At 49.7% G+C, this 52,500-nt stretch overlaps 1 protein-coding gene across 4 annotated transcripts; it reads right to left on the bottom strand.

The window, feature by feature from the left end:
• Window positions 1-2,889: 2,889 nt before the first annotated feature.
• On the bottom strand, window positions 2,890-51,175 carry ZC3H14 (zinc finger CCCH-type containing 14; the record flags this gene model as incomplete). Of its 4 annotated transcripts, none has more annotated exon segments than XM_078769542.1 (11): window positions 2,890-3,069; window positions 3,175-3,260; window positions 11,479-11,615; window positions 11,725-11,839; window positions 22,556-22,684; window positions 26,234-26,490; window positions 26,658-26,928; window positions 27,113-27,376; window positions 27,980-28,080; window positions 37,543-37,739; window positions 50,875-51,175. In XM_078769542.1, coding segments are annotated over 11 exon segments (2,023 nt in total), but the record flags the coding sequence as incomplete, so codon positions are not given.
• Window positions 51,176-52,500: the final 1,325 nt, after the last annotated feature.

Raw genomic sequence — 52,500 nt, 5'->3', positions numbered from 1 at the left:
TAGATATCGGTTGACGTTTTTTTTATGCCTCCACCCCCGAAGGTGGCCGTAGGCATTATGTTTTCAGGTTGTCCATACGGCGCAACCGAACGGGAGATACGGGATACGGTACGAGCGGGAGATAGAGAACCATGAGGTAGCAAAGGCGCAGGAGGCATGTAGGAAAATGTTCGGAGAACGCTTGGATTCAGAAGAGGGTCAGAAAGCAGTATTCAGGATTGCAAAGCACATAGCGAAAGAGAGGTGTGATGTGATGGGGGTGAGTTGCTTGAAGGATGAAGTGGGACAAATCGTTGTCGACCCAGATGGAATTAAAGGAAGATGGAAAAGATATATGGAAATGCTGTTGAATACAGAGAATGAATGGGATGGCAACATAGAGAGTAACCCAGTTTTAGGACCGGCAGAGAAGATAACTGAGAAGGAAGTTGAGGAAGCGATAAAAGCAATGAAGAGTGGAAAAACGGGAGGGCCGACGGGAGTTGTGGGAGATATGTTGAAGGCAGCAGGAAGTTGGGGTGTGAAGAGAATGACAGAGATCTGTAATCTGGTGGTGAAAGAAGGCCGCATTCCAGTGGATTGGGAACTGAGTACCATCGTCCCTCTATACAAGGGGAAAGGTGACCCTCTGGAGTGTGGCTCGTACCGAGCGATAAAGTTATTGGAGCATGGAATGAAGGTATTGGAAAGGGTGTTGGAGAGGAGGATAAGGAAAAAAGTGAAGATCGACGAAATGCAGTTTGGATTTATGCCAGGAAGAGGAACGACAGATGCGCTTTTCATTGTGAGGCAGTTGCAGGAGAAGTACATGGATAAGAGGAAGAAGTTGTTTTTTGGGTTTGTTGATCTGGAGAAAGCCTTCGATAGGGTTCCACGCAAAGTATTGACATGGGCATTGAGGAAGTTAGGAGTGGAGGAATGGTTGATCAGAGTAGTGATAGCAATGTACAAAAGAGCGCGCACAGCTGTAAGGACGAAGGACGGGAACAGTGGTGAGTTTGAGGTGAAGGTGGGAGTGCATCAGGGGTCGGTACTAAGTCCACTACTATTTGTAGCTGTGATGGAGGTGCTGGCTCAGAACGTAAAGGAGGGTTTACCGTGGGAGTTGTTGTATGCAGATGATCTGGTGTTGATTGCGGAAAGTATGGATGGACTGAAGGAAAAGATGAACAAGTGGAAGGAATGTATGGAGACAAAAGGTCTGAAGGTGAATATCGGAAAGACAAAGGTGATGGCAAGTCGTAAAGCATGTGGTGAGGTGGAAAGAACTGGGAAGTGGCCGTGTGCTGTGTGCAGGAAGGGTGTCGGAGTGAACTCCATTCAATGTACAATGTGTGCTGAGTGGGTTCATCAAAAATGTAGTGGTCTGAGAGGGTCATTTACCAGTGTGGCAGCTACATTCAAATGTAAGGTGTGCACAGAGGGAGCTGCAGATGGAGGAAATGTTGAGTTGGATCTTGGAGACGGCGTGAAGCTGGAAGGTGTGAAAACATTTTGCTACCTCGGAGACATGCTGAATGGAGAAGGTGGATCAGACTCGGCAACGGTTGCTCGAGTGAGATGTGCATGGAAGAAGTTTCGGGAACTGAGTGGCGTGCTGATGAGGAGGAGAGTGTCGCTGAAGCTGAAGGGAAAGGTGTATGCTGCATGTGTGAGAAGTGTTATGATTTATGGGAGCGAGACATGGGTAATGAACGTAGAGCAGCAACGAAGGCTGGAAAGGGTGGAAATGCGAATGGTTCGATGGATGTGCGGAGTATCGTTGAGAGAGAGGAAGACAAATGATGAATTGCGAAAGATGATGGGAATATTGCCTGTGATTGATGCTGTGAAGAGGAACAGGTTGAGATGGTTTGGTCATGTATTGAGGAAGGATGAAAGTGACTGGTTGAGAAGAGTGATGGAAGTTAATGTAGAAGGAAGTAGAGGACGGGGAAGACCGAGAAAGACTTGGCTAAAGATGGTGGAAGAAGAAATGCGGGCAAGGGGGTTAACAAGGGGAGATGCAGAAAATAGGGCAAAATGGAGAAGATTGTCATGGGGACCGCATGGCTAACCCCCGCTCTAGCAGGGAAAATGGCCTTAAAATGCATGTTGTTGTTGTTGTTGTTGTTGTTGTCCATACGGGCTAAACCTCATTTTTCTCAGCAACCACATGTCCAATTGAGACAAAACTTTCAGGGTAGGAGTGTCACCTATGCAGAATGTTTTTATGATAATTATGACGTCATAGGTCAAGTGGTAAGGCAGCCATTTTGAATCAAATGCAAATGATTAAAATATATATTTCTCGGAAACCGCTGAATGGAAAAATTTGAAACTTGGCACATTGTCAAGTACTCGCAATAGGGAACAAAAGCATAATTTCAAAGCACAAAGGGGAACAAAAGTGATGCATTGCTCTCCCCACCCTTCCTTTCTCTCACCCTTCTCTCTCCTCATTCCCTACCCCTCATCTCTCCTCACTCCCCCACCCCTCCTCTCCCTCCCACCCCTTCCCCCTCTCTCTCTCTCTCCCTCGAGCCTCTCTCCCTCCCACTCCTTCCCCCTCTCTCCCTCTCCCCGACCCTCTCTCTTTTTCTCTCGCTCCCACCCCCTCCTTGCACCTCCCTCCAAGAGTGGATAGCGAGGTGTGGTGCGTCGTCACTCTCCCACCATTCCTTGCTCTCTCCCTCCGCACTCTCCCATTCCTCACCCTACCCCATTCCTCACCCTACCCCCTCTCTCCCCCACCTCTCTCTCCTCTCCCCTTACTCATTCTCCTCCCTCTCTTAGTATTGCCTGCAGCGAAGTGATGTGTGGTATTTTCAATATTTGGATAGGTTCCAATAAATAAAAAAGCTGTGTGGGGAAATACAAATATGAGGACAATATAAGTAAGATTAGGTGGGCAAAACTGCTGGATCACATGAGAATTCTAAGCACAGAAAGATAGTTGGCAGAAGTTCCAAACTTGTGGCATACCTGTTGAGATCTGACCCAGCGCAAAGCCTCACGCGGTGGCAAGGAGACTTCAGGGTGGAAGAATGAACAATCTGAACGCTTACAGCAGGAGCCGTAACGGCAGGGCTGGTGGGGTATAATCGAAGAATGGGACGGTTTGTCAAAAGCTATCTGAGATATAAAATAGAGCAAGTGGAATTTGGTCAATGTTCAAGGTTTCGTTTAAGTTACCTTGGGATGGTAGAACGTGCAGTCGGGTTTCTTGCAGTCTGGGAAAAACTTGCACTGCATCGGCTGTACCCGTAGCTGCTCCACAACTGTAAAAAAAAAAACAAGACCGAAAGTCTAACAGCGGCGTAGCCGGGCTTGTTTGATACTTTAGTTGGATAGTATGACCTGGGTGGAGATACCAGTTAGCAAATAATGTAAATATGAAATTATTTTGAAGTACTCTAAGTCTCTAAGCTGTCTGTCACCATGGAAGTGAATAGATCAAAGTGAGGTGCAAAGTGCCCCTCCCTTTATGTAAGGGATCGTTTCTCTGTATTCAGCTTTAACATGGGGACTGAAAATTCGTTCCTCGGCTTATACTGGACGAAATCGGCTGCTAATTACAGAAGTAAATGCTTTGTGCGTTGAGGTAATGTGTTCCAAATTTCAGCAACGCCTGTTTCCACAATCTTGAGTTTTATTTAGAAAACCCTCAAAATCACGTTGGTGTCTGTCCGTCCGTCCGTCCACCCGCTAAAAAATGTGTTGGCGCTCATATCTCAAAGGCTATACATTGAAACTAGCTGAATCTTGGAATATACATGAGCCAATAGGTCTAGTTAATGGCTTTCAAAACAAATTCCACCGAAGTGCTTTCGTTTGTTGCTTTAAAATTAAATATATAAAAATATATACACACGTTATAAATCTTCAAAATGTTATTACCCAAATCCAATGTGCTAGCTTAATGGCCTAATGGATAAGGCATCAGACTCCCAAGCTGGGGAGTGTAGGTTCGAGTCCCATCTGGGTTGAATTTTTTTCCCCTTACTTTTTCAAGTCTTTTATATCGTCTTGAATAAAGTCTTCTACGATGAACAAATTCATTTTGTTTGTATTTAAAATGTATCTTGTGAAAAATGCCAGGAGCATAGAAAAGGCCCCTTTATATGGGATGTTCCATGTGGCAAACTAAAGAAAGGAAGGCACATTATTGGGTAAAATGTCAGGGGCATAGAAAAGGCCCCTTTATATAAGGGTATGTGTCATGTGGCAAAGTAGAGAAAAGAAGGGACATTCCATAGCTTATAGAAAATGTTGAACAATAGAAAAGAAGGGACATTCAAAAAAAATCGCCCGACATAGGGGCATCCTACATCTGGCAAATAAAATACATTTCCTTCTTCATGCAGGTGTATGAATCAAATTGGCACCCCTTTATATGAACTTTTCTAGAGCATTACTTTGTTCCTCCTAAGAACACAAGGGTGTACAGCATGCACACGCGATTTTTTTGAATGTCCCTTCTTTTCTATATTGCATTGAGACACTGGTTTATTCTATATGTTGGTCAGTTAGCAACACTATCAAAGTGACCTCAGCACCATCCTGACACACACCACTGTGTGTGTTACGGAATGAGGTGTTTTACGGCGGCCTGAGTGCAAATCCTGCCGCCAACCTCCTTGAGAGAGGACCCGGTGAGTTGGTACTCATTTTGCCGACCTTGGAAGGATGACAGGCCGAGTCAACCCCACGTGGTGTTAATTCAACAGCTGACCGGGATTCAAACTCAGGACCCTAGGATCCCAAGCCCTCCACCATAACGGTTACACCAACACCAGTTTTAATTATATATAATCTTGGGGGGTGTGCACCCCCCTCTCCCCCCATCATATATAATCAGCCTGAATGAATGAACGAATGATCGTTTTGAGGCCATTTTTCTCCGCCAGAGCGAGGGTTAGCCTTGCGGGCCCCATGACCTCATGGTTCCCTTTTTGAGGCAGTTTTTTTTATGGCCGGATGTCCTTCCTGACGCCAACCCATAGTCACCTCTTACGATGAGAAGGGATACGGTGTACCTAATTCTAAACCGTGGTAAACACCGGGATCATTCATCCCAGCAAGCTGGTACTCAATTTGCCGACCTCGGAAGGATGACAGGCTGAGTCAACCCCCCTGGTGTTAATTCAGCGATCGACCGGGATTCGAACTCAGGATCCTAGGATCCCAAGCCGGCACCCTAACCGCTAAGCCAACACCAGGATATATCATCAGCCTGTTGTCATAATTTCAGTTCCCCCCAATCATCAAGTGTGATAATTTGCCCCAACCAGGTATATGACCATAATATATAAACGTTCCCTTAAAGGGTGTTAAAAGAAAAACAAATGGAAAAGCCAAATGGCATTATATTATACCATTCAGAAGCATAATTGGCAGCTATAAAACTCACCCAATATGGAGGATAAATATGTGAGGGACATACATACATACGGAGAGACAAATGCTGTAAACACAGGAACCAAACATCTACGACGTAAAAAATCGTTTGTTTAATCACAAAGTTGCCAGTTCAAAAAAACCTCTCTGCGACTTAGAAGAAGAGGAAGAAGTGCTAATGTATGGTTTTGTGGTGCTGCGCACACACGACTCGATTGCCAGAGAGGTAGGCCACAACGCGTTGGTACAACAAAGAGTCTTTATTCAAAGGTCGCACTTCAGCACTGGGCGGGCTCGATCTTAGAGCCCGCATATATGTCCCGAGGCCACGCCTTGCCCCCGGGCGTGGCCGATCGGCCGATAGGCGGGGCATGCGTTACAGTTCCCCGCCTGGACGTTCGCGCCACCTGCTGGTGCGCTGAATTCTTGTCCCTTGTGTCCGCTACACGCGCCCCCCCCCCCCCCCAGAATTCCCGCGCACCTGAAGGGTGAGTTTGCGGGGAAGCCGGATGACCTGGCTGAAACGCCCCCTGGCGATGCGTGCAGGGCTGGGGGGCAGCGGGACGGCGGGGCTGGGGGGTGCCGGGGGTCTGACCGCCGGGGGGCGTCCTCGACGCGGAGGCAGAGCTGCTTGCGGGGGGTGGTCCAGATCGAGGTGGGCCGGCTTGAGGCGGTCCACCGGAGACACGATCCGGGGCACCGCCGATGTGTGAAATATTTGTCCCCGGTCTCCAGCACGCGGAAGGGCCCGTCGTACGGGGGCCGTAGCGGTGCCCGGTGGGCGTCGTGCCGGACGAAGACGTACTCCACCGTGCGAAGCTCCGGGGTGACGTGGACAGACGGGCAACCGTGGTGTGCCGTCGGCACCGGGGCGAACCTCCGGGCGGTCTCCTGCAGGGTGGAGTGCTGTTGCGCCGCGGACCAAGGAGCCGTGGAGTCGGGGATAAATTCGCCCGGTACCTGCAGTGGTTGCCCGAAGACCAGCTCCGCCGAGGACGCGCGCAGGTCGTCCTTGGGCGCCGTCCTGAGGCCCAGCAGGACCCAGGGGAGCCTGTTGGCCCAGCTGCCGTCGCGGAGGCTGGCCCGGAGCGCGGCCTTCATTGAGCGATGAAAGCGCTCGCACAGGCCATTGGCCTGGGGGTGGTAGGCTGTGGTGCGGTGTAGTTTGACACCGAGCCCTTGCGCCACCGCGCCCCAGAGCTCCGATGTGAACTGGGGGCCGCGGTCGGACGAGATGTCCGAGGGGGCACCGAACCGGGCAACCCAAGTGGCGATGAAGGCGTGCGCCACATCAGCCGCAGACGTCGCCGCCAATGGCACGGCCTCCGGCCACCGTGTGGTGCGGTCCACCATGGTGAGGAGGTGTGTGAACCCTCGCGAGGCGGGCAGAGGTCCCACCAAGTCGACGTGAACGTGGTCGAACCGACGCTCGGGCACCGTAAACGGGGCCAACGGGGCCTGGGTGTGGCGGTGGACCTTTGCGCGCTGGCACGCGAGGCACGTCCTGGCCCAGTCGCGGACGTCCTTCCTGAGGTCATGCCAGACGAACTTCGCCGCGACGAGCTTCTGCGATGCCTTCGTGCCCGGGTGGGACAGGCCGTGGATGGCGTCGAAAACTGGGCGCCGCCAGCCAGCAGGCACGATGGGGCGAGGACGGCCGAGGGAGACGTCGCATAGGAGGGCCGCGTCTGCGGCGTCGAACGGCACCTCGGTGACGCGGAGGCCCGTGACGGCGGTCCGCAAGGCCTGGACGCCAGGGTCGGCGGACTGGTCCTCCGCCATCCGGGTATAGTCGACCCCGAGGTGGACCGCATGCACGACGGACTGGGAAAGGCAATCCGCCACCGAGTTGTCTTTACCCGCCACGTGACGGATGTCCGTCGTGTACTCGGACACGGCAGAGAGGTGACGCTGCTGCCCTGCCGACCATGGCTCGGTGACCTTGGCCATCGCGAACACAAGGGGCTTGTGGTCGACGAAAGCCGTGAACGGGCGGCCCTCAAGCAGATGGCGGAAGTGCCGGACCGCCAGGTGGAGCCCTAGCAGCTCGCGGTCGAAGGTGCTATAGCGGCGTTCATGCGGGCGAAGCTGCCGGCTAAAAAACGCCAGCGGCTGCCAAGCACCACGCACCCACTGCTCGTGCACCGCGTAGTCCGACGCGTCGGTGGTGACGGCGATCGGTGCATCGGGCGCCGGGTGCGCCAGCATGGTGGCGTTGGCCAGGGCCAGCTTTGCGCCCACAAACGCCGTGGCCATTGGCTCCGACCAGGCGACGTCACCTTTGCCCGGCTTGCCCCGGAGGGCCTCGTGCAGGGGGCGGAGGAGCTGGGCGACGTGGGGCACAAAGCGGTGGTAAAAATTTACCATGCCCAGAAATTCCTGGAGCCCCTTGATCGTGCGGGGGCGAGGGAAATCCCTGACCGCCTCCACCTTGGCCGGTAAAGGGACCCGTGCCTGGTGATGCGGTGCCCCAAGAGGTCGATGATGGCGACGCCGAAACAGCACTTTGCGGGGTTGATGATTCGGCCATGCTGGCCCAGGCGTTCGAAAAGCGTACGGAGGTGGAGCAGGTGCTCCTCCCGGGACGCGCTCGCGACTAGGATGTCGTCCAGGTAGACGAAGAGGAAAGGTAAGTCACGCAAGACGCTGTCCATAAGCCGTTGGAATGCGTGGGCCGCATTCTTCAACCCGAAAGGCATTCTCAGGAACTCGAAGAGGCCGAAAGGGGTGATGACGGCCGTCTTCGGGACATCGCCCGGTTGTACGGGGACCTGGTGGTAGCCCCGGATGAGGTCCACCTTGGAAAACACGGTCGTGTTTGCCAACCGGGCGGAAAAGTCCTGGATATGCGGGACCGGGTAGCGGTGGCATCATTGAGCCGGCGGTAGTCCCCGCACGGCCGCCATCCCCCGCCGGGCTTCGGCACAATGTGCAGAGGAGAAGCCCAAGCACTGTTGGAGCACCGTACGATCCCCAGCCGCTCCAGCGTGGCGAACTCCGCTTTCGCCACCACGAGCTTCGTGGGTTCGAGTCGGCGTGCCCGGGCGTAGATCGGCGGCCCGACTGTGGGTATATGGTGCTCCACCCCGTGTTTAACGGCCACCGCTGAGAAGGTGGGCCGCGTGAGGGCCGGGAAACTGGCTTGGAGGCGGGTAAAGTCGTCCACTGCCGGAAGCGTGCAAAAGAAACTCGCCGGGACGGAACCTTCCAGCAAGCCGCTTGGCAAACCGCTCGGTGAGCCGCTCAACGAGCCGCTCAGCGAACAAGCGAGCGAGCTGAAGGTTTCGGCCTGGACGAGCCGTCTGCGCTTCACGTCGACCAACAGCCCATTCGCACATAGGAAGTCCGCACCGAGCAGTGCCATTGGCACGCTGGCGGTGACGAACGACCATTGAAAGCGCTGCCCTCCGAACCGCAGTGAGAGGCAACGCTTCCCGAATGTGTGGATGGGTGTACCGTTGGCGGCAAGCAAAGCGGGGCCCCGGCCCGCTTGTCGGACGCGGAGGCGGGGGGGGGGACGCTTAACTGCGCTCCTGTGTCGCAAAGGAAACGGCGCCCGGACAAGGTGTCCGTGATGAAAAGGAGGCTGCCGGAATGGCCGACGCTCATGGCCGCAAGTGAGCGCCGGTCGTTTCCCGACCCGTCAAAAGAGCACGGCGGGCGACACGTTTTAGCCTGGCGGCCGAACCTGGCATGGTAGTAGCACCAGGTTTGCGGCGGTAACGGCCGCGGCAGCCGTGCCGGCGGCAGTGGTGGTGGCGGCGGCGGCGGTAGTGGATGGGGCGTAGCAGCGGCCACAAGGGAAGTCGGGAGCGCTGGAGCCTCCACGCCGGGATCCACTACGGCAGCACCGTACACCGACCGCGTGTCACAGGCCGCAAAATACTTGTCGGCCTCTCCAGCCAGGGCGCGGGGTTCCTTTATTTTGGAACCGGCCAGCGCGAGGCATACCTGTGCAGGTAGCTGGTGTAGGAAAAGCGCCCGGAATAAGAAATCCGGGGGCTGGTCTCCAAGCAGGAACAGCATGGAATCCATCCGGATGGATGGTCGTGTGTCGCCGAGGGCGGGAAGGTCCAGGAGGCGGTCGGCCCGTTCGATCTCCGTGAGCCCGAACATGGCGATGAGGAGACGTTTGAGCGCCTCGTACTTGTTGTCGCCCGGTGGGCGCCGAAGGATGGACACGACTCGGGCGGCAGTGCCGGGCCCGAGGGCGGCGACCACGTGGTAGTACCGGGTCTCGTCCGCCGTTATGCCTCGGAGTTGGAATTGAGCTTCGGCTTGCAAAAACCAAACGTCGGCTTGCGCTTCCCAAAACTCCGGGAGTTTGACTGCGACGGCGTTGGTAGCCATGGCGCGTTCGGTGGTCAGCAACGGCTGAACCAATCGGGGTCACCAGTGTGGTGCTGCGCACACACGACTCGATTGCCAGAGAGGTAGGCCACAACGCGTTGGTACAACAAAGAGTCTTTATTCAAAGGTCGCACTTCAGCACTGGGCGGGCTCGAGCTTAGAGCCCGCATATATGGTAGCCATGTGTGATGAGGAGACGTTTGAGCGCCTCGTACTTGTTGTCGCCCGGCGGGCGCCGAAGGATGGACACGACTCGGGCGGCAGTGCCGGGCCCGAGGGCGGCGACCACGTGGTAGTACCGGGTCTCGTCCGCCGTTATGCCTCGGAGTTGGAATTGAGCTTCGGCTTGCAAAAACCAAACGTCGGCTTGCGCTTCCCAAAACTCCAGGAGTTTGACTGCGACGGCGTTGGTAGCCATGGCGCGTTCGGTGGTCAGCAACGGCTGAACCAATCGGGGTCACCAGTGTGGTGCTGCGCACACACGACTCGATTGCCAGAGAGGTAGGCCACAACGCGTTGGTACAACAAAGAGTCTTTATTCAAAGGTCGCACTTCAGCACTGGGCGGGCTCGAGCTTAGAGCCCGCATATATGTCCCGAGGCCACGCCTTGCCCCCGGGCGTGGCCGATCGGCCGATAGGCGGGGCATGCATTACAGTTCCCCGCCTGGACGTTAGCGCCACCTGCTGGTGCGTTGAATTCTTGTCCCTTGTGTCCGCCACAGTTTATTCACATAGCAGTTTGAACGGAAACATTTATTAATCTACGACAATAGAAACCCTTCAGAAGGACACGGAACAGCATACAAAATTATATACACAGTTGTGATATTTTGCGAAGCAATAGCAAAAATATATAAAACAACACAGAATTAACCCACAAACAACACCAACCACAGCCACGATAACAACCGAGTGTTATAAAAGATCCTTATTTTCACATGTTTTCCTTCATGTGTTTCACGTGTTTGTATTTGTTTCACACTGAATGAAAAACGTAAAGGTAGAGCATGCAGATTGTGATACATGACAGGTTCAATGATATGTCTGGCATGAACGGCATCGGAATCAAAATGGCGATGTGCAGAGTCAGCCATCGTACCGCCGTAGTGACATCACATCACCCCTGTCATGTGACCAGGTCCTCAGCTCTGATTGGTGTAAGTTTGAGGGGACATACCTACATACATATGGACAGACAAACACTGTTCCAGACGGCTTTGCTCTATGGGCTACGCCGTAAAAAAGGCAAAGCACACAGCGCAAGGTCCGCCAAAGGGTAGCTAGTCACATGTCCAGATCCATTGTCACATTAGCACCACAATTGTTTTTATACAAAATCGAGGCTCATAGAAGAATGACTTGACAGAAGGGAGAAGTGCAACATACTGACAGGAATGAATGAATATGCAAAGGGGATGAGAGACGAGGAAGAACCACAGTACTCTGCAAACAAAAAGGTTAGGTTTTGGGAGTTAATTAGTAGATAAGATCACAGGTAAGGATAGTGGTGTACTGCCAACTTGAAGACAAGGAGGGAGGAGTTGGTTGGATATATCTAATCTGAGAAAGGAGGTTCCTCAAAAGCAGGAGAAAAAAAGGAACAAGGGAGTGGAGCTGAGCAGTAACCCAGGGTTTTGGGAGTTCAACAAGGTGGGGCGGGGGGGGGGGGGGGGGTGTCATGGGTTTAATATTTGCCTCTCATTCACACTTTCCATTCAAAATCACCACTTCCCATCACTTTTACTCACCAGGCTTGGTTGGCATGGAGTATGCTCTCCGGCTAGCATGGGTGTATGGGCAGTTAGTCTTCATGCACTGGCCATCAAAACGGCAGTTTGGGTGTATGTACAAACAACGATCCCCAAACTTGCAGTTTGGAAACAAACTACGGGTTCAAAGACAAATGCTGGTTAGGTTTTCCCTGTCTAAGAGCCCACGGCAGGTGAGGGTGGGGGAAGGGGAAATAAAATTGGTAGCGGCTCGATGGTGCAAACCGGCATTGCTGTGACGGGTGGTGGAAGGGACAGGAATCGCCGTTGGCGCAGCCAGGCCAGAAGCGACATCGCTCGGCTGCTCTTCTGCCCACTGCATTCTGTTCCAGAATCTTCGCTGCAAAGGCAAGGAAAGGATGCCTGAGGCTTCGTAGATACACACAGTCAATTTCATCAGTTAAAGCAAACCTTGGTGATGGAAAGAAGGCTGACAATTGGTTCTGACTAAAGCCTCAAATAAAGAGCCTCAATAATACTGTAAAAGCAAAGTTTCTGGAAACCGCTCACACTTAGCTAGTTGAGACTAGACCATAGTACTGGTGCCATGATTACATAAAGATGGAATGTTTTCTTATTTATTTATTACTTTTTCTTGCAGTGGTCTAGCTACTCCATGAGCCTTATATTCCTGTACAAGCAGAAGTACCCGGCATTGCCGGGCGGGGGAGGGGGAAGGGGAGGGGAGGGGAACGGGGGGGGAGGGGAGGAGGGGGGGAGGGGAGGAGAAGAGGGGGGGGGAGGAGAGAAGAGGGGGGAGGGGGAGGGGAGGAGAAGGGGGGAGGGGAGGAGGCGGGGGAGGGTGATGGGGGAGGGGGAGGGTGATGGGGGAGGGGGAGGGTGATGGGGGAGGGGGAAGGGGAGGGTGATGGGGGAGGGGAGGGGGATGGGGGGAGGGGGAGGGGGAGGAGGGAGGGGGGGAGGGGGGAGGGAGGGGGAGGGGGGAGGGGGGAGGGAGGGGGAGGGGGGAGGGAGGGGGAGGGGGGAGGGGGAGGGAGGGGGAGGGAGGGGGAAGGGGAGGGGGAGGGGGAGGAGGGAGGGGGAGGGGGAGGAGGGAGGGGGAGGGGAGGAGGGGAGGGGGAGGGGGAGGGGGAGGAGGGAGGGGGAGGGGAAGGGGGAGGAGGGAGGGGGAGGGGGAGGAGGGAGGGGGAGGGGGAGGAGGGAGGGGGAGGGGGAGGAGGGAGGGGGAGGGGGAGGAGGGAGGGGGAGGGGGAGGAGGGAGGGGGAGGAGGGAGGGGGAGGAGGGAGGGGGAGGGGGAGGAGGGAGGGGGAGGGGAGGAGGGAGGGGGAGGGGAGGAGGGGAGGGGGAGGGAGGGGGAGGGGGAGGGGAGGAGGGAGGGGGGAGGGGAGGGGAGGAGGGAGGGGGAGGGGAGGAGGGAGGGGGAGGGAGGAGGGAGGGAGGGGGAGTAGAGGGGGGAGGGGAGAAGAGGGGGGGGAGGGGAGAAGAGGGGGGGAGGGGAGAAGAGGGGGGGAGGGGAGAAGAGGGGGGGAGGGGAGAAGAGGGGGGGGAGGGGAGAAGAGGGGGGGGGAGGGAGAAGAGGGGGGGGAGGGGAGAAGAGGGAGGGGGGGAGGGGAGAAGAGGGAGGGGGGGAGGGGAGAAGAGGGAGGGGGGGGAGGGGAGAAGAGGGGGGGGGAGGGGAGAAGAGGGGGGAGGGGAGAAGAGGGGGGGAGGGGAGAAGAGGGGGGGGGAGGGGAGAAGAGGGGGGAGGGGGAGAAGAGGGGGGGGGAGAAGAGGGGGGGGGGAGAAGAGGGGGGGGAAGTACCCGGCATTGCCGGGCGGGGGAGCGGAGCGGAGGGGGAAGAGGAGGGGAGGGGAACGGGGGGGAGGGGAGGGGAACGGGGGGGAGGGGAGGGGAACGGGGGGGAGCGGAGGGGGAAGAGGAGGGGGAGGGGAACGGGGGGGGAGGAGAGGGGGGAGGGGGGAGGGGGGAGGGGGAGGGGGGAGGGGGGAGGGGGAGGGGGAGGGAGGGGGAGGGGGAGGGGGGGGAGGGGGGGAGGGGAACGGGGGGGAGGAGAGGGGGGAGGGGGGGGGAGGGGGGAGGGGGAGGGAGGGGGAGGGGGAGGGGGGGAGGGGGGGGAGGGGGGGAGGGGGAGGGGGAGGGGGGGGAGGGGGGGGAGGGGGGGGGAGGGGGAGGGGGGAGGGGGGGAGGGCACGCGAATCGTCGAATCAGCGCGCTGCTCTGCAACCGATTCAGATTCCGTGTATAGTATTCCTCGCTGAAAAAAAATATGGATCTGAAGATGAAAGAAAAAAAAACCTATGTGGTGTGAATGGCAAACATGGCCATGTTTGTGCCAAATATCAAGTACGTGAGCCTCTCCGTTTAGGAGTCTATCGGTAACATTACACACACACACACACACACACACACACACACACACACACACACACACACACACACACACACACACACACACACACACACACACACACACACACACACACACACACACACACAAACTGTGTTTTATATATATAGATATTCAATTTTTTAAAATCATTATTTAAGTGTTGAGTCTCATGAAAGGGCAGAGTGACAGAGCGATGAATCAACAGACAAAATGGACGAAAAGGGAAACTAGTGGGAAGACAAAAACGAACGGATGCACTACAACACAAGGAGAGGAATGGCAGTTCAAGAGTAAGAACAGGGCCTCCAGGGTGTAGTAAAGCTCAGTTGTTGAAATGAAAAAAGCCTCGAGGTTGGCAGTAGACTTGAAATAATGTCAGGAAGCGCTCGACACAACCAACTCAGGAAGACAGTTACAATGGCAAGAAAAGAGATTGGAAAAGAATGGAGGTGAATATCGACTTTAAACTTGGGGAGGGAAACAAGGAAAGGATTTCTAGTGTGCGACCTGTCAGGGCAGACCCTCAGATTCAGTTTCCTGATTCAAGACTTCAACGACATGGAAGGCCTTAGATTATTGAGTTTCAAGGAGGGCAAGAGTACCAGTCCAGATTTCATGACACTCTGGGAAAATGGATGTTCCAGTGACAAAGATAAGTCAATGATGTACGTATATCGAACAGGATTGGCCCGAGAACATTTATTTGAACGAGACCAGTGATACATTATGGGATAATATTCTGTCCAAAGTCACACTTGTGAGCAGCATGCGAAATCTGATAGACAATCTATGAGTGAATCCTGGATAAGACTAGCTGACGATTTGGAAATCAGGAATTGGTTGCTAGACAAAATCAGCCGCATGGGATATGTCCAATGAGACAGCCCTAACCTCTTGTTTGAGATACAGAACATACATCCATTGCCGACACAGAATAATTAGCACGTCCACGATGGAATTACTTGGCCGGATGCCACACTGATGGTCTGAGATGATTGAGAGTTACAGAGAAAGGTGACACTTAAGGACTGCTGCAATTATCAACTCTATTACTTTGCTTATGGTGAGGAGAAGTCTAACTGGTCTATACTTAGGAGTGTCCGTTTTAGCACCATTCTTATGAATCGGGGCATCATTCATAATTAATATTCCATAATGGAGGAAGGTGACCCTCAGAAGATAAGCTGGAAAAGAGCACAGAAACAGAAGAAGACAATGCAGGTGTATTTGTAAAAGAAAAGATTATGGTCTTTGCCTAACACCTTTTTTGCTGGCCAATAGAGAGCGTTGCAGCACAGTCCTCAAGTGAAAGAGCACAGCACACGACCCCCACCTTCCCACTTTTTGTTTTTGTATACAATGCCGAGGCTCGTGGAATAGCTAGAATATAGAATGAATCAGGACGTAATGGAACAAAAGGAACAGGAGAAAGAGAGGGGGAGGGGAGACACACACCACCAGCAGAGTTGAAGAACAACATAGAGCAGTGGTTCTTAACATTTTTAAAGGTGCCGGACCCAAACGAAACCCACCGAACACTCGCCGAACCCCTCAAATTTGACCAAAAAATTAGGAAGAATGGCATCTTAATGCGTTTTCTGTTCTTCTTTTTGGGAGGCGATCTGGGAAATGCATGGTTTTGTTTTGGCAAGGGCCACCCTCAAATCATTTTCACATGCAAGCCTGCTCCTTTTCTTTGTTTTAATGTCCACCAGTTTCGAAAATGCATGCTCGCAGAGATACGCCGTAACGAATGGCGTGAGGATCTCAAGGGCAATTTTATCGATGTGAGGATACCCTTCCATTTGGTGGCACCAAGACGTTGAGAACGTTGTTGTGCCGAAGAGTTGTTGTTGAGTCTGGCTCTGCTGAAGTTCGATGAGGTCGTCGAGGTATTGGTCGTTGACATCTGCCGTTGCAACGTCGAAAGTAAACGGCTTCCGCACCCATGCTGGGTATTGCTCTTGGTCGGGGAAGTAGCCGTCGAATGACTTTCCCAGCTCATCCAAGTGCGTGGCAATCGCTTGCTTCAGCTCCCCCGGTACAGCAGTGCCTCCAACTTGAGACTCATCTTCGATCCCGTTCACGCACTCGTCCAGTAGTGAAAAGTTCGCGAAGTTGTCGTTCTCTGTTCGCCGCCTCCACAACGGTAACTTCTTTCGGAAAGCGCTCAGCTTTTCTTCAGATTCGATGACATTCACTCCACCGCCTTGCATCTGGCAATTGAGATGATTGAGTGCGTCGAAGATGTCAGCCAAGTACGCCAAGGCGAGGATGAACTCTGACTCTTGGAAGCGCGTTGCATGGCAATGCTGGTGTTCTTGCAAAAACAGGGCTAATCCTACATGCAAGGCAAAAACACGGCTCACTACCTTCCCTCGTGATAACCATCGAACGTTAGAGTGGTAGAGAAGGACTTCGAATTCAGAGCCGATTTCATTGCACAGCTCTTTGAAGATGCGATGATTCAGAGCACGGCTTCACACAATTTCCAACGATTTTCAGAACATTGGCCAGTTTTGGAGGCAGGGTTTTTGATGCCAGAGCGTGTCTGTGCAGGACGCAGTGCGTGACGATGATGTGTGGTGCATTGGCCTTCACCAGCGCTCCAAAACCGGAGTTGCATCCCAGCATGGCTGGAGCTCCGTCCGAGCAAACTGCAGACACCATGTTCCAGGAGAGGCCGTTGCTTCTGAAGAAGTCGTCCACAAGCTTCTTCACGTCAGCTGCCTTCGACGTTGTTGTGAGAGGCTTGCAGAACAGAAAGTCTTCCTTGATCTTGTCTCCTTTGACATAACGCACAAATAAGATGAGCTGCCTCAAATTTGAAACGTCGGTGGTCTCGTCGAGTTGAAGGCTGAATTTCGTCAGGCTCGCGACTAAATCTGCAGCTACCTGGGCAAGGATGTCGTCGCTCATGTCATCGATTCGGCATCTGATGGTGTCATTTGAGAGTGGAACGAGAGACAACTTGTTTTCAGCAGCTTTTCCCAGCATGATGTTGGCCATCTTCAATGCAGCCGGTTTGATGAGTGTCTCGCCAACGGTGTGCGGTTTGCCCTGCTTTGCGATCAGGTACGCAGCTTCATACGACGCGGTGAGGATCGGTTTGTCAATTGGAACGAAGCCGAGAGTGGGCAAGGTAGCACTTGCGTCGAATCGGACTCTCTTCAATTTGAATTCATCCAGCGTTGCGTCTTTGTCCTGCCCCTCGCCGTGCAGTTTTTTGAAGTGTTTCTGTAGTTTTGCTGGTGCTAGGCTGGAGTTGCTCAACTTGACATTGCAAAGCATGCATTGAGGATGCTGACTCTGGAGTTGCTCCGTCCCGTTACGTCAAACACGTGAACCCGAATCGCACGTAATCCCCCGACCACTTCCTTTTTTTGCTCAACATACTGCAAAAAAAAAAGAAAAAAAAGTAACAAACTGATCTTAATTGAGTTCGGGCAAATGATTATATGACAAAAATTAAAAAAGGAACATGCTTACCCTCTGAAAAGTACCCCTCTGCAAACCAAGAAATTTTAACGAAGAAAACATAACTTATAGTTACGATGACGGGATTTATTATCTACTCAATTCTATGTCACCTCAAATCCCATTATAATATTACGTAGAAAACTGTGAATTGTTAGTTTTGAATTGCGACCAAAGGAGTTATATCACCTCCACCTAATTTTCTGAGTAATTCAATCATATTTTATAATCACCATCCACTTTTGACTTTAATATAACTCTGAACCCGCCCTGCATATCCACAAACATTTCCAACTTACTTTTCAATTAATCAGTAACTCCAAAGTAAGGTGCGACCAATGACGCACGGCACACGGCAAGCTAATCGAGGCTATTCACTGGAATTTCCGAACACCTGAAAAGTCCAAAATCCAGTAAGTAAGTAAGCAACATCAACAGAATAATTAGCAAGTTGCTCATTGATTCAACTTACTACAGTCAGTGTGAAACAACTTATCTTAAACACAGACCAGAGAAACCATGAATGGGATGGGAATACAATTACAAATAACATTTCCATTCGTTCGTAACATACATAGCAAAATAATAATAATATTGTTGCGGTTTTTAGAACCCTCACTTTTGTAAATAAATAATAACTCTTGTAAATATCCCATCATTTAATAAGGTCAAAGGTCACACCCATAGTTAGTCCATATGCAACACGGAGGACACCATAGGACTGTCAGTTATTTCCTTAGTATGTGTTTCAGATAAGGCTGTGTTCCCAATAGTTGAATCTGCATTGCATTAATTAAATAAGATAGGCCCCATTCCGTCCATTTTGCCAGTCTCTCTCTCCAAATTGTGTTATGCGCCTCTGCTCGCCCAGCAGCGTTCGCTGCCTTGCTCCAAACGCCATTACGCACGCGGTCAAGCTTGGAGAAGAAGGGGGCGGAGCGCCAAGAACGAGGCGTGGCCCTGTCAACGAGCTGTCAAGGGCGGAGCCGGTGAGCCCTCGCTAACCAACCAGGGCAGAGGTGAGCTCACTGGCGGGTGTGACGCGGATTGATCTATAAGCGCAGTATATAAGCGCACATGCCAAGCCCTATCACGGACTGCGTGGGGACGGCTGATGATGAAGGAGAACTGCGCAGGGGACCGTCGTTATTAACAGAACTGTGCGGAGACGTCTGATTGTAACGCTATTGAGAGGACTGCGCCACGAGCCATTGTTAACGGACTGATCCGGGAGCGCTCCATTTCATACGGACATTGAGTGATCGGGAGAGAGAGAGCGTTTGGCACGCTATACGTCCGCGGCATTGCAGCCCTCGCATATGTAAGGTCCGGTCACGCGCCAACGACACGCGAAGCTGCCTGCTGTTCTTTGCCCGCGGACCCGGAGCCTGGACGGAGCCTACCTGCCTGGACCTTCCTCCCCTACCAGCTGCCATCCCGTGTGAGTCTGTCTGTTTGTCCGGGGTTGTAAGCAAGACTGTATAGATAAGCTTGCCCTGTGTTCTTTTGTTTCTTCTTCTTCTTATACATGCTTTCGTTTCCTCTTCTTTTGGTTTTGTACATAATTAATAAATCCACTCTTTGTTCTTCCCTTACTCTGGTTTCCTCTTATTCGATCGCTTTAGTCTTTTCTCGATTAAGTACCTGTGGCACGATTTGGAAACCGCTATAATCGGGTGTAGTATTTGTTAACGGCTCGGATCGCGGATTGCTAACTGCTCGGCAATATTCCATCTTATCCGTGGTTCGAGCGGGAGTTATTTCCCTGCTCACGGTCGGGCTTCGTACATAGGTATTTGGGACTTCATTGACCAATCACCCCAGCTGATTCCGACCGGGAGGAGCGTCATAATTTCCAGGATTGGGGGACGGCCAGCTTAAAAGACAAGGGGATTAACCCCCCTTGATAAGGGGAGCGCCGACCCCCGAATCCGCAACAATTGGTGTCAGGAGTGGGATTGGACCCGAACCAAGTTTTTATATTTTTTGGACAAAAATTGTCAAAATTTTGAGCGGCCGAAATTTTTATTAAAAGATCCAAATTGAGTCATGCCATGGATAGTCAAGGCGATCGGATGCCGGTGGGGGAAATAGAAGAAGAATTAGAGGCAACCCAGGACCCCAGGGAACAATTGGGAGAGATGGAAGAGGAAAGCAATGAGGGTGCGGTAGAGGGGGTTGCAGGCGCGCAAAATGTTGGCGCCTCGCACACGGCGGCGAGGGCCGCGCCCGCTGCACAAGCGGGAGGGATAGCTATGCAAGCCCTCATGGTGCAGCTAGAGGCGGTCGTACAAATGGGGTTGGGAAACCAAATTGAGGGATTAAAAAATGATTTGGGAAGCCAAATTGGGGGATTAAGGAAAGAGATGGGAGAAATGAGGGCCGATAGTGAGGGAATGGAAAATAGGATGGGGGAGCAATTGGGAAGTCAAATTGGGGGGTTAGAAGTCAAATTGGGGGGATTAGAGCACAAATTAGGGGGCCAATTGGAGGACATGGGTGGCCAAGCCCGAGAAATTAATGAGGGGTTGGCGAGGGACAAGGCCACGGATGAGGTAAAGCAGATGGGGAGGGACAGAGACCGCGAGTTGCGCGGGAGAGGCACACGGGTACGCAACGATGCAACGCGGCTAGAGGAGCGCGGGTTGAGCGATGTTGAGCCAGGCACAGCCGGGTGGACCGGGATAGAAATAGCGACTCGGGGTGTGAAAAACCCGACGGCCGCCGAATTGGACAGGGCAAATTCATATGCAGCGGCGGAAAAAGAAAAAGAATTAATTCAAATGGAAAGAGAAATTCAAATCGCATCAATCAAACAAATAGTGGAAATTGGAGAGACAGCGGACGTAGAAAAGCACTCGCGGGAGGAAGGAATGGAATGTACTCAAGGTCTGAATTCACACCGTGATGCCGTGCTTAACCCCAATGAAAGTTTGCAGGTGCGTGTGGAGAAAAGGATCCCGAAGGTAGGCCGGGCTGTATATGGCGCGAAAAGATTTTGCGGGAAAGTGTTTGGCGCAAAAATAATTTTTGCGCGCTTGGGATTCCAGCGTAACCCGGGCGTTTGTGGGAGGTCCATGGTGCGCTGTGTGAGTAGAAATGGCGCGCGTGTGCGAATGGCGCCGGAGCACGAGTGTGTTGTCGAGAGTGAGGGAGAATGCACGATGGAGCGTAGGTGTGAGAGTGAGAGTGACACGTAGAGTGAGTTGGCTGTGGCGGGTGTGCGAGAATGCACACCTGGGTTGGTTGTGGAGCGCGTGATTGGGTGTGCGACGGGGGATTGCACACCGGTGGGTAGGTGTGCGCTGAATGGGTGGATGCAAGAGTGCACCCCTATGAGTGGTACGGAGTACGTACCGGGAGAGTGTGCACAAGACGCGAGTGCGCAAGAGAGGTGTGTTCCGAAGTGTGTGATAACAGAGTGTGCGAGGAGGATGAATGCGCAAGAATGTGCGCGAGAGGAATGCATGGAATGCATGGAGTTGTATGGAGACACCTGGATGTGTGAGTATGGGAAGAGTTGCGTGTGGATGTGAGCATGCGAGTCGGGCGTCGACGTTAACCGGGTTAGCGTTTAGGCCGACGTTTAGCCGACGCGAGCTCTCGGGGCGCGGTGTTCTTTGTGTGCTGCGGGAGCCGGCCGGGATCGTAGCCGCGTCGCTCCTGCACGGAGTGCCGTGCACGATTCGGGCCGGGTCCTGCCCTCTACGGTCGGTACCGCGCTTTGTTAGGCAAAGCGATCGGCCCGGTTCGAGGGGAAGGAGAAGGGTTCAGAGCGGCGCCCCCTTGTGGTGGCAGTGCTCCGGCCGGGCAAGGCTGGGCAAATGCACTTGGGAGCGCAAGGCCCTGCGTAGGGATGGTGCTTGGAGCCTTGGCCCGACAAAACCTCCTCCCCAGAATCGTAAATGCCGGACGGACCCAACCAACAGTAGACCAACCATCCGCACAGATAGCCGGCTTTTCGAAGTCGAGCTATGGAAATGTATTTCCCGCACCGAGGCTCGTAGTGTAGTGGACTGATGGTAGTAGTGATTGTGATGGATGGTAGTTTTACCATTCACTACCACTTTGGGCAAAGGAGCAGTAGTTCTATGGGGTTTGGTGGTGAGAGCTAGCCAGGGTGGGCTAGGATAATGATAGAAATCTAGAGATGACCATAGGTGACAAGATTTAAGTAGTGACTTTTGGACAGGTAGTGGGGACGTAGATTAGATGGTTGATAACGACGTGGGATGTGCAATAGTATAAGGGGTGACAGGGAAGCACTAATCTTAGAAGGGCAATAGATAGCCAGATGATGCTGTGTGTATGAGCTTTAAGTTGCGGATGAAATGAGGAATTGCTCGTGGATGCTGTGTGTGTGTGTAGAAAGTGTATTGAGCAGAGTATCGAGGATGTGTGTGATTGTGCATTGAGTGATTGGCTTGCATGGTGGCAAGGGAGAATGGTTGGATGGAATAGATGGTCTGGACTAAATGGAGTATGGAATGAATGGTGTGGAGTGAGTAGTGTGGAATACGTGGAGTGGAGTGTGTGGTGCGAAAGAGTGGATGGGGGAAGGATGGACCCCTTCACGAGTACCCGGGGAGGGTAGTTTAAAAGTAGGTAGAGGGAGTAGGTAAATTGTGGTTGGATATTGACATCTGTGGTGCGAAAGTAGCAGAGTACTGCTTGATGGGTGCATTAGTGGAGTGAAATGGCTGGGCGTGTGGCCTGTTAGTGAGAATGGTTGGTTGGGCACTCCGCCACTGTTAGTCTGTCGGCCAGGTGAGGCCGCAGGTAGGCTCTGGGAGCCAGGTTAGAGTCCAGAGTTAGAGTTCAATGGGGCCCGAGGATCCAGAGAAGGACCCGGGTAGCCCAGTGCCAGAGAGGACACAGAGGGGGTAAGCGCCAGGGAGGGCCTTCCCCAGGTAGGTTAGGGTGAAGGAGCAGGTAAGCTCGGGTGGCGACGTTCAGTGGCGGAGGAGTGCAGGTGAGCGGACCTGCTGGTGAGCCACACGACCCAGCCCTGAAATTGTGCGAGGGCACAGAATTGAAAACTCGGGGGAGTGAGACCCCAAATTGGGAGGCACCACAGTATGTTCAATGGGAATTGGTTTTTAGAACCACATAGTGTAAAGATGGCCAATGGTTTGGCAGGGCAAGACCCCGGGTAGAGTAGAGTGTTAATGTCATTTAGAAGTGTAGCTAGGATGAAAGTCTCTTCGCACCATCCGCATCCACTCACCTGGGTGATAAAACTCCACACCACATTTTTTTGGCAGACATTTGGGAATGTAAGATGCATCTCGACGTGGGGTTGACTGTTTGTATTCCATCTCTTCCTTCTTGGGAGGGATTGATGACGAATTTGGAACTAGAGGGGATGGGAACGACAAAATGTAGAGACGGAATTTGTAAATGTGTAGATTGTGTAAATACGGGGTAGGGGCAACGGTAGAATAGGTAACATGGGGGGTGACGAACGTTAGGGACGAGCTTTCTTAGCTCGCTCTCCCGCGCCCTTCATGTCTGCATTATCTTGTATTAATGTGTACCCTTGCGCCCTTGCCGCTGCTTTGCTTGTCCTCCTTCCCCCACTCATGGACTTGTTTTTTTTTTGGACCCGGGGGGAGTGCGCAGGTGACTGCAGTTGTGTGCCCGCACCTCCGCTGCCTCCGGCCTGCACTGATGCACCATATGGACCACACGTTCTGTGACATGGCACCACTCATGGACCACACGTTCTGTGGCCTAGCACCACCTTATGGACCACACATACTGTGGCCTGGCACGTCTGCTGGGACCGACCATTATTGCCAGCTGTATCTGGTTGCGGACCACTGTTCTTAAAGTGGCCTCCATGCCATGCAGTGGACCACCTACGTTGGCCCTGCTGGCCATGAGTAATAAAAAGCGGATGCGGTGTGTGCCCTTTTATTTATAAATAACATCAAGATGAATAAGATCCATCGACAACCAGAACCAGCGGCCCAGCAGACAAGCAGAGAAGAAAGAAGACACCATTTTATTATTTTAAAATGTGTGTTTTGTGCATTTTTTTCATGATGGTGCTTTTTGGTGCTTTTGGTGCATTTTTATTATTGGTGCATATGGTATGGTGTATCAGTGCAGTGCAGTGTGGAATTTTTCCTCTTTTCAAAAAGTTCTGCTTTTCCCACAAAAGACAGGTCCTGGGTGACAGTTTGTAAATAATTAGTGTTCTTGTAAATAATGCTCCCCACCGGCTAAATGTATAGTTTGAGAACCATTCCGTAATTCGGTTAGTCTGTGGGCATGTCTGATAGGTAGAATGCAACGCAGCAGGCGGGACATATTTAGTGTTAAAACTGTCGCACTCAGGGTGAGGGTAAAAGTAGAGGGTAACCACACCTAAGTATCACACTAAGTTAAAGTTGTTTCGGCCCGGGCCGGGCCTGGAGGAAAGGAGGGTGCAGTGTTGCGGTTTTTAGAACCCTCACTTTTGTAAATAAATAATAACTCTTGTAAATATCCCATCATTTAATAAGGTCAAAGGTCGCACCCATAGTTAGTCCATATGCAACACGTAGGACACCATAGGACTGTCAGTTATTTCCTTAGTATGTGTTTCAGATAAGGCTGTGTTCCCAATAGTTGAATCTGCATTGCATTAATTAAATAAGATAGGCCCCATTCCGTCCATTTTGCCAGTCTCTCTCTCCAAATTGTGTTACGCGCCTCTGCTCGCCCAGCAGCGTTCGCTGCCTTGCTCCAAACGCCATTACGCACGCGGTCAAGCTTGGAGAAGAAGGGGGCGGAGCGCCAAGAACGAGGCATGGCCCTGTCAACGAGCTGTCAAGGGCGGAGCCGGTGAGCCCTCGCTAACCAACCAGGGCAGAGGTGAGCTCGCTGGCGGGCGTGGCGCAGATTGATCTATAAGCGCACTATATAAGCGCACACGCCAAGCCCTATCACGGACTGCGCGGGGACGGCTGATGATGAAGGAGAACTGCGCAGGGGACCGTCGTTATTAACAGAACTGTGCGGAGACGTCTGATTGCAACGCTATTGAGAGGACTGCGCCACGAGCCATTGTTAACGGACTGATCCGGGAGCGCTCCATTTGATACGGACATCGAGTGATCGGGAGAGAGAGAGCGTTTGGCACGCTATATGTACGCGGCATTGCAGCCCTCGCATATTTAAGGTCCGGTCACGCACCAACGACACGCGAAGCTGCCTGCTGTTCTTCGCCCGCGGACCCGGAGCCTGGACGGAGCCTACCTGCCTGGACCTTCCTCCCCTACCAGCTGCCATCCCGTGTGAGTCTGTCTGTTTGTCAGGGGTTGTAAGTAAGACTGTATAGATAAGCTTGCCCTGTGTCCTTTTGTTTCTTCTTCTTCTTGTACATGCTTTCGTTTCCTCTTCTTTTGGTTTTGTACATAATTAATAAACCCACTCTTTGTTCTTCCCTTACTCTGGTTTCCTCTTATTCGATCGCTTTAGTCTTTTCTCGATTGAGTACCTGTGGCACGATTTGGAAACCGCTATAATCGGGTGTAGTATTTGTTAACGGCCCGGATCGCGGATTGCTAACCGCTCGGCAATATTCCATCTTTCCGTGGTTCGAGTGGGAGTTATTTCCCTGCTCACGGTCGGGGTTAGTACGTAGGTATTTGGGACTTCATTGACCAATCACACAAGCTGATTCCGACCGAGAGGAGCGTCATAATTTCCAGGATTGGGGGACGGCCAGCTTAAAAGACAAGGGGATTAACCCCCCCTTGATAAGGGGAGCGCCGACCCCCGAATCCGCAACAATATTAATAATAAGCGTAATTACACATTGATTCGAAATTGATACAAAACTTAAAAAAAAAAAAAAAAAAAAAATATTGCAATGCGTTTCGGAGGACCTCCGCCGAACCCCTGAGACTGGCTCGCTGAACCCCTGGGGTTCGGTCGAACCCAGGTTAAGAACCACGGACATAGAGGGAGACTTTGAGAAAAAATTTCCAAAGTTCAAAGTGCCATAACTTTGTCAAAAATGGTCGAAACGTCGTGAAGTTCGAACTTGATCTGTAACTTATCACGAGGAAACGATGTACCAAGTTTGAAGTCATTAGCATTAAGAGTTTAGAAAAAAAGTCCGGAAAACTGTTCTTTGCGTGACAGACTGACGGACTGACAGACGGATAGACGGCGTGCAAACCTATAGTCCCCTCCGGTGTACAACTAATAGTAGGGACTAATAAAGGGAGACTTATATCGGGACTTATATCGAGACATATCGTAGGGGACTAATAAAGGATTTGGGGAAGAACGAGGGCTTGGGGAGGATACAAGACTTTGACCAATGAGTAAAACAGATTACATGACCTAAAACCACACATCACATGAATATCGCTGCCAGCAGTGGACATCTCAAGATGGAAACACCACTTATTTGGCGAAATTAAATAAGAAGTCACTCGTACATGTGCTGGGAGTTCAAATTACATACACAGAGTGCAATTGTTTGTCAAATTCAGCCATGTATCGAAGAGAGTAATAAATGTTTGCTAGCAGGGTACCCATCCACAACGGGTCCGTAGATATCTCACCTCAAATGAGCCTTGTTTTGGAATGTGTATTGGTAGAAACGGGGAATTCAACGTAAAGTGATGATGTGGACCGTGACACGTGGTACATGTTTACCTTATACACAATGGTGGCCCACTCAAAAGAGGAATTATCGTTCGTGATTCAAATTGGCAAATACACTGCCTTTTCATGTGTGATCATTTTGTAAATGAATGGTATCGTGCACTCCTTCAATATTTTGTCATCAATGTGACACCGGTAAAGTAAGTGTTTGTGAAGGTTAAGATGCCCACAACATCACATGTGAATGCCCCAACTCAGTATTAAAGCACAAGACTGCGTACACACCACCCTGACTCACGATCAGAGCCTCCCAAGGCAAAAGCGAGGGGTTTCAGAGTCGGCAGCCGGACCAACTTCCCATCGGACGCCTGCACGAACAACTGGCCCTCATCTTCACCAATTTCTTCCTGCTCATCTTCCTCCATTAACTCCAGGTCGTCAAAACACATCTCTACATCGGGCGGGTCTCGATCAGGACTGCTGGTGTCCTGCTCCATAGCACCGTCCAGTGTCACAATGAACTTAGGAGTCACCGTTTGATACGATGAAGCATCCCTGCGTTGTACACCCCACCGTCCCAAAATGGTAATCACATTTTAACTGATAATCGCAAACGTTTTTTAGATTTATTTTCTTTATCAACTCTATTTAAAACTAATCCTAAAGCACCGTTTTAATCCATAGATGACCCACCTGCAGCCAGCCCCTTACACCCCACACACCTGCCATGCACAACACGTGTTGCTTTCAGATTCCATTCTCCTTCACCAATCATGGGGAGAGTTCTGGATGCTTGCTCTGCTGAATGAGTCTTCAGTGGTTGGAGTGCGACAGGGGTCGATACAGGACCTGTGACTGGGACCAGAGCCGGCACAGCGTCTGCAACCGCAGTTGAGGCTTGGAGCTGGTTTTGGTACTGCTGCTGGGTCAGGATGAAAGATCGTGTGTCCCTCACCTTTCCTCCAACTATTGCATCTGAAAACTGGCTAACTCCTGCACCCAGAGAGTGAAAACGAAACCGGACAACATGCCAGAGAAACAGAGGGAACCAGAACAATTATTTTTATTAATGGCGCAACACCTGAAAGCATACTTCGTGGTTCATGAATGCACAGCTCGTTTGTTTTACATTATTTTACATTATAGCACAAACTTTTCCACCTTTTCTTTGCTTTACCTTCCTGTGTAGAAGGGGCCATATAAAGATTCTGCTCATAATGATCTTCAAATAGTTGTCCCATATTCATTGTCGATCTCATCCCCTGCTCACGAATTGCCATTTTAGTAGTGCTGTGCTGCTCCGCAGTCGCCTTGTCATGGCGCTTGATGATCACGTTTCCAACTCTGTGATCCATGTCCTCCATTCGGCAATGTTTGGAATTGCACTCTTCTTGTGACCTCGCTCGTGGTACCACAGTTACAAGCTGCCGTTTACGTGCTGCTGCGGGACAGGAAAACTTCATGACGATTAATGAAAACTATCTCAAATGAAGAATTGAAGTAAATAATCAAAATAAACAGATGAAGTCAAACTTAGGACACTTGTGGGTAAGTTTCAGTTTACCTTTGGACATATTTGATTTCCATTGTGGAATAAACCATGGTCTAATCCCATCCGATAAAAAAAAAAATCCATCGCCGGTGGGGAAGAAATTATAGAAAGAAAGAAATCAAATTTCCGTTCATTGCTCCACCTATGTTGCAGGACCAGTGACATCAATGATCCGAGTGTCTTTTAATCCCACCTAAGTTTTAAAGTCTTTTTTAATCCCTTGGCTCTTTATACAACATGCAGAAACCAAACTTAAAGAAAGCACGTAGGCTGCGCTATTCAGCCCCGTCGCCTGGAAGCACAAGCTCGTCCAAAAGCATATTTAGGCACGACAAGGGATCATCTTCTTCACAATTTCTCTCACAATGGAAGCACAAATTGACCAAAAAAACTTATCAATTATTTACGCAAGGACTTTTACACAAGCATATTGGTCGACTCCAACCCAGAGTGTCCCTTTTAAAAATGGATCCACATATGAGGATAACCAGCCTTGTTGGAGACGCGTTGTGTTTGCAATCGACTGCTGGGCCTCATTGATGGCGCGGAGAAGCAGGTTCTTATTTGCTTGCTTGTTTGGAGGCAAGGACGGTCTGGAAAGAAACAAACAACCACAGCACATGTCAACCAATGGATTTAGATTGGCAAATGGTTACTGCATAATTGTGAAATGCCTACAGGTGAACAAGTGTTCAAAAGCTGCTTAATGCTGTCGTTTGTTTATGGGGGCAAAATAGGTGAGAACGATAGTAAAGCGTGAATTTCACAGGTGATTGGCACTGGGAATAATGTGAACAGGATGGCAGTCAAGATAAAACCCATATATGGAATGGTAAAATAAGCACTCACTTAATGGTGTGATGGTGCATTTGGGTTAGTCAGTTTGCTTAATTTATTAGTGGGGCATGCTTGCATCCTGCAAGCAGACACCGGGGTCATCCTCCAAGCACACATAAGATAGAGTGCAAGCTCCACCGCTCTTCCAGCCAATTTTTGTTTTGTGATGCTGTTGGAATTGTGATTTCGAGTTACATCAGTATACAAAACTTCCACTTTCAAGCCTACTTATAAAGTGCTGAACATTCATATAATTGAGTGAGTTCAGTGGGAGGTCTAAATTAAATATTGCTGGTCAAGGGTCCCACCACAACAGAACGGTCTGGGGGTTAGTCGATGTGAAAGCAACAAGCTTTCACAAAATTGCCAGTCGTTCTTCCTGTTCTGTTCCTGTTCTTCCTGTTTTCCTCTTAATTCGATCGATCCAGCGCCTGGCGGGACCTGGACCATGGCAGGCGGCTCCGGAGGTGGCCCCCGGTAGGCCACGGACAAATGCCCCAATTAGGACTTTCAGGGGGGGGAAATTTGGAATTTAGGAGACAAGCACCTTACCAGGTGAGGTGCTTTAATTGTAGCCGGCTGGGTCACCGTGCGTGGGAGTGCCGAGCTCCGTGCCGGGATGGACCCCGGCAGCCGAGACCATCAACTCCACCTCGTACGGGTCGGACTAGCCGACCCCAGACACCCCCCCCCCCCCCTGCCCGCCAGGGCCTGGGAAACTAGAAGGTGCCGAGCATACAGGGCCGTGTTCGGTAGTAGGGGATGGTGAAGTGCCCTCATTGACGCGACAGGTCATCTATTGTGGCCAAATTGGTACAGGTAGCTTGACAATTCGGTGCAAAATTGCCGGCGTGGGGGTAGACGCCGTAGTGGACACAGGAGCTAGCGCCACGATCATCAGCCCTGTGATCCTTAATTCGAGTGCAGACGGCTGGGATAAAATCCAGCGTCTGGAAAATCATAGTTTGCAGCTGGATACCGGGGTAACGGCCCCCATCATAGGGCGTGGTTTTGTAACCCTCAAGTTAGGGTCGATAAAGAGAGAAATAGAAGTTTGGGTGGCAGAGGTGTGCGACCCATGCTTAATAGGGTTGGATTTGTTGACTGCCAGCGGTTGTAAAATCGATTTGTGCCGGGGGACCCTGCAAGTGGGAGTAGATGAGCTGCCATTGAGAGGGGTGAGCACGGCCGAGGGACTTGCAGGTCTGAGGCCGTGACCATTCCCCCGGGGGCCGAGGCCATAGTGCCGGCCCGATGGCTAGCTCGCCCAACATGGCAGGAGTCCTGCGGCCTAGTCGAACCGGTGGCAGAGCAGTCCATCCCGGGTTTAGTCATGGGCCGCACCCTCGTAAAAACGGACGGGCCGGTGGTGGCCGTCCGAGTAATTAATATTAGTACGGAACCACGCACTATAGGACGGGGCACGAAGATAGCCGGCTGCACCCCAGTTAATGAAGTCGCGCCAGTGAGGGACGAGAACGTCCAGCCGAGCTGGCCCCAGAGGGAGTCTTCAGAAAGTACTAGGAATTGGCCCGATCCCATTTGTGAGATGGTAAATCGAAGTAGTGTAGAGTTGGAGGGTACCCAGAGGGAGGCCTTACACAAATTAATTGAATCCCATTTGGATATCTTCTCCTTGTCCTCCGAGGATATTGGACGTACGGGCCTGGTGAAACATCAGATCCACACCGGTGAGGCCTGGCCTATTCGTCAGCCCGCCCGACGGCTCCCTTGGAGCAAGAGGGAGGAAGCTGACGAGCAGGTAGAAAAAATGCTCGATGCAGGTATCATCGAGCCCTTGGGAAGTCCTTGGATGTCACCTGTTGTGCTGGTCAAAAAGAAAGATGGGACCACGCATTTCTGCGTGGACTATCGCCAGCTGAACAACGTGACACTCAAAGACTCGTATCCCCTGCCAAGAATTGACGATACCCTCGATGCCGTTGCGGGCTCAAATTGGTTCTCAACCTTGGACCTCAAGAGTGGGTATTGGCAGGTGGAGATGGATAGGGCAGGGAAGGAGAAAACGGCATTTTCCACAGGTAAGGTAAGGGGCTGTATCAGTTCACTGTGATGCCGTTTGGTTTGTGTAACGCCCCCGCCACCTTTGAACGATTGATGGAGCATGTACTGGGCGGCATGCCATGGCAGTCATGCCTGGTGTACCTGGATGATGTCCTGGTACATGCTGAAACATTCCCCCAAGCCATAGCTAATTTGGACCAGGTGTTTGGGTGCCTCAGACAGGCAGGGTTAAAGCTGAGTCCGAGTAAGTGCACTTTGTTTGCTGGAGAGGTGGCCTATTTAGGTCACGTCATTGGTCGCGAGGGGGTAAAAACAGACCCAGGCAAAATTATAGCGGTAGAGGAGTGGCCCGCACCACGTACCATCATGGAGGTGCGGGGATTTTTGGGACTCTGCTCATACTACCGGCGCTTTGTGGCAAAATTTGCAGAGTTGGCCTGTCCCCTTCACAGGCTTACGGAGAAGGGGACGAGATTTAATTGGACAAGGGAGTGCCAAGAGGCCTTCATAGCATTGAAGGGGTGTTTGACATCCGCACCCATTCTAGCGTACCCCACTAGTGACGGGACATTTACCCTGGACACGGATGCAAGCCAGGAAGGATTGGGCGCGGTTTTGTCCCAGAAACAGGGGGGCGTGGAGAGAGTGATTGCGTATTATAGTCGGGCCATGAGTAGGCCCGAGCGAAATTATTGTGTCACTCGTAAAGAGTTATTGGCTATGCTGGCTGCCATGAGCCATTTCCACTCGTACTTGTACGGGCGGAAATTTCTGGTTCGAACTGACCATTCCTCCCTGCAATGGCTCCTCCGGTTCAAGGAATCTGAGGGCCAAATTGCAAGGTGGTTGGAAAAGTTGCAGCAGTACGATTTCAGTGTGACCCATAGGGCAGGGAAGGCCCATGGGAATGCCGATGAACTCTCTCGACGTCCTTGTTTGGGGGAAAACTGTAAATTTTGTGCGAGACACGAGGAGAGGGAACAATTGACAGACTCCACCCCTACCCTCGTCGTCTGTGCAACCCGGGTGAGAGGGCCAATTTTTCCACTAACCACAGATGAAGAATATGGAACATTGGCTTGGAGCACGGCCCAGCGGGAGGATCCCGTACTGGGACCGGTGTACGAATGGGTTCGATTGGGACAAAGACCTAATGGGGAAGAGGTCACCTCCCTCGGGGCGCCAACAAAGGCATATTGGGCTCAGTGGCAAACCCTGGAATTGAAAGACATCTTTTATCGCAAGTGGGTGGAGGTTCCCTCTGAGAGAACTTCCTGGCTGGTGATAGTCCCAGACAAATTTAAGAACATCATATTACAGCAGGTGCATGGTACCCGCTCCGGCGGCCATTTGGGCAGGACAAAGACAACATCTCGGGTCCGCCAGAGGTTCTATTGGGTAAATATGGGGCACGATATACAGGACTGGTGTTGGAGATGCGACGCCTGTACTGCTAAAAAGGGACCAGCACGGAGGATGAGGGCCCCCCTTCAATTACACCAGGTGGGGGCCTCCCTTGAGCGGGTGGCTATGGATATTCTCGGACCACTACCCCGCACCGCCAAGGTAACAAGTACATCCTCGTTGTAATGGACTATTTCACCAAGTGGCCGGAGGCCTATGCCCTCCCCAACCAAGAAGCCGGGGTGGTAGCACAGGCCTTCGTGGAAGGATTTGTATGTCGGCATGGGATTCCGGAGGAGCTGCACACCGACCAGGGTCGAAATTTTGAAAGCCAATTGTTAAAAGATGTGTGCAGACTCCTGTCAATTAGGAAGACACGGACAACGCCCTTAAGACCTCAATCTGACGGGATGGTGGAAAGATTCAACAGAACCCTGGTTCAGCAATTGGCATTGTTTACCACCACCCGTCAGGACGACTGGGACGAACATCTCCCGTATTTGTTAATGGCCTACCGAACCAGCCAGCACGGAGCCACCGCATGCAGTCCAGCGTTGCTTATGTATGGGCGGGAGTTGCGGGCTCCCGCCGACTTGCTACGCGGTCCCGTGCGAGAGTCCACTGATACACCACCGAGGGAGGGCTAGGCACATCACTTAGAGGAAGGCATGGAGAGGGTCCATGCCTTCGCACGCCGCCAGCTTCAGCTGGCGGGTGCCAAGATGAAGCGCAGGTACGACCACCGGAGCCAGGGGAGTCAGTACGCTCCGGGGATGAAGACTTGGTTCTTCAATCCCCGGAGGCGGAAGTGTAGGTGCCCCAAACTCACCTCTCCCTGGCAAGGCCCGGGGGTCGTCCTGTCGCAAGTCTGTGACGTGGTCATTAAGATCAAAATGGGGCCACGAGCCCTCCCTCGGATCATCCATGCCGACCGGTTAAGACCCTACAGAGGCGAGCAGGCGCTGTCATGGATCGCCTCGGCTTTAGAGGCCGAGGCAGGACCCAGTACCTCACATGACGGGGGCTCATAGTGCGAGAGGACTGGGGGTGATAGTGGGAAATAGTGTCCGATGTAGAGGGATGGTAGCTCTACCATCCCTCACCTCATTTGGGGGCAAAGGAGCAGTAGGATTATGGGGTTTGGCAGTGTGAACTAGCCAGGGTGGGCTAAGATAATTGATAGGGATTTAGAGAGATGACCATAGGAGACCAAGATGTAAGAAGTGACTTTTGTACCAGTAGAGGGGACGTAGTCAGATTAGATGGATGATAATGACGAGGGATGTGCTTAGTGTAAAGGGAAGACAGGGAAAGCACTAGTATTAGAGGGAGGTAGTTAGCTAGATGATGCTGTGTGTGTGAGTATGAGGATGCGCTTCAGGCGCAAATGAGGAATTGAATGAGAATCCTGGTGGTGAGCGTGAGCAAATGAGGCAATGGCCGAGAATGGTGTGAGTGTGAGTGTGAGTGAGAGTGAGAGTGAGAGTGAGAGTGAGAGTGAGAGTGAGAGTGAGAGAGAGAGAGTGTATGAATGGAGTATTGTGGACATGTGTAATGGTGTTGAGTGAAAGACTTGCATGGGATGCAGGTGAATAAATGGTGTGGAGTAAATGGTGTGTGGAATGAGTGGTGTGGAGTGCATGGTGCGAAGGAGTGGATGGGGGAAGATGGACCCCTTCACGAATACCCGGGGAGGGTAGTTTACAGTTAGGTAGAGGGAGTAGGTAAATTGTTTGGATATTGACACCTGTGGTGCGTGTAGTAGCAATGGAGTGCTTTGAGGGGTGCATGAGTGAGTGGAATGGCTGGGCGTGTGAGCTTAATTGGTGATTGTGGTTAAATGGGCACTGCACCACTGGTAGTCTGTCGGCCAAGTGAGGCCGCAGGTAGGTTCTGGGAGCCAGTTAGGATCAGTGTAGTGTTCAGCAGGGCCCGAGGATCCGAGGAGAGGACCCGGGTAGCCCAATGCCAGAGGGGGAATTAGTGGGGTGAGAGCACCAGAAGGGCCTTCACCAGTTTAGGGTAGTTGTGAGGAGCTAGGCAGGCTCGGGTGGCGACTTCAGTGGCGGAGGTGCGCAGGTAAGTAGGACGTAATGGTAGAGCCACACGACCCAGCCCCGAAATTATGCGAGGGCACAGTAGGAAAAATTGGGGAAGTGAGACCCCAAATTTTGGAGGCACCACAGGATTAATGGGAATTGGTTTTTAGAACCGCATAGTGTAATGATGGCCAATTGGATTGGCAGGGCAAGACCCCGGGTAGTTTAAGTGAGTTAATGTCAATTAGAAGGATAGTTAGGATGAAATCTCTTCGCACCATCCACATCCACTCACCGAGGTGACAGGAGTCCACACCAGGTTTTTGCAACGATTTGGAATGGAAGACGCATCTCGACGTAAGTGTGACATTGTGTGTGATTCCATCCCTTCCTTCTTGGGAGGGATTGGGGACGAATTTGGTGTAGGGGGAGATATAGGAGACGAGACGGTAGAGACGAATTTGTAAAATTGTGTACATACGGGGAAGGGCAAGGGTAGAGTAGGTTGACATGGGGGGGTCACGTACGGCTAGGGACGAGCTTTCTCCGCTCGCTCTCCCGCGCCCCTCATGTCGCTTTACCTTGCATTGTGTGTACCCTTGCGCCCTTTCCCCCGCTAACCTCTGCTTTGTCTTCCTCCCCACTCATGGACCCATGGTCTTTTGTTGAGGGGAGTGTGCAGGTGCCCTGAGCTGTGCGGCTGCACTCTTGCGCTGCACCCTGCTGCCTGCACCGGTACACCATATGGACCACACGTTCTGTGGCCTGGCACCTTTGCTAGAGCAGACCATTGCTGCCAGCAGCATCTTACCTGCGGACCACTGTTCTTAAGTGGCGCACATGCCATGCAGTCGGACCACCTAAGCTGGCCCTGCTGGCCAAAATAAAAAGCGGACACGGTTTGTGCACTTTTTATTAATATCTTTGGTGTGTCCCGGAAAGAAGACATTACGTTTAACGATGGCACACCGAAGAACACGAAGCAAGAAGATCCATCGGCCCAGCAGCCAAGCACAAGACATCATCACTGATTAATTTGAAATGTTTTGGTGCATTGTGATGATGGTGCATTTTTGGTGATGGTGCTTTTTGTGCATTTTTTTTATTTGTGAGCATATGGGTGTATGGTGTATTGGTGCAGTGCATGGCATTTGTGTTTCCTCTTTTCAAACATTCTTCCCTTTTCCCACAAAAGACAGGTCCTGGGTTGTAGTTTTGTAAATAATTAGTAGTCTTGTAAATAACATGCTCCCCACCGGCTTTATGTATAGTTTGAGAATAATTCCGTAATTCGGTTAATTGTGGGCGTGAGTCAGTTAGATAGTACACAACGCAGCAGGTGGGACATATCTAGTGTTTAAAACTGTCGCACTCAGGGTGTTAGGTTAAATGTAGAGGGTAACCACACCTAAGTGTCACACTAATTTAAAAGGTAGTCCTGAACCTTGCTTGAAGCCGGCCGTCCTCACTGGTATGTGGTTCGGCTCGGGGCCGAGCCTGGCGAAAGGAGGGGTGCAGTGTTGCGGTTTTGAGAACCCACACAGGTAACATCATTAAAGGTTAAAGGTTGCACCCCATAGTTAGGCCACATGCAACACGTAGGTCACCTTAGAACGTTAGTTATTTCATCGTATGTGTTTAGGATAAGGCCATTTCCAATAGTTGCATCTGCATTGTGTAAAACAAATAAGAGTAGGCCCCGTTCAGTTTGCAGCCTCCCTCCAATCGACTCCATTGAGCACTATCCAGTCTGCACCCCATTGCCCCTCGCAGTTTGTTACGCGTTGGGCCGGTAGCGTTCGCTGCCCTTGGGCTTTCGCTCGAACCAGCCCAAATGCCACGAGGTAAGGCCCGAAAAGGGGGCGGAGCGCAAGGGTGGGGGTGTGGCCACATCAGGCAGCCATCAAGGGCGGAGCCGGTAAGACCTCATCAACCAATCAGGGCTGAGGCAACATCGCCTGACAGGGTGTGGCTCGAGATTCGAGAGGGTTCGCGAAGCGACGCTATATAACCGCGAGCGCAAAGCCCTCTGAAGGACTGACGCAGCGGCACGCATTACCAAAGGAATGACGCAACTGCAATCATTGTGAGAGGGTGAGAGGACTTACGCGGAGAAGGACTGACTGAGCTCGCTCGCATGAGAAGGAGTGGCGAAGGACTGCAGCGTTGTGAAGGACTCGTGAGGGAAGCCAAGCCTTGGCATTCGTGCAGGACTTTCGTGGAAAGGCACTTTGGTAACACCATTGTGGAAGTGGCGCATTGTACCAAGCGATACCGGGAGCGCGTATAAAGGCGCTGGTACAACTATTACGTACGCAGTACATTCACCAGCCGACCTCTCCCCCAGTATAACTTTCCGATCCGCGCTACCAACACGCGGCAATCTCGCCCGCCGTCTACCGTCTACCTCACCATCTGCTTCGTGGTACGAGTCGGGGACCGGGGCGAGCTGCGGACGCCATCGGTGGACCCTCAACCCGACGATCTACAACCCCGTGTGAGTCTGAGTCTGAGCCTGAGTCTGAGTGCGAACGGGCCCGTGTCCAGGGATAAGTAAGACTGTATAACTGCATAAGGCTGCCCTGTGTATCTGCTTCTTCCTCTTCCCTGTACATTGCTCATCTTTTTCTTCCTCTTCTTAGTTGTACAAAGTGTGAATAAATTACCTGTTCTTCCTGTTTTCCTCTTAATTCGATCGTCTTAATGATTTCTCAATTGGGTAAGCGTGGCACGATTGACAACAGCTCGAATCGGGTTTAGTACCTGTTAACGGCCCGAATCGCGGCTCGCTAATCGCTCGGCGTGTCCACTAACGCCGTGGTTCAGGTGGGGTTATTTCCTTGCTTCACGGCCAGTGTTAGTACTTAGGTAAAAAGACTAATTCGGCTTACAACCCTATTTAACACCGACCGGCAGGAACGTGATAGCCCCGGGATCGCGTCGGCTAGTATCAAGACAAGGGGATTAATCCCCCCTTGATAAGGGGGAGGCCGACGTTGGAGATCCGCAGCAATATATATGTATATATATATATATATTTATTTTTTTTCCGTGCGAATACCCTCCGGTTAATACCAGGGCTCACGGATGACGCAAACGGCTTTAATGGAGGCGACGTCCAAACACGGATTTTGCTATAAAACGCGGGAGGAGGAAGTGAAGAGGAAGAGGCGGAAGCACTTACCGATAGCGATCCAACCGCAGCTCCGATCCTGCAGGGGAATTATTTAATGTTTGCTAAGGGCCTATCTAAGTGTTTATATGAGTGCGTTGCCATAAGGGACACAGTTTGACGACAGAGGGGACGACGAACAAAGGAATCTTATTCATAATCCCTGCACTATTTAGCACGCCCTGCTCCCTCGTAGCGGGGACACCAATACAGCTTATCCCGACAAACCGGACTAACATAGAACTTATTACAGGGTAGATTCCCTATCTCGACAGTCGAAGCATGTTACCTATAAAGATCTACCTAGCTCGAGTTATTCCTTTACCCCCCCCCCCCCCCCCCGACAAAACAATATATATATGCATATATTGCGATATATATATATATATATATATATATATATATATAAAATGAAAGATCTCCCCAACAGAAACCAGACTGTGTGTTTTGACAGGAGTAAAATGTGACCTCTTTCAACCAACCACCTACTCCCCCACCCCCACCCTTTCCACCCCAACGTCAATGTTTCGAGGAGCTTTGTATTTGTATGGCTTCATTACTATTGCATGTTTATGCACCTCCTCTCCAGCTTGGGAGCAACTTGCACGCTGCTGTGGAGGCCACCCACAAAGCTGTTGTCCTCAATGTCTTCATCCTCCTCATCTGGCACTTCTGCTTGCCAGTGTCTCTGCACTCCAGCCTCACCACGCACCACTCCAATGCGAACGACCGAGCTCATGCCCAGCATCTGCATGTCACACTGCTGGTTGTCCTCCTGACATACCACATTAGAAACCCCAAGTCATACTTGCGACTCAACACAGTGCGACTGCCTACAATCGGTGACAGCTTGAGAACCACAAAAAAAACAAAAAAACCCACGAAGAACAACAAAAACAGATTCTCAAGTCGAAGGCCAAAAGGGTATGTTCCGTAATTTTGTTGGTTAAACTCTGTCCATCATGGGACAAGCGTTTTGCTTTGCATAAAAGTCATCGGACAAAGCAGCCAACCAATGGCATTCATCAATTGAACGACACGATAATGCGAGGAGGAATTCCTGAGTTTTAAATCAAATCACAATGAAAACAAGGGACCAAATATTGCGATGCCATCCACTTCCCTCGCTCCTGCGAGATGTTAAAACAACATGGGCGCAAAGTGCAGCATTTCAAACAACGAGAAGCACCATGGGAGAATGGTAAGAAAGGGTTGCACCAAGGACAAAAGTGATAAGCATTTACCCAGAAAATGCAAAGCATTTCTGAAATGGTAACTTTCTCTGGCTAACAAAGAGGGACCCAAAATAACTGAACAAAAAGGCATGAAAGTTAAACAATTGACATGACAGCCATGAAACACATGAAGGTAGGCAGTCAAAATAGGAAAGGGGGGGGGGGCGGAATGTGAGAGGGGGGGGGGGGGGCGGCAGAGTACATATAGCAATAAATTTTTTACAACAAACATCAATCTGCAAAGTAAAGATAAAAATGTCCAACAAGCCCAAATAAAACCTACAGCCTTGAAAATTGGCCACCTTTGCTGATATCATTAAATATTAGTGAAGGAGAGGCAAAGGTACTGGACAGAGATGTCAACCAATCACTTCAACCAAATCTCAAGAAAAACCTAAGTGTTTGAGGGCAATTCTCAAATCACAAGTCATAGTCGTATTATTTCAACTTGTGTAAAGTCCCACATTTACTTAAAAACCGAGTTGGAGTACAAGCTATTGAGGAATTAAGACACAGGGGTTCATTTATTGCAATGTATGGTCTGAAAAGCTGTTCAACTTAAGTTTTGATTTGTCAACTTTTTGCAGTGGACATTGTTTGCTTTGTTCACAGAAAACAAAACATTTGTTAAATTTACTTCTCATATCTATATCTGGTGTACACCTACTTAAACATATGCACAGTGCCTTTAGTATATCTACACCCCTTTTCAAATTTTTCACCTTTTGTTGCCATATATTGGGTGGACTTCCGGTCCGGTCTGCGAGAGAACGCTGGCGTTATTTGTTCGCCGCTTCTCCGACTGGGTCATTGTATATAGTCTGCTTTTCTGGTGGTCGTGGCGGCTTTTTGGCCGTTGGGTCTGCTCTCTACTCGGTCCCGGCTCTGCTCCCGGCTTTGCCTGCCCGGCTCTTCCACCGTTGCCTCAGGCCCGCTCCCGGGGCGTCTTACGCCTCTGCTACCCTTTGCTGTCTTGTTTGCGGCTGCTGTTGCGCGTGGACGAGGGCGGTTTGCTGCTGGAACACCACGAGGCCTAATAGCGGTGTTTTTGACGGTGGACTTCGTGAACGGTGAACTCGTCCTCGTCCCCTTCGCTCCTGCCTGGCATGGCTCTAAGGTACTCCGCCGCAAGGCTTCTTCTGCTCAACACTCACTCCACCCCATCATGCATCTCTGCAATCAAATACCACGGACTCCTGCGACGACCCAGATACATTCATAGAGGCTCCGGTCGCAAGTTTGCTTACTTACAAACAGGTCACTCCATTCCCGTACTCTGGTCAGTTCAGCGCACTCCCACTCATCGACTACGTCATCACAGCAACGCACACGATCGCGCCTCCTGTCTGCAAAACCTGGCAAAATCACCCGAGTTCATCCCCACCGTACAAAGCAACATGAAGCTCACTCTGTTTAATACCCGGTCCCTCAACAACAAAAGCCACATCCTGAACGACTACATTCTGGACAATAAACTGGACTTTCTCTGTCTCACTGAAACCTGGCAACAACCTCTGGACTACTTCTCACTCAACCTCACGACACCCAATGGATATTCATACATCAATAAACCACACTCGGAGGGCCGAGGAGGTGGAATTGCCATAATTCACCGACAGGACATCAAAACCAGCCTCATCTCCATCTCATCTGCTCCATCATTTGAACACCTGGCTTTTAAACTCTCTGGTCACACAGTCAGTCATGGCAGTCGTCTACCGCCCTCCCAAACCACACCCATCATTCCTGTCAGACTTCTCTTACTTTCTGACCCAGCTCTGTTCCTTCTCCCCCTCAATCCTCCTCCTCGGTGATTTCAATAGCCACATGGACTCCACTGACTCCACAATAACCACTGACTTCACTGATTTACTCACTTGCTTTAACCTCACTCAACATGTCAACTTTCCTACCCATAACCGTGGTCACATTCTCGACCTTGTCTGCTCTACTGGACTAATTTTGCACCATCTCTCTAGCTCCGACCTCACCCTCCTTGACCACTTAGCCATCACTATGACCATCACCATCCCCACCCCAGCACCAAGGCATTATCGCATTATCAACTTCCGGAAGCTAAACTCTCTTTCACCTACCTCATTCTCATCCACCCTCTCTGTAAAAATATCCACTTCTCCCTTCGTTGACCTCCACACCCCTTCTGACCTCACTGACTACTACAACCACACTCTCTCCTTCTGCCTCGACCAGCTTGCGCCTATAAAAACCAAAACAGTTTCTTTCACCCATTCTGCTCCTTGGTTTACCCCTGAACTCTGCCTGATGAAAACTCGTGCTCGCCAACTTGAAAGACTCCGCAATAAAACAGGTCTCACAATTCACTCCCAAGCCTACAAGGACCACCTGCAGCACTACAAAGATGCCCTCTCCCGCGCCCGCTCCGCATACTACTCTCAAATTATCCACTCTGGCTCCAGAAACCCAAAAGCACTCTTCTCTACAATAAACAAACTCCTCAGTCCCCTGGACACTACCACCCAGTCATTCACAGTAGAAAACTGCATCTCCTTCCTTTCATTCTTCCAAAGCAAAATTGACAACATCTACAACAGCTTAACCACCACCGCACCTGCTCCCCCTCAAACCACCTGCCCCCCCTTATCCTGCCAACCCCTGTCTCAGTTCTCCCCAGTCTCCCCTACTGACCTCTCTGAACTCCTCATAGGAATGAAAACTGCCACCTGCACTCTTGACCCCATCCCCTCCAGCTTTGTCAAGGCCTCCCTTCCTGCTCTCTCTCCACTTATCACTGCAACAATAAACTCCTCCCTGTCTACAGGCATCGTCCCACCATCCCTCAAAATTGCTGCTGTTACCCCCATTCTGAACTCAACCCTGACACCCTAAATAACGTCAGACCCATCTCCAACCTACCCTTTCTGTCAAAAGTTTTGGAACGCGCTGTAGCCACTCAACTCAAACATCACCTCTCTGCCAATAACCTGTATGAAACATTCCAATCCGGATTCCGCTCCAACCACAGTACTGAAACTGCTCTCCTCAAAATCACCAACGACCTTCTCCTCTCCTCTGACGCCGGCAACCTCAACATTCTCATCCTCCTCGGCCGTCTGCGCCGCCTTTGACACCATCAATCACACCATCCTCCTCACCTGACTTGAAACCACCTTTAACATTACCGGCACTGCCCTCTCTTGGATCAAATCTTACCTCCCTGACAGATGCCAGTTCATCTCCATCAATAACTGCAAATCCCCCACTACTCCCCTCCCCCAAGGTGTCCCCCAAGGTTCAGTTCTCGGCCCCCTCCTCTTCATCCTGTACCTGTCCCCCCTTGGTCACTTAATCCACCGTCATGGTCTCCAATTCCACTGCTTCGCCGATGACATCCAGCTTTTCATCTCCACCAAGTCAATCTCCACCGCCACCCACTCTATCCTGACAAACTGCATCACTGAAATAAAATCCTGGCTTCAAATCAACTTCCTCAAACTTAACTATGATAAATCTGAAATAATCATCATTGGCCCAAAAACGCTCACCTAATCCATCCATAACTTTGCCCTCAACATTGACGGTTTCCCAGTATCCACCTCCCCTCACATCCGGAATCTTGGCATCATCTTTGACCAAACCCTCTCCTTCGACAAATACACTAAACAGATCACAAAGACAGCCTTCTTTCACCTGAAAAACATCGCCCGTCTCCGTCCATCCCTCTCCTCCACGGCTGCAGAAACCCTCATCCACGCCTTCATCACCTCCCGTCTGGACTACTGCAACAGCCTCCTCTATGGCTCACCCTCAATAATCATCAATAAACTCCAATACATTCAGAACTCCGCTGCCCGTCTACTCACCCATTCCCGGACCCGTGACCACATCACCCCCGTCCTTTATAAGCTTCACTGGCTCCCCATCGCCCAGAGAATCCAGTACAAAATCCTCCTCTTGACCTACAAAGCCCTCCATAACCTGGCCCCATCCTACCTGACTGACCTCCTCTCCAGACACACTCCCACCCGCAACCTCTGCTCTGCTGGCGCCAACCTCCTGCCCCCCCACCCCCAATCCAGACCAAATACAGATCCTGGGGGGACAGGGCCTTCTCCAACGCTGCTCCCACCCTCTGGAACTCACTACCTCACACCATCAGAGACTCCTCCTCACTCACCACATTCAAAACATCACTCAAGACCCACCTGTTCAACACTGCATTTAACATTTAACCCACAGCATTTAACCCCTGACTATCACTCCTCCTTCTCCTTCCTTTTGCTTTGATTTTTACCTATTTATTTTTGTCTTTTTGCACTTGTTTTTTGTACTCTGTCAAAGCGTCTTTGGGCTTCTTGAAAAGCGCTATATAAAATAAATGTATTATTATTATTATTATTATTATTATTATTATTATTATATAACCTAGAATTAAATTGCATTAAATCAGACTTTTTCCACCCTTATTTACACATCGTAACCCACAACTTCCAAGTGAAAAACAAATTCTACAAATTTCAGAAAATTAATTAAAAATACAAAATTTGAATATCTTGGTTGGATAAGTGCCCATCCCCCCTAATGATAGCAATTGTAAATTAGCTCAGGTGTAACCAATCACCTTCACAATCACACACCAAGTTAATTGGCCTCCACCTGTGTTAAACTGCAGTGATTCTGATTATGTCAGAATAAAATAAGCTGTTCCTGTAGGTTTCTTCTGTTGGGTAGTACATTTCACAGCAAAGACTCAACCATGAGCACCAAGGAGCTTTCAAATGATCTCCAGGATAAAGTTGTGGAAAGGCACAGATCAGGAGATGGGTATAAAAATATTCCAAAGGCCTTGAATATCTCTTGGAGCACAGTCAAGACAATCATTAAGAAGTGGAAGGCATATGGTACCACCAAGACCCTGCCTAGATCAGGCAGTCCCTCTAAACTGGATGACCAAGCAAGGAGGAGACTGATCAGAGAGGCCACCAAGAGGCCAATGGCAACTTTGAAAGAGCTACAGGCCTTTATGGCAAAGACTGGTCACTGTGTGCATGTGATAACAATATCCCAAGCAATCCACAAGTCTGGCCTGTACGGTAGGGTAGCAAGAAGGAAGCTATTACTCAAAAAAGCTCACCTTGAGTCCCGTTTGCGGTATGAAAAAAAACAAAAACAAAAAAACACTGGAGATTCTGAAGCCATGTGGAAAAAGTGTTGTGGTCTTACAAAACCAAGATGGAACTTTTTGGCCGAAATGCAAAATGTTATGTTTGGTGCAAACCCAACACAGCACTTCAGCCAAAGAACACCATCCCTACTGTGAAGCATGGTGGTGGCAGCATCATGTTATGGGGATGTTTCTCATCAGCAGGGACTGTCAGGATAGAAGGGAAAATGAATGGGGAAAAATACAGAAAAATCCTCGAGGAAAACCTGCTGCCCTCTGCAAGAAAGCTGAAATTTGGATGGAAGTTCACCTTTCAGCAAGACAATGACACAAAGCACAGAGCGAAAGCTACACTGGAGTGGCTAAGGAACAAAAAGATAAATTCCTTGAGTGGCTCAGTTAGAGCCCCTACTGAAATCCAATCAGAAATCATCAGCATTCATCAACATTCATCACGCAACTTGACTGAGCTTGAACTGTTTTGTACAGAAGAATGGGCAAATATTGCCCAATCAAGGTGTGCAAAGTTGGTACAGCCCTATCCCTTATTAACAACTTATTAACTTAAATTGTTGTCTTTTAAGATACCGTATTTTTTTTACGTTTTTAAATTTTTTAAAAAGGCTTGTGATATAATTTACAATTATTGACGAAGTTTAAATAATCCAAGTCAACTAACATATTTCAATGATTACAAAATATTTTTTATCGGGCAGAGACGTGAATGGGGTTACCAATCAGGGGCCAGGTTTGGTTTCCCCTGGCAAGAATGTAAATGGTTTGAATAAAGTTTTCACACAAAGCCACGTTGGTAAGATGGGTGCTTGGTTTGCTGCTTGGACGTGGTGTGCTGTCTGAAGAGTGGACACTCACTTTAACCTCAGTGGCAAACTTAGTTTGCCCCAGTGGCTTGAGCACTAGCCTGCTGCAAATGTAGAGTATATACGTACATGTATATATGGTGTATGTAATGGTGTATGTCGTCATGAATCAAATTGCGCACGCCTACAATGGAAAATAATTTATCATTTACTTTAAACCTTGTTTTAATTCGATGTTTATTGAACGATTATTTTCCAAACTTTGTGAACAAGTCATTATAAACCATAAAGTCGGGGACTCAGACTCGATTCGCCAACTCCAGTACTGGAGGGCTCGGATTTGACTATGTTATTATGAATCAGAGTCTCACAATACGCAACTTTCAAAATGATGTAATCTGCCCCAGAATGCACGGAACGCATTCGCAGCAACTGCGGTCATCAGGGCATGGAACGTATACTGTGCGTACAGGATACAGATAGTTACTTAAAATGGCACAAATACAGTGCATTCAGGAAGTATTCAGACCCCTTCACTTTTTTCACATTTTGTTATGTTGCAGCCTTATGCTGAAATCGTTTAAATTCATTTTTTTCCTTCATCAATCTACACAATACCCCATAATGACAAAGAGAAAACAGGATTTTAGAAAGTTTTGCAAATTTTTTTTTTTTTTTTAACTGAAATATCACATTGACATAAGTATTCATACCCTTTGCTATGACACTTGAAATTTAGCTCAGGTGCCTCCCATTTCTCTTGATCATCTGAGATGTTTCCACACCTTGATTGGAGTCCACCTGTGGTAAATTCAATTGATTGGACATGATTTGGAAAGACACACACCTGTCTGTATAAGGTCTCACAGCTGACAATGCATATCAGAGCAAAAACCAAGCCATGAGGTCGAAGGAACTGCCTGCAGAGCTCAGAGACAGGATTGTGTCGGGGTACAGATTTGGGGAAGACTACAAAAAAAATTCTGCTGCATTTAAGGTTCCCAAGAGCACAGTGGCCTCCATAATTCTTAAATGGAAGAAGTTTGGAACAACCAGGACTCTTCCTAGAGCTGGCCGCCCGGCCAAATTGAGCAATCGGGGGAGAAGGGCCTTGGTAAGAGAGGTGACCAAGAACCCGATGGTCACTCTGGCTGAGCTCCAGAGATCCTGTGTGGAGATGGGAGAAACTTCCAGAAGGACAACCATCACTGCAACACTCCACCGATCTGGGCTTTATGGCAGAGTGGCCAGACGAAAGCCTCTCCTCAGTGAAAGACACATGAAAGCCCGCTTGGAGTTTGCAAAAAAGCACCTAAAGGACTCTCAGACTGTGAGAAACAAGATTCTGTGGGCTTTCATGTGTAATACAATGTAATCCCACAAAGTTTAAGGTCCTCTCACATGTTGATCGGGGAGGTCGGATATAATGCGTCGTACACAGGCCTTACACAGGCCTTGCACGGGCCCGCATCGTCAGGGATATTTGCAGTACAGGCTGCAAGATGTGAACTTTTGGGGTTATTTGATCAGAAGTTTCTCCAAATCTTTAATTGTGCAAAGGCACACACCTCTTTCTCTCAGTTACCTTTCCAAGTATTTTTCGGCTTCAATTCGAAACTACAGTGCATTCAGAAAGTATTCAGGCCGCTTCACTTTTCTTCACATTTTGTTTTGCAGCCTTATGCTGAAATCGTTTAAATTCATTTTTTTCCCTCATCAATCTACACTCAATACCCCATAATGACAAAGAGAAAACAGGACTTTAGAAAGTTTTTTTTTTTTTTTTTTGTATACTGAATCGAGGCTCGTGAAAGAGCTGACATTTACTTCACAAACAAATCAACCGGACAAACAAAATATATAAAAAGAGGGAGCGGAAGACAAGAGATGGGGAAGCACACAAACACTTGAGAGCACACAACATTTAAGAGCAGGGAGATGTGTGGGAGGGAGAGGGCTTGGGGGGAGGAGGCGTGGGAAGGGGGGAGGAGGCGTGGGAAGGGGGGGGGGGGGTGGGAGAAGTATAAAACACAAGGACACCAAGGACTTCCAGGACAGAAGTTGGTATTTCAAAAAAGTGGAATTGGGGTGAAATTAGCGGGGGTAGAAAAGATCAAGGTTTTGGATGGGGGAAGATAAGAGATGGTGGTGAACAGCTGTTTTAAAGACCTGAAGGGTGGAGTGGGATTGAAGAGAGTGAGGGAGTTTGTTCCAGAGGTGGGAGAAACGAGGAATGAAGGAGTGAAGGTGAGCAGAGAGTCTTGATTTTGGCAGTTTAACCATAAGAGGGTTGCAGGCAGATCTTGTGCGACCTGTAGGAATATTTGCGGGACAGAGCCCAGAGAGAGCTGGGGGGGCAAGGCCAGAGAGGAGTCGGTAGAAGACGGAAAGACCACCAACCTGCCTGCGGTGAGTGAGTGAGAGGCCCTTGGAGTTAGCTTCATCGCGGGAGATTCCAATGATTCTGAATGCTTTGGTTTCAACAGCGTGAAGACGAGCTAGGTGTGAGGCTGGAGCACCAGCCCAGAGGGGAGAGCAGTATTCCATTGAGCTGCGGATGAAAGCCTTGTATGTGGTGAGGAGCTCAGGTGTGCCAAGGAAGGACTTCGCACGACAGAGGATGCCCAGTCGGCGACTGGCTTTGGAGGCCAGATTTGAAATGTGGTTTTCCCAGGAAAGATCATGGCAGATAGTGAGACCCAAAAGCTTGAGTGACAGAACTTCTTGGAGAGGATTATTCAGAAAGTGGATGGGAGGGTTTTCCAGTCGGTCTTTTCGGAGAGACAAGTTTTGCATATTTATTAAAAAAGAAAAAACTGAAATATCACATTGACATAAGTCGTCATACCCTTTGCTATGACACTTGAAATTTAGCTCAGGTGCCTCCCATTTCTCTTGATCATCTTTGCGATGTTTCTACACCTTGATTGGAGTCCACCTGTGGTAAATTCAATTGATTGGACATGATTTGGAAAGGCACACACCTGTCTATATAAGGTCTCACAGTTGACAATGCATATCAGAGCAAAAACCAAGCCATGAGGTCGAAGGAACTGCCTGCAAAGCTCAGAGACAGGATTGTGTCGAGGCACAGATCTGGGGAAGCCTACACGTGAAAATCGCAGGCTTGGTGATTTATTTAATTTAAGTCTGCAATTGGAAAGACAATGCCATCATCTCCAACATTCAGACATATTTCCCAGAGGGAGACAACTTATATGGTTTGGGTGCTTCTTAACACTGATGGGAAAGCCATACCTTAATACCTTAACAACAATAGGAAGCATTATATACATTTTTTTTTGTTTGGTTCTAGGGCCTCAAGATAAATTATATGAGATTTTTGCATCTATTGGTAAAAGTAGAAGGAGAAGTGTGTGTGTGTGTGTGTGTATTGTGTTATATCCACTGCCTCCACTCGCTGGTATTAAAAGGAAATGTACGACCTCAACACTTCTCCATCCACGGAAATTTATCGTATTTCCTATTTTTCAATGATATCCATGGATATTGGGTTGACTCAGCCTGTCATCCTTCCGAGGTCGGCTAATTGAGTACCAGCTCACTGGTAATTCCCTGTTTGTCGTTAAAGGCGGCAAAAAGGGTTGGCGTCAGGAAGGGCATCCGGCCGTAAAACATTGCTTCAAAAAGGGGACCGAAAAACAACAACAACCACGGTTCCCGAAAAAGGCCAACCCCCGCTTTGCGGGGAAAAATGGCCTCTAAAGGTGGTTATATATATATTTTTTTCCTATTTTTCAATGAGTCTGATATGCGTTCAGGAACAGAAAAATAATGGTTAACCAATCCGAAATTGCACTGTTTCATCTAAATGCTGAAAATTTTGTTGAAAAGACAATTTTAATTGCAGATTTTGTGTGAGCAACGACATGTTAAAAGTGTCTGGCAAAAAGAAACAAGTTACTGAAAATGCCCACATGACACATGCATGAAAGACCTTGTTAATATTCATACGTCATTTTGAGTCCTGTATTTTGAGAGAACAGAATTAAGCCATCAATAAATATGAAGGATGACACACGCTAAAACACTATTTTTGCTAGAGCTGTACCTGAACTGAGAGCCCTAACTCAAACTCGGCGAGTTGCGCTACTGAGCCGAGTCCGAGTCAAAATTGGCTGTCAACTCGGAACAGAACTTGCATATTTTTTCCTGTCACATGAAATGAAATAAATGCAAAATTTTGCAAGTGCGTGCGGGGGAAATGTGCCTAAGTACTGTATATGAATCCGATGTGCTTGGAATGGTCATGTTGTTTCTCATTGTGAGTTTCAAAGTAAAACGTTACCATAATAAAGTACTGTAACTGTTACTTGTCTAGCTCTGTGTTAGCCGTGAGCACGGGTCTCATGGCGTGGCTAAGCATAGATAGCGTATGGATTTGATTAGTCAATGTGAGTCATGCTTCATTAGAATAATTGAAAAACTACAACGGCACTCTTCGACGTCACGACATCGACCGATATGCCTCCGCCCACATCATTACATCATTCTAATAATAATGTTATGAATTTGGGTAGTGATACATAGAGCAGAATAGATCTGAGTAGGTACCATGCTTCGAGATGTCGCGGTAAGGAACACTACCTGTAATAAGTTCTTCATGTGTAGGCGTTTTGTCGGGTAAGATGTATAATTGTGAATCTACCATGAGATTCGTGTGTTAAGTAGTGTAGGGATTAATGAGTAGAGCCCTTGTATGTCTCACCTGGTTAGCCAAACCTTTGTCCCTTTTGGCACTGCACACCACATAGACATTAGTTAGGACCTTTAGTACAACTCTAAATGACGCCCTCCCCCCTGAAATGACCTCGGAAGAAATCAGGCCAGGACACCCCCGATAATGGCCGCCACCATTTACACCTCCGAGAGGCCTATCCACCTCGCATAGCACGTGCTATGACCACGGAGTAGGGGACGGGAGTGAGAGTGACGCAGTGGGCGTGGACAGAGGCGAGTCGGTGGAGGCTCTGATTGGTTGGCAGCGCGCCAAAGCTGACGTCATCGGCCGGATATATTAACGGGGGCCGGACGCCATTTTTGAGACAGTCGAGAAGAGAGGAGAGTTGAGACTCGGTGTGTGGAGTTGTGCAGAGTGTGGTTCAGTTGAGCGCAGAGAGCCCAAGCGGAGTTGGCAGTTCGCAGTTCGCAGTTCGAGAGTTGAGCCCGAGCAGTTGCCGAACGCCATTGCGCAGTTCAGTAGTTGATCCCAAGCAGCTGGATTCCTGGTAGCGCAGTTCAGAGATCCCAACCCGAGTTGGGCTGAGGTTTAGCCCAAGTGGAGCTCGCTGTCCTGCTGTGGGACCTTGTGGTGTGTTGGAGCTTGGTGCACGGACCTCGTGTGCAGCGGCGAGGGCGTTGGCTCGGGCCTGGCGGGGCGTGCGAGGCGGACGGTGGGTTCTTCCAGGCCGGGAATTGAAGACGACACGACAGCTAAGACCGAGCTCCGTGTACCCAATTACATAACGGACGTTTTTATTTTCGTATTCATCTCCCTCGTCTCATGTTTGAAATCTGTTGTGTGTGTGGGATCCCAATTTAGCTACCTTATTTTATTATTGGCGCGTATTTTCCTGTCCCTGCCTTTATTGAATAAATCCTTGTATTATTTTCTTGTACAAATACCTGAACGCAGTTTCCTGGTTGCTTTTAATAGATAAGGCTGCAGGGCTCTCGTCGCTCCCCTCCATCACACGCGCTTGGGGTTGCTTTTGGTTTTGGAATCCGCCATTGAGTTTTCGCCTCGGAAGTTAAAGCCTTCGCGATTGGCATCCGCGACCGCCAGATATTAATTTCGGCGGTTGCACGACAATAATAATACTTGTACCATGTTTGATATAAATCTCTCCAGTTGTTCTCAAGTATCACATTTTTACCTGACATGACCTCTGACCTTTGATAGTGAAATCTAATCAGTTCATCTTTACCTCATGATACATATCTGTACCAAGTTTGACTTAGATCCCTTAAGCTGTTCTAAAGTTACAAACCTATTACGGACTGTGATCTTTGACCTATTGACCCCAAAATCAAATCAGTTCATCTTTGCATCATAATACATACTTGTACAAAATTTGGTCAAAATCCCACCACTGGTTCACAAATTATCACGGTAGCAGGATTTTCACCGAACAAGACCTCTGACTTTTGACCTCTTGACCCCAAAATCGAAACGGGTAATCTTTACCTCATTACACATACCTGCACCAAGTTTGACTTAGATCCCTTCAGCCGTTCTCAAGTTATCGCGGTAATAAAAACCTCTCACGGATGGACGGACGAACGGATAACCCGAAAACACAATGCCTCTGACTACTTGGTCTGTGGAGGCATAACAATATCAAGCAAAAGGCCTGCAGAGATGACAAGTCTTATCAACACTTTCATGTCGTCATCGAGTCGACAGTAATCTCTTTTCGTCATGAACTTCACCGTGGTGACAGCAGATGGGTTTAATCAAAACACAGCATGTTGTACGTAATTCACAAACGTATTACCTTGGCCACGTAAAAAAAAAAAAGAAAAAAAAAAGAAGCAATTAAACATGTATAAAACCTTTGCAAACATATAAGAGGTCTGACTGGATCTGGGACACGGTATTTTTTTTGGCCAAAATTAGCAAGCCGGATCGGAACAGAGTTTTTGCTCCCGATTCCCAGCAAAATCTATTTGCAAAAATCTTCATCCTACCTTCCAGGTTTGAGGAATTTTTGAAAAATGGCTCACAGAGTCTTTCATTCCTTCTGATGGTACAGCTCTTGCGGTGCCAGTAGCCATGCACATGCTGCTAGGACTCAGCAGAGTTGGAGAGGAGAGCGTCTGCACAGGCACTGCTGTGACCACTGGCCGGTCCATCTGTTGTAGCTTGTTCACAGAGTCAAAATCATCGATAAAATCATCGGGTTCAGGCTTCAGGTCAATGACCGATTCCGAGGGTACAGGGTTCAAATGTTGAGCAAGTGCTCCATGTTCCAAGGCATGAGGGCTACTCCTGTACAGATAGAAAGACAGAGAAAAGGGAAGAAAGTTAAAGACAGCATGAAACATGAAGCATTTGTTCTAAAGTTCAAAAGCACAGATCTCATAAATGTTGGTCATTTCAAAAAGAATTCTCCCACTTCGGTTAAAAAAACATTTCTGCAGTCCATTGATGCTTCTGATAAAAATCAAACGCCGCTTTTTGTCAGTTGCAAAAACACTTTTGTTAAAAGTTCAGAGACAAATTGCTTCAATCGCCAATCCTATCAATTATTATTGAACAGTTAATGTCCCATTTCAATATCATGATTATGATATGCAATAGGCCATGTCGGTCATGGACACATCCGTATCCAAGCAAAGGTGTCCCTACATGCCAGGGGTCCTTTCATCACAGGGAATGATATATATTTGGAAATTCTTCATATGGCATTGATTTAAGGAAAAAAAAATAGAAAGGCACTCGACGTCGACCGATATGTCTCCACCCACATTATTACATCATCACACATACCTGTACCAAGTTTGATTTAAATCCATTCAGCTGTTCTCAAGTATCACATTTTTACCTGACATGACCTCTGACATCACCAAAATCACCTCACTCTTCACCTTTAATGTCAAGTCGAATGAGTTTATCTTTACATCATAATACATAATTATACCAAGATTGATGAAAATCCCATGACTGGTTCACAAGTTAGCTCGGTAACAGAATTTTTATCTGACGTCTGACATTTGACCTTTGACCTCTTGACAGGAAAATCTAATCATTTAATCTTTACATCATTGTACACACCTGTACTAAGTTTGAATTAGATCCCTTCAACCGTTCTCAAGTTATAAACCTATTACAGACTTTGACCTTTGACCTCTTGACCCCAAAAACAAATAGGTTAATCTTTGCGTCATAATATATACTTGTACCAACTTTGGTCAGAAACCCATCACTGGTTCACAAGTCATCGTGGCAAAAGGATTTTGACCTACCATGACCTCTGAGCTTTGACCTTGTGATGTCAAAATGTAATCAGTTCATTTTTACCGCATTATAACACCTGCACCATGTTTGACTAAGATCCCTTCAGCTGTTCTCAATATATTGCGGTAACGAAAACCTATCACAAATTTACGGACGGACGAACAGCCGGACGGGCAACGTGAAAACATAAAGCCTCCGGCGACGGGCATAAAAAAGAAAAAGAAAAAGAAAGTAAGCATCGAGTATGGACAGTGTGTTTCGAGTAGGTTAGATTTCCATGTAACAGTGACCTGTTAAGCCAAGTTGTATGTAATGTGTGCACTGAGGGAAGGGCAGTGAATACAATGTTTAGGCTA

This window comes from Myxine glutinosa, unplaced genomic scaffold (assembly GCF_964187855.1).
Source record: "Myxine glutinosa unplaced genomic scaffold, kmMyxGlut1.1 SCAFFOLD_2962, whole genome shotgun sequence".
In the NCBI taxonomy this organism is placed as follows: Eukaryota; Metazoa; Chordata; class Myxini; order Myxiniformes; family Myxinidae; genus Myxine; species Myxine glutinosa.
The sequence above is the reverse complement of the archived record's forward strand: the minus strand, read 5'-3'. Positions and strand labels throughout refer to the sequence as shown.